Source organism: Carassius gibelio, chromosome A10, assembly GCF_023724105.1.
Source record: "Carassius gibelio isolate Cgi1373 ecotype wild population from Czech Republic chromosome A10, carGib1.2-hapl.c, whole genome shotgun sequence".
NCBI classification, from domain to species: Eukaryota; Metazoa; Chordata; class Actinopteri; order Cypriniformes; family Cyprinidae; genus Carassius; species Carassius gibelio.
In genome coordinates this window covers 11,893,980-11,966,068 of record NC_068380.1, presented here as the reverse complement: position 1 = coordinate 11,966,068, position 72,089 = coordinate 11,893,980, and the positions used below count along the sequence as shown (strand labels likewise).

The window sequence follows — 72,089 nt, the reverse complement described above, 5'->3', positions numbered from 1 at the left end:
TGGAACAACCAAAGACAAGAGCTGATTATGCCAATCAAACAGTAAAGTGAAAAAATAGTTGTACATTCAAAATTAATGTCGCACTAAAGATGATGAACTAAAATGAACTAATTTGGTAAAAAAGTGATATAAGATAAGCTTAAAATATACAAATACACCACTTTTGACATTGAAAAAAAAAAGTTAAAGGGATAGATTACCCAAAAATTAAAATTATGTCATAAATGACTCACCCTCATGTTGTCCCAAACCCATGAGACCTCTGTTCATTTTTGGGACACAGTTTAAGATATTTTAGATTTAGTCCGAGAGCTTTCTGTCCCTCCATTGAAACTGTGTGTACGGTATACGCTCCATGTCCATAAAAATATCATCAAAGTAGTCCATGTGACATCAGAAGGTCAGTTAGAATTTATTGAAGCATTGAACATATATTTTGGTCCAAAAATATCAAAAACTATGACTTTATTCAGCATTGTCTTCTCTTCCGGGTCTGTTGTGAGCACGTTCACTGCAGTGTAGTGATATCCGGTTCGCGAACGAATCATTCGATTTAACCGGTTCTTCTTGAACCAGTTCACCAAATCGAACTGAATCGTTTGAAATGGTTCGCGTCTCCAATAAGCATTAATCCACAAATGACTTAAGATGTTAACTTTTTTGTGGCTGACACTCCCTCTGAGTTCAAACAAACCAATATCCCGGAGTAATTCATTTACTCAAACAGTACACTGCCTGAACTGCTGTGAAGAGAGAACTGAAGATGAACACCGAGCCGAGCCAGATAACGAACTAAAGATTGACTCGTTCTAGAGTCAAGAACTGGTTGCATCGGGTTTTGGATCACCAGCAGTGATCGGATTGTAAGTTCGGTTCTTTTCGCGAACCGGTTCTTTCAGACAGTTCGATTCAATAAACTGGTTGGAAAAAAAAAACGGTTCACCGGTTCTTTTGCGCTCGACATAATGAAGTCATTTGCGATGATTGACCCTCATTCAAGCCTTCGGTTTACCCGCGCTCATAACACTAGCACAAAATCAGTTCAGAATCAATCACCAAAAGAATCAGTTCGGTTCAGTTCGTGTGTCAGTCTGCTTTACGGTGAATCACACATGCGCAGTATCATCAGCTCCTCAGTTCTCGAATCGGACGCGTCAGATAAAGATGGTTCTCGGTTCAGTTAACTGGTGATCTCCAGTGTACTCGAGAACGAGTCAATCTTTCGTTCGTTATCTGGCTCGGCTGGGTGTTCATCTTCAGTTCTCTCTTCACAGAGAGAAGATTTTAAGTTTCAAGATTTTAACTCAGAGGGAGTGTCAGCCACGTTATAAAAGTTAACCGATTAAGCGCTTACTGGAGATGTGACCCATTTCTAACGAAGCAATTCAATTTGGTGAACTGGTTCAAGAAGAACCGGTTAAATCGAATGATTCGTTCGCGAACCGGACATCACTACACTGCAGTGTTGTGAACGCGCTCACAACAGACCCGGAAGATAAGACAATGCTGAATAAAGTCGAAGTTTTTGTTATTTTTGGACCAAAATGTATTTTCGATGCTTCAACAAATTCTAACTGACCGTCTGATGTCACATGGACTACTTTGGTGATGTTTTTATTACCTTTCTGGACATGGACAGTATACCATACACACATTTTCAATGGAGGATCAGAAAGCTCTCGAACTAAATCTTAAATATCTTAAACTGTGTTCTGAAGATGAACAGAGGTCTCACGGGTTATTTGGGTGAACTAACCCTTTAATGTTCCCAGAAGATTAAAAAAAAAAACTAATAATTTAAAGCACTTACAGCAATATGTTGATAGGAATTATTCATCATAGCAATGAGCATATTAAGAAGCACCACCAGAGAGATTATGCTGTAGGTCCCAAACATTGTGGCTCCAACAAATTCTGTGAATTCGTGTTGGGCCTCAACATTGGTCACGTGCAGGGCAACAAGACCAAATATGGACCAGAACAATGACTGCAATGTCTCAAACATGCTGAAAAATCAAAAATATAATATCATTATTTTGCTGCAAAACAAGCAAAATTTAGATTAAACCTATCAATCTAAGATTGCTCACGTGGTGAATGCATTGTTCTGCTCAGAGCAGCGGATACCCTTGCATGTGACGTTGTTAATAATTCTACCATCAGTTTCATAATAGAAATACAGTTGATTGAGGCCATTAGCAAATGCGAGTAGCACCAGGCAGTAAATGAAGAGGAATTTAAGGATGTCCAGCAGCATTCGTCCGAGGGAGATCTGAAGAGGGCCCAGGTGGGAGTTGGCTGTGAAAAGTGAAATCAGTCGTAGGGAGCTAAATATATTAGCAATGGCAAACAAGGCCTCCCCCACCAAGGCAGGGTGCCACATCACCCATGCCTCCCGCTGCCCGTAGTTGTCAGAGAACTGCAGAAAGACAAGTGTTGAGAATTACAGTATGAAATCGTTTCAAACCTCTGGTCAATCTCTTTCCAGTTAAGAGTAGACAAACATCTTGCCCTGACCCTTCCCAACCCAATATATTTTCTAGTGGCAAATAATTTGTCTGTCCTCAATGAAAGTTCAAATGCTTTGAATGCAAATCACAGCCAATCAAAAATGTCTGTGTGTAACGTAGACAAGACAATTTGAATAAAAAAATCAGCATACTACTAATTCAAATATAAAATATCAGTGTACAGTTTGTAAAGCATTGTAAAAATTAAGCCAAATTTGGTTTGTTTTATAAAAAGTGTAAAAGAGAACATTTTTACTTAATTTTCAACTTACCTTAAAGTAAGTGACAAACTTCAGTGAGATGGTAGCCAGATACAGAGAATTCATCACAAAGTCCATGAGGTTCCACCAATCATGAATATAATCCTGAAATCCACCGTCCCACATTTGTTTGATCTCAGCCCATACAAATCCTGTAAAGAAAAGAAATTCAAGAAAAGTTATCTTCAACTGATCAAAATCTGATTGATCGAATCAGATTTTTCAGCCCTAAACACATATTACCTAAAACCCAGGGTAGGATCATCCATTCCACAGTGGTGGGCTCTGGACCCTGTTTGGGAAGCACCGGACCCCATTTAGTGAGCTCCGTGAGCTCTTGATTGTCCATTCGGTCCACGTGTTGGGAGGCCAACAGCAGGAGAAAGAGGAAGGTCAGATATGAAGCAGTGTGGCATATAAACTTGATGAAGGGTTTCCGGATGAAGAGGCCATAGTGGCTCTTGGGAGCGATCAGGTAGAGCAGCGAAAAGAAAGGAAAGAGGAATCCGATGAACATACAGGTGATGAACTTGCTGGCCCAGTGGCGGCGTCTCCAGCCTGAGAACTCATCGTACCAGCGAGATGCGAGCAGCTGCTGACAGTTTGGCTGTGCTACAAACTAACCACAGAATAATGAAAAGAGATTAAACTGACATTGAATGAACTAAAAGAGTCTCTTATAGGTGTAAATTCACAATAAACTGTAAATAAATTGTGACATACAGTACATGTAATGTATAGACTGAGTTACTGAGATTTTGCTGAACTTTAATTTGATCATCTGCTTGCATTTTCTCACTGGAATGTGCAGCAAAGCAAAATCATTCTCTGCCATCTATCATGCATGGAGACTTTTGTCAGTTCCAAAATAAATGCTCTCTGCAGGAGAACACAAATAATGGAGCCATGTCTTAATGAGAAGCAAGTGCCATTTGAAACAGAGCAAACAAAAAAGGCACAGAAAGGCTTACAATAACACTGTTCTTTTCTCTCAGGCTGCTCTATCTGGTTCTCATCATATCTGGTTTTAATCCAAAAAGCTTTTCTGCACCTTTTGTAAAACCATCTAGGCTGCACATGGAACGCAACAAGCTAAACACTGACTTGTGTGAATTAAACATGGATACATATGACTGTCATTTTGATGGCAATAGTAGCAAAATCAGCAGAATATGTTTTTTTTTTGGTAAATGATTAGTTAAAACATTACATTTAATACATAATTTTAATACTAAAATTATTTTTGTATAAAATAAAATGTTACAAATATAAAGATGCATTTTATTATTTAATTATTTACAAAAGCTTTATATTTATTTATGCACTCTCAAAAAAATCCAAAAGCTGTCACTAGGGTGGTACATTTTAGGTAATATGTGCACTTTATGTATACTTAAATGTAGCTTTAAAGTATTGAAAAGGTACCACCCCAATGACAGCTTATGTACCTTTTTTCAGAGAGTGTGTAAAATATTTATATTTTTATAATTAATCATTATTTACTTTCTATTAACTATATATATATATATATATATATATATATATATATATTATTAAATAAAAATCTGAAACTGTTAATATCTTGATCATCATATGAATTTACTTTTAGATTTAACTTCCCTTTTTTGGTTCTGTAATTCACGAAAGACCAATAATTTAATTGAATATTTCGGCCATTCAGCCTAATAATTTGCGATCATCTGACTGTGATGTGGAAGATCTTCCAGAGGAATTTCAATGATGCAGCTATGGAAAAATAAGATCCTGGTGTGCTTCTGTTAAATGACACAGATACCACAGGTGAATAAAGACAACATCTTCCCTAGCTTACAGTAAGCATCACTTGCCAAAGTAAAAGCCTGCAAGTTGACATATACCACATAGAAGCATTAAGTACATAAGACTTTTTTCTACCTTTCAAACAAAAAGAGCTTGTAGTGTTTAATCTGGACAGAAGGGGGAGATATAGATCCATATACTGCTGCAGCCACTCTGCAGTATCCCCCTAGAGCAGTGGTTCCTAATTACGTTCCTGGACGCACATACTGCTCATTTTGCATGCCTCATTTGTCATACACACCTGATTCAATTAATCAGCCCATTAATAGAGACTCCAAGAGCTGAAATGGGCAATACTGGGGGGTCTCCAGGAATGTGTTTGGGAGCCACTACTCTAGATGGAATAAAAACACAACCTGCTTCTTGGGGTGAAAATATTCTTCTCCATTTTAAATACAGACATTGTTCAATAGGAAAACAACACCATCTGAAATATTTTATTCTCGACATGTAAAATCCACCAAATCAACAGGGCAGCCATCCAAGCACAGTCCCTGACTACTGAAACAAACAACTATAAACACCTGTTTTTGTAATAATGAACCTTTATAATATGCTTGAATGCTGTTCCTATCTGGAGTTATTATTTTGCACTACTGGTAATGATCTTGAAGTCATTGTGGACTGCTTTCAAAGTTCTTGTTGTCCAATCTTGACATCTGAAAAGCACAAAACTCACCTCTTTCTGGTGGTACTTGATAGCCAGTTTGAGCCTGGCGAGATCATTATTCTCTTCATCCTCTAGGAGATTCATATTGTCCTTGTAGTTCAGAATCAACTCGAGCTCTCTAGAGCTGCGTGTTTGGTCGAGCAGATCTTTGGCGAACTGCTTGCATTGCTGGGAAAGCTCTTCATACTCTGACTTGAATTCATTCTCCACCTTGCTGAGCTCCTGGAGCTCCCAGCTGAGCTGAAAGGCCGTTAGGAAGGGGTCTTCACTGGAGAGGGCGATGAGCGAGGGGCTGGCCAGGGCCCGGTAGATGTTAAGACGGGATCTGGAATGTCGCAGGCTGTCCACGTCTGAGCTGGACACACATTCCATGCAGTTGCAGCGCACCTGGTGGGGCTGAGGCATGGAAACACCCTTCTGAACCAACATCTTGATGACCTCATAGTTGTTGGTGTGAGCGGCCAAGATGATGGGCGTTATGTCAGGAGTAAAATCAGAGAACTGTTTATCCAACAGGATAGGAGGTACCTAGAAAAGAGAGAAATCAGAGTTGATGAAAAAAAATACAAAAAAGATACACCTGCTTGAAAATATAAAATCTGATTTTTTTTTTTTATCTCGTTCTCTGATAAATGTAACTAAATATAGTTAGGATAGGTGTAGGTCATTTGGTTCTAAGAAATTTTTGTTATAATGGTTAAAAGTCTCTTCACATGTTAATAAAAATCACTAAGTTTAATGGTCTCCATGTATTTATATCATCTGTGGAAGGTGTAGGACCATGAAATGTTCATCCAATCATATCCCTCGGCCTGAGCTATCTTTCAAGGAATGTACTAACACACCTCCACGTACCCTGTTTGTGCAGACACGATACATCATCAGCACATTCCATTATGCAGGGAGGGTGGGATCTTATGCTTTCAAAGCTAGCTTGCTATTGCTAGCCACACTAAAATCACCTACCCTACCTTTAAAACTAGACCAAAAAAAAAAAATTTTTTGATAACTTCACATGGAAAATGGTTTATTTTAGAATCCTTTTGGAAAACATTTTTAATCATAAACCCCATTAATGGTTGATTTCTCAGGAAACAATACATTTCCCAGTATTACCTTATTTCAATGATTTAAAGATAAGAATACTGAGTAAGAAACTGATTTGTTGTTAAAGAAGCCATGAGTTATTACTGTGTTATCAGCACTCCAGCTTCATGTTGTCTGTCTCTACAATAAATTAAAAGTCATGCAAGGCAACTCAACTCATTGGCCACATCTTGGTTACCCCACTAGACAGTTATTTTGTGTGCCATGTAATAAATAAAGTCTGTACTGTAACTTTTGCTCAGTTCAATGCTTCTTTGCTGAAAGTATTAATTTATTTCAGAAAGAAAAATAACTGACCCCAAATTTTGGAATGGTTGTATAGTTGTATGTCTATGATAACATAAGAAATTAATACCATTTGTATTCCTCTATCATTTTTTATGATTTTGGTACATAGTTAAATATACAAGGTAAAACTGGGGAAAATTCATTATTTTGCATAGTATTGTGCATTTTATATGATATTACATACACATTGTGCCATAAATTATTAAAAAAAAAAGGTTCAGTTGAAACGTAAGCGGTTTAGACCTCATACAATTTTCTACAATTTAATCATATAAAACCACATATAAATGTGATCTGGATCAGGTTAGTTAAAATATCATTTATTTTTGTTTTGCTGTTCAGACTATTTAAATTAGGTTTTTTCTGCCTGTCTGAACAAAGCCTTTAAGCTGCTCAATGCATGATTCAATTATTCTGTGCTGTCCCATAAACAACAACAACAAACTAAATATTAATTTCATATGCTCAACCAGATTTTTATAACAAATTCACCTTATTTTTCTGTGAGACGCTGAGTCATGATATCAGTTTGCTACACTGTGTGGCACTGAAGTCATTAACACTTTATCTGTAGCAGGGGTCACAGCCCTTCAAACAAAGTGGAAAATTACTTCATCTTCAGCTGGAAGAAAGTGAAAAGGATAATGCAAGCCATCTTCACAGAAAAGCAAGAAAAAACTATTAAGAGGAGCACTACTTTCAAAACTTTTAATTAAACAGATAGGTCTACAGAGAAAAAAACGTCCCTTTCAGAAAGGATTAGTGCATTCTCAGGTTCCAGCTATCACTGCGACATGAACAGGAAAATCACTTGAAACAGTTTAAAACAGTTTGGATGTAATCTGCACATTTACAGTCGCTTCACAAAAGAAGGGATTACCAAGGCAACTGGGAATTCCTGCATGTGTAAGTAGAATTGAAAAGAGGACCCAAGAGATGCTACAGTACGTGAGACATCAAATTGTTTCGGTTATACAGGAAACTCTGAAGTAAATTTGTCAGTGATTGTCATCTTACCTGCATGCCCCCGCTGGGCTTTTTATGGTTCAAAAGCAGCTCCACAGCCCCCACCACTTCCTTTCGTATGGCGTGTAAAAGTGCATCCCCCACATACACATTAAAGCTGAGCAGCAGCTCAGTGATTTCCAGATTCTCATTCTCAATGGCAATCAACAGAGCCGTCCGTCCCAGAGGGTCGATGCAGTTGATGTTGATTTTAAAGTAGATTTCGGCTTCTATCAGTGCTTGTTTGACGCTGGCATAGTCACCTTTCTCCACAGCACACAGGTAGGCCTTTTCCAGGGGTGACAGCTCTGACTCGGCTCGAACTATCCGCAGAGGGATCCGGTCCCTGTACGAGAAGTTTCCCGTTCTGCGAAAGTAGAGCTGTGACATTGCTGCTATGCCTTCATGAGAGACAACTGGGAATGAAGAGATGGAAATAGAGAGACCCATACAGACAATGAAAGGATGCTGGTAAATGAGGGTAGGAATCATGCATTATAGAGGAAATGGCCCTAAGCATTGTAAACCATCATCTCCACACCCAACATCCCATTAGCATGACACTCAGCCCTCATTTGCTTGTTTTTCTATTGACTTCGAGGTTATAGGGAGGTTATTCGATTTGGGTGTTTTGTTGAAGGCCACAATGAAAACCTCAGATACTGGTACAAGATCTTAATGGAGTTAAGAGAACACTTGATATAGATTAAGCCATAAATGTATACCATGGACTGGGTTTTTTGTTGTTTGTTTAAGGGCAAAATATCTCAGCATTTTCAAAAGTCAATCAATAAAATGTCTGCAGTGAATTCAACCTTTTGACATCATCTGAGCTGTTTATAAGGCATCTCATATACAAAAGTTGGGATCAGTTTTGCTTTCCCTCACCACACAAATGAACTCTGAAAATGTCCTCTTGTATACTGTCTTTTTAATCAATGTAGAGTGCTGCAAGGATGTCATATTTTTCCCTTTAAATGAGTTAATTTGGCATTTTCAGTTCCATCGAAAAATGTATATACAACCATCCACAATTCAGTCATCCTGTAGAAAATGCTGATGTTTTATGGACAGTGCTTTCTGGTGTGTGCATTAAAGGAACTTGCTGTTAATATTGTCCAGTGATAAAACATGATGGCCATTCACAGCCTTCTCAGTGTTCTCATACAAACTTGTTCACTTATGAGGACCTTCCATATAGACTTCTATTGTTAAACTCTTTGTAGGTCAAATTAAACAAATTTGTAAAGCTTAAGCTTAATGTTTTGCTATATATATATATATATATATATATATATATATATATATATATATATATATATATATATATTATTCTATTATTATTATTATTATTTTTTTATCAAGCTACCTTGATAAATTCTGTAAACGTCCTTGGAACTAAAATATTATTTATAGACCCTTGTGCTAAATTAGTCAAAGCTTTTGAATATGTAATATTCATTATTAAAATTAATATATAGATTTGATTTATTTTGTCTACTGTTGTCTATGTTGCATTTTGTTAGTCACCATAATTGAATGATTAGTATTTCCTCTAGTGAACTTGGACCTTTTGCTGAAGTTACTTCCTAATAAAACTGTTTATATTCTATGTGCACTAATTTTATTATTCTTATTTTATTTATTTTTTATTTATTTATTTACTGTGTGAGGTGGAGGGGGACTCAGTTAAGTATTCAATGACTGACCCAGAGGCCACTCATAATACCCCTATTCGCTATAATTTTATCATATTTCATAAATATTTTTTAAAGCATCAGATATGAGTTCAGTGAATTGGTTCAGTTTACACTTTCAACTTGATGATACAAAAGAAAGAAATACAATGTACTTCAACCAAATAAGTGTTCATTTTTAATGCGTCTTAGACACTACTGCACCTTGTAGATTTGAATTCTGGCATTATTTGCACTATTTATGAACATTTTACCTAGTGAAGTGGTTTTACTATAATGCACGAGGGCATTTTCATGATGTGCGCAGAAGTGGTTAATGAACACAGACAGATGCGCAGTGCGCTCTTCAGTCTCCACTCTTGACTATAATCATGACTATAAATACAGTGAGCTGGCTGCCTCAGCAGCATTTCCGGCCATAGATTTTGTCGCATTTCGAGTAAGCAAAATGTAAAAATAAATAAATAAATAAATCTCTACGCGCACCCATGATGCACGCGCATATAATGCCCGGAACCATAAACGCACGCACATTAGTGTTAAAAACTCTACATTTCAAGCGGTGCTGTAGTTTGAAGGAAATTATTCGGGTTTCCGTGTTATTGGTTTTCAAAAACCACAGTAATTAATAGCCTAATCTGTGTGGAAAAGAACGTTTATAAAATGGAACTCGTTGTCACTTTAAAGGAATCGTAACGTTACACTCAGAATGCAAATTCTGTTCTCATTTACTCACCTTCGTGTTGTTTTAAACCTCTATGACTTACTTTTTCAGTGTTACACAAAAGTAGATGTAATAACAGCTCCAGTGTCCATTCGCTTTCATTGTATGGGGAAAAGATAGATGCAATAAAGTAGCTAAATGGTGACTGAGGATGAGATTTTGCTGCGCACCGCATTTTGGTGTTTACAGGGCAGAAAGTCACAGATTTAGAACAACCTGTGGGTGAGCAAAGAACAGAATTTGCGTTTCTCGGTGAATTAATGTTTTGTGAAATAACGGAATCTCATCTCACCTGTTGGTTTTGGATGTTACACTGACTCGTGACTGATTTGGTCTAACTAGCGTACAACAGGTGTCCAGTGCGAAGAAAATTCGTTACACTCCAACCGCCTCCACTGAGGGAAAAGCGCGAAAATGCGCAACGATAGAAATAGAAGGCGGGAAAATAAATATCCATTTGTACGCGCAGCGGGGCTCGGTGATCCTCTCATTTCGCATTCAAGATGGAGCTAATCTGCAGAGTTTCCCAAAGCCAAACATGTTTGCTCTCTCCAGAAAGTGCATGTGCGAGATCTTTGATCGTTTATCATCTGTATATTCTGTTTCCCATCTTGGTTTCATCGCACTCTGGTGTGACGCGTTCTCATCTTTCGTCAAGTGTTATTTTGTTCACTGAAGAGTCTTGGAGCGCAAAGGCTACCAGACGTCCTGACTGTTTGCATACTGCATAGTCTCTCTCTCTCTCTCTCTCTCTCTCTCTCTCTCTCTCTCTCTCTCTCTCTCTCTCTCTCTCTCTCTCTCCGGTTCACCACTCGTCTAGTGTCACAAACAGTCTTTAAAAGATGCGTTTTTTGTTTTTGTTTTAAATGCTAATTAAAATGTTGTGCTCTTAATAAGTTGAATAGCACTTTTGAAAAATATTATTTAACTAGAAAAAGCTAGACATATTACACAAAATAGTCAATATCTAGAGAAATCTATATTTTATTCTACAGAAAGCTGGCTCCCAATAATAATAAATGTTTACTTTATATAGTGCTTTCAGTCAGTGTTCAAGACAACTTATAATGAAGTAAATTGTTTGAAATCCTACCAGTGCATTTAGGTTTGACAACATTATAATATACAGTATGACAAATGGACATGATTTTGATTAATTGATTCAACTGGTGTCAGTATAAAGTCCAATAACTATTGGGAGAAATAAGCCTGCTTGAAATGGTTCAGATCGTTAATCATTTCTCTCATTTTGCTGAATTACAAATCCTAATAATAAAATGATTTATCTCAGTCTCAAAACTGATTTATCTCAGGCAAGGGCATGTCATTTTACACTGAGATGAAAATGTTTCAGAGTAAATCGAGACACTGTCCTTCTGAATTTGTTTTGGCTCAACAGCAACACAAAACCTGCAGATTTATCATCAGGAATTTATCATTTTGCCAAGCTGTCTGTTAGAACAGATGAATGTTTTGGACAGTCTAGTCTGTAAACCGGTGAGCACCTGTGCCATTTATTCACATGTACACTTCACCATCAAAACAGCACAAATTAAATGTGTCCAGATACTGAGATGATTTTTGTCTCTCTATTTCAAACCTGTGAAACTGAGTCATTGATCTGGGATTGAAGCATTGGGTGTGAAGAAGCCAACTCTAAAACTTCACATCCTTCTTGCAATTTGTCAGATTAACAGGTTCAGACATCACAGAGCAAGACAAATCAAACTGTGGTAGTAATCAAAGACATTACTCCGTGAGAATTGCCTGTCGTCTTGGAGATCTGAAGGAGATACAAATCAAGGATGTGGAGCCATAAAACAAATTTCACATAATTCCTCAGCAAGTATTGCAAAATGTTCACCACCTGTCATATTCAAACTCCTCCGAGAATATGCAGCTCTTCAGCCCAAACTGAAATTATTTTTTAATAATTATTAATAATTATTAATAATTTTCACAATGTTTTTATTATTATTATTATTTTCATCATCCAGTCATTTACAGTAAATGCAAGCATCCTTAATGTAAAAAGTAATCCCAGAAAATTTCCACCATGAATAAAAAATAAAAAGGTAATTTCCACATTACATCTCACAATTGAGACTTTTTACATACACTTCTGAATTGTGAAAAAAAAAAACCTTCAGGATTCAAAACTGAGAGATACAAAAGAAGTGTGAAATAAAAAGTAACAACCTTTTTTACTTTTAATCCCATGGTGTAAAATAAAAAGAATTGCGAGATGTAAACTCACAAATCAGAGATAAAATATTAGAATTGCAAGATATTGGAGCTTATATTAAGCAATTATGACTTTTTTCTTTAAATGCAAGTTTATATCTATAAAAAGTCAGAATTGTGAGATAAAAATTCCCATGGTAGAAATGGGCTTGCATTCATCCAATGCTTAGGTATACTACTAAAAATAAATAAATACAAATAATTAACAATAAAAAGCTATTGAAATCATCTGGTTCAGTTGAGTCTGTTTCTGAGTTGGATACATTTGTATCCAACTCAGAAACAGAGTAGTGTGAAAACAGCAGCAAACATTTGTAGTGTGAAAACAGCAGCAAATAAACAAATCATAATTCAACTTGAAAATGTGCAAACAAAATTCAAATGTTTCAGCTTTTATCAGTTACCAATTAAAGCCAATAAATCCATTCAAAATCCATTAAAAAAGAACAAACCTTGCATTTTTCAGTTCAGTATAGTGAGTTGTTGTTGTTTTTTTCTTTTAAGTGCTGCTGGAGACAGTCTATCCTATTTCAACCTTTCCCCAGCTATAACTGTTTAGCATAACACAGGGTAAATAAAACATAAAATGTTTATACTGTGGTACACTCTGTAGATTTCTTGTATGGGAAATAAATACGGCATTGAGAGTTGATGATGATGGGGAACAAAACAAACTGAATTAGACGGTAGATGCATGATTCTTTATGAGCCCCTGTGTGAAAGCTGGGTATGCTGCTACCTCCAGGCAACAACAGAAAAATCTTGATATTCACACATCTCAATATAAATACTCACAAGCCTAAATAGAGCAAAAGAACAGGGAAATCAAAGTGAGAACAGTGAACAAATCTAATTTCGCCTTCTTGATTCCAGTCTTTCTAAACAAATACCAAGATTTTCAGTGTATTCTGACCTTAAGTTCTACGTTTAGATCATTAAAGCATGTGAGCAGATAATGACACTCTAAATTATTAGCAAATGGGATAATCTTGCAGAATGTCACTATTGATTTGCAAGGCCAGATACAATAAATGAAATATCTCCTGTTCTTTATTAGTGTAGGTTTGTGTTTGTGTATACCTTACTTATGGTGGGAGAGACTGTGTAAAGCCTCTATATTCAAGGCAGCTGGTAAAACCGTATTACTGTTTGCCACACAGAGACCTGGCTAATTAAAATTGATTGGATTTTACCCGTAGAGAGGCCATGCTCAGTCACTGTTTGTTGCAGTGATCAACATTCTTGGACACTGCTAGTGTTTGTACAGACAGCAAACCTCCTCTAATAATGCAGTTAGAAAAATGGACAATATCATTCTAGCTCATGTGCATCATTTTCATTCCTGCACACAAAATAATGTTAAATGTAAAAAATATATGTGTGTCCTGCGTGCAACAACAAACAAATACAGTGTGAATATTGTATTCCAATTCACAAACAATATTTTTTTGTGGATCAAAAACATTGTGCAACCAGCGTGCATGAGCTATACAAATAAGTTATGAGCCGGTGTCCCTTCAGGAACATGAGCTGCATTGGAAACGCTTTGGGGAACACATCTGCATGACTGTGTACTGAAGCACGTGTGAAATCAGTCCAGCAGGGTGGCGAAATGTCACAGGCAGGATGATGTAGCAACTGGGAAGCTTAAAAAAATGAATCCGGTGAAAACAACGCCAGCTTCTGCTATTCAACAAGCCCTCTATGTTATGTCTGTTAAAAAGGTGTGTTTGAATTGTGTGTGTTGTACCAGATTACAAATTCACTTATATAGAAATAAGTCAGACAAGCTGCGTTTTAGTCAGTGTTTTCCTCACTGTCCGTATTCCATTACAGGTGAGGATATACATGATCTTTGCGTTGCATGTCTGGGAGAAGAGCATGCACAAGCAGATCTCAAGGGAGCGGACTATGTTCAGTGTAAGCTGCTTCCGCTGTGCATGATCTGCTTCTGTCTGGAACTCCTGGCACTCCGCCTGACTCAGCAAGAAGGTTTGAGTCCTGTCATAGATCTGCACCAACTCAATCACTCTGTCAAGACGTTCAGATTCAAAACACTTTACTTCACTTTACTTTATTGGTATACAATGAACAATAAATCACATTACAAATGCAGTACTTCCAAACAGCTACAGCCAAAACAGATAAGTATAGCATTGTAAAACAACGAATTACACAGTTATTCAGTCTTTATAAATGTGTACTGTAACATTTTTCTTAATTGAATTACTTTTTATGAAATTTTATAAAATCATAGATAGATAGATAGATAGATAGATAGATAATGTTTCATTCTTGCCTGCACAAAATTTGCTTTTGAAACAAACAAATGCAGATGTTTCCTGTCATTTCGTTACCCAAAGAGCTACATTTCATATTGGCAGCATCTCACCAAGGTTAATTCATAAATTTTCCTGCCATTTCCAGGCTGTTATCATTTGCATATGGTTAATGAATGCAGCGTGTCTCCGCATGGCAGCAAAATATGTTCTCTCTGTGGTAGCATGAATTTGTCTGTTTGAATAGATGGTAAGCCAGACTTTTCTCTGTGCTGACTTCACGCTGCCGAGCTTCATCTGTCACACAGAAGCCACAACAGTCGGAAAACTCTCTTGGAGATCTGAACTGTCATCGCTTAGGGCATCGTCTTGCTTATTTTGAATGAAGAAATGTGAGAGGGTTTGAACAACTTGAACAATGGGGGCTCAAATCCAAAATGTCCAGAACAGAATGAATTAGGAAAATATATGAGAAAAGCCGGATATGGGGGAGGGGAAAACACCTCTTGTTACCTAGGCTACGGGTCTCTGGAGATGGTATGATGAGCACCCATCACATCGTAGTCCTGTGTATAAATACTTCTTTAGTGTGTGGATTATGTGGCATCTCAATTGCTTCCCATCAGTGACCCAACATACTGGACACAAGTGATGGTTTAGACTAATCAAAAACCATGGAAATACATCTAGAAACTGATCAGACTTCAGCCACACGAAGTTGAATGAAGCAATGCAATTTTTGATATGCTGTCAATCATATATTGGCTTGGTGTGTTTGTTTGTAATAGTATTCTGAGTGGACTAATGTAGCACCTTAGGGGGCAATAGAGATCTGAAAGCTTCCCGCTGAATGCTGGACAGATTCTTTGGAAGGTTGTTGGCAGGACTGGAGCAGGATAAAACAAAATCACCACAGGAGCGGCTTGATAGTCTTTGATGGCTTTAGGAAGCTTTACCGAGAAGGATGAGATTCATGGGTTCAGGGCCGTGTTAATGAAAAGGATTTACGAATTGCACACTTATCCGAATTGAGCGACTTTTCAATTACAGTAGGTTGGAAAGATAGAGATAGAGATAGAGTCGAGCAAATGATGCTTTACATCCCTATAAAAATGTGTGTGTGTGTCTTTTCAAATCCCTAGCTAAAAATGCATCTCCAGTCTCCTTACCACTTGATTCAAGAGACTTGTGTGTGAAATACACACTCTAAATATATTGAACCCAAGAGTGGTCCACGTAGGTTTTTTTTTTTTTTGTTTTTTTTTTTGCATAAATTAACCTTTATTGAGAGTTGAGACCTGTTTAAATAATAATAAATAAATAAAATGTTTACCTCTTTGAAAGGGTTTTTCTGACTATAAATGAATAATGATCCTATTAAGGGTTCAAATTCAGAAAACAATAGGTTTCCGAGGTAACAAAATTTCACCACTCCTACAGTATATACAAACCCAAATATTTTTTGTGAAGCCTTCCAAATAAGCAGAATTTTGGATATGTTCATGTCGGAACTGCTCTTTTACACCTTTTAAAGATTTCTAATCATGAGATACTGCTATACAACCCTGACCCCCTGTAAAATACCTCAGAATCCATTTTAAATACATAACGTAATGCTGCCAGCAGTTGCTTTGACCTTTATACCTGACTTCAGAGTGAGCTATAAAGCTGGAATATTAGTATGCTTATGTCATGGCACATGGGATGTTCCTACACCACACTGACACCTGGTATAATACCCAAAATAGCATGTTAGAAGCTTACAGCACAGTTGTTCTGATATTTATAAAGAGGGTAGAAGGCTGAAACTTCATGTTCACTTCAGAGCACCCCATCACAGTCAAGGTTTTGCTTATAACTTTGCTTATAAATTAAGTTGACATTTTTTTGAATTAGAACATTTGTCATATTTACATATTTTTGTGATCTGGGTTCCACAGACAGGGCTTAAATTAAACCAGGATTAGTCCATAATTCAGCTAGGACATTAAATTATCTTTTTTTTTATAAATGTGCTTTAGAAAATTAAAATGAATCATATATATCCTGACACAAAACAATGGCCTGTCATGTTTTTCAGTTAAAACAGCCCAGATATGCAATTTAGTCTTAAGGCTTGTCTGTATTACTTGGGGGTAGCTAATTTTCTATTTCTAACCATACACACTGACAGACTGATATGGATGGAAAAGAGGAAGCGTTGGATCCATATGCAAGCTTTTAATAATAATAATTTTTAATAATCAAGGGCATGGTCAAAACAGGCTTTGGTCGATACAGGCAAAACAGGTATAGCAAAAGCAAAACAAGAGCAGTCCAAAAAGCAGGCGAGGTTCAACAATCGGCAAACAATATACATTACAAGAGGCAAGGCAAGAGAGTAATCCAAAGATAGGCAAGTGATCCAAGACACTACTATTCTAAACAAGACAATATCTAGACTGACCTAGGGAAACTGTCTCCATAGAGTAGCTAAGCACAGAGATGATCACAAACAATACTGGGTAGTGTGTAATGTTGGCTTGTGTAGTGTATGTGATGGCCTGCAGGTGAGTCATCAGTACTTTTTTTTTTTTTATATAGAACATCAAATTGATTAAAAGTGACAGTAAAGACATTTATTGTTACAAAATATTTCTAATTAAAGAAAATGATGTTTCTTAAAATTATATCATTTTCAAATCAGAATAGGTATTATATGAACCTCTTTTAAACCACATTTTTAAAGAATATTCTAAAGTGCTGCAATTTTGTATATAGTGAGTCTCTAAGTGTGAAGTGGTGTCAGATACCCTTTTAAATAGCAAACTACAGCTGAATAAGGCTCTAATTTCAGATATAGTTCATCAGATGCCTCTGGACAAAAACATGAATGCTATTAGTATCACTCACTCACTTTAAAAGTGTTAACACTCCCTTTCAGATGTCTGTGAGGGGGGTTCATTTAATTAAAGACTGGTCCATCGCAGACAAAGTCTGCAGAGTGGCTTCAAATTAATCTCTAACAACACACAGGATGGCTAACTGGAAATGCAAAATGTAAATCAATACTTTACACAGAGAATTTTTTTTTAAATAAGACAAAGACATTGAGTGATTTAAGAGATGTGATTAAATTTGGCTTTAAAATAGTTAAATGGTTCCTGAAACAAGTATAGCCATCTTTGTCCGTTCAATATGCCTACATCATAGGAAATAGCTGCTAAAACATCACAGGTCAAAGATTATTCGAATAATGCCAACATGCCTGTGAAAGGCACAAAAATGTTTTTACTTCAAAATTGATTTCAAATGGCACAATTTGCAAGCACTAAAACCAAAAGAAAAAAAAAATACTACCTACGGAATGAATCCTTTGATACTATTCCCCATTAAATGGATGGCAAATTCAGGTGTGACAGCAAGATAAGCCTTTGTCATGAGCCGGGGTTCTGGAGGTGGTTTTATTTCCAATGTTTGGATTCTTGTGAAGCGAGTGGGTGAAGACAGAAGATGAAACATCTTTCCCACTGTCTTGAGCTCAATATAAGACACGAGTGAGCAGCTAATAAAATTCCCTCCAGGCACAGGGAGGGGAGCGACCAGCTACTTTAAGACAATTCTGAACTGCCATTTCCAAAAGCATCTGCAGAATTTTCATTCCAAACACACAAAAGCCCAACAGTATTTTAAAATTCATAATTTAAAGCCACCACTCAGCTTAAGAGGAAATAGCAATTTTGTGATGCATTTAAAAATAATGAGGGCAAAAACAGAAAATAATAGATTTACTCATGTATGAGTTAACAAATAAAGGGTCAATTTGCTGGTGAAATATAAAGGCAGGCAATTCCTGTGGGCTTTCGAATGGTCCATCTATTTCTTGGGTTCAATTCACATGATTGACAAATCAAGTCAAGTCAACAAAACAGTTGGATTAGTTCCATTTCAAGGGTCTAGATAATTACTCCTCGCCATGAGCCGATGGGATTTGAATAGGGCTAAAAAATCAATCATTCCTTGCAGAGAAAAGTTTGAAGGCAGAAGGTTATTCCAATTGAATGTATCAGCCTTATTTCCTCTTGTATTATTTTAGTCTAAACTGGATAAAATAGGAATGGCTTTTTAGATCAAGGCTGATCTTAGTTCTCGAGTGCACTCAGAATGTCAGAAAAAAGGCTGTTATTACAGAACACAATCTACAAGAGCGGAGAAGATATTTTTGTTTTTTTTTTTAACCAAGAAAAAATCAGTAAAAACATCTTTATTGATTAGGGTTGCAAACTGACTAAAAGATTTTTCTGGACAACGCAGTGAAAAAAATCTCACGGAGCAAAGAGGAAACTGACAATGTGCCGGCAGACAAGATTGATCAAGTTACTTTTGTTATGAAAAAAAAGTAATATATTGTAATAAAAAAAATAATAATTCAAACACTAAATACCATTTTGTAGCTCTTTAATGTGTCATGACGGATCACTGTTGTTCCTTAGTTCAGTCAACATATGAACCAAATTATGTCTTCTGTTTTACTAGTTATACTAGTTTACTAGTTCAACCTTCTTGTTCCAACCGCGGAAAGACGTCAATACACCATTTTTCAATTTCAAGTCCACTGATGTTAATCTAGTCTCCTGTCTGGTTTGTTTGTCAGACAAAAATGTCAGATCCGGTTTTATGATTGTTTAGATCACCTGTCAATCAAATTCACAGTGAAGGGGCAATTTCTAGATTACATCTACAGTATGTACCATTTGCAAGAAATATTTTATATTTATTTATTTTTTAAATTATCTCATCATTTTGGCAATATAAAATCCATCATACGGCTTGAGCGGACTTGGAGTACAACACGTGACTACTTTTATGATATTTTTTCCCTTATTTTATGTATTTGTATATTGGTTATCTTTGAATTGTCATTATATGGCAAGACCTGTGTACTGTGTAATGATTTCTTGTTTTGTGTTTCATAGAAAAAAAGAACAATAAATGGGTGAAATCAAGAGCAAAAGTTTCAAATTGGTCATAAATTGATTTATATTGAAAGTTAACCCATTAAAACGTGTTACTCAGAATGAAGTAGAAATTTACAGAAAATTATATAATTTTCATTTTATGGCAAGACCTTTGATTTCTAGTTTTGTGTTTCACAGAAAAGTAAATTAGTTTGGAATAACATGACATAACATTCATAAAAACTTAAACATCTTACTCAGAATGAAGAATGGCCCAGATTATAAATGTATTATGCAATTATCTGGTAACAAGTCAAAGAGGAAGGCAGACCATCTTAGGCTTCCTTAGGGTGAATGGAATCATATTCAAGTAACGCTCATGGCTCCAATGAAAGCCAACACTTCACTCCTGTCAAACAGACTAACAATGAAGTGCATGTTGTGCTGGTAAGTGCAGAAAGGAAAACCTAATGGAGCCCAGAGGGCTGGTGGGTGTTTTTCTGAGAGTGAGGTAATGACTGTAACCTCTGCTTCTGCCCCATCTGCCAGTTCAGGCTGAAAAACCACTCAAACCAACTGAAGGAGAACCTGTCAGGCTATTGGACTGCAGACAGCGGATCAGGCGAGGGTTAGGAAATGCTTTGCACTTTCACTGTCTGTGAAATAAAGAGGAAACACTTAATGACAAAGGAATAGAATTGAAATTGCATGAAACTCCTAGATGAACAACCATGAGATTCATAAGGTATATAGGAAATATAAATGTGTTAATTATCTTCAAAATTGTTGTTTTTAATTCATATAATATAATGCTTTGAAGAACTGGTATAGTGCTAATGATGAAATTAATTATCTACTAGCTCTTTAAAAGGTCGTAATAATCATTAAAACATGGGTAACACTTTAGAATAAGGTTCCATTAGTTAATGTTAGTTAATGTATTAATTAACATGAACAAACAATGAATAATACATTTATTACTGTATTTATTCATCTTCGTTAATGTTAGTTAATGAAAATACAGTTATTCATTGTTAGTTCATGCTAATTCACAGTGCATTAACTAATGTTAACAAGCACAACTTTTGATTTAAATAATGCATTAGTAAATGTTGAAATTAACATGAACTAAGACTTATAAATGCTGTAGAAGGATTGTTCTTGCTTAGTTCATGTTAACGAAAGTAGTTAACTAACATTAACTAATGGAACCTTATTCTAAAGTGTTACCAAAACATGTTTACGGTTCATTTAGAAGAATGAATCACACTATAGAACTGGTGCTAAAAAATGACATAATCTAAGAATATTAGTTGTGTCTCTACACGGTTCAAATATCTCCTCAAAGTCTGCTCAACGAGACAGTGTAACAAGAATGCCACAGAATGAGATTTTACCTAAAGGAATGGTCTGAAAATAGCAGGTGCTTTCAGCTGTTCATACTGTTGACTCTTAGATTGTGCTGGAGTACGTTTCTTCTGCATACAAACCTTATTCGTTATATTCATACAAAAGATGTTCTGTACAGGTTTTCTGTTGTACTATGAAGATTGGCCAAACATTATTAAATGCAAATCATGTATTTATTGTGCTTTTCTTGATAAGAGAAACATAGGTGTCACAGATCTTATCAGTTTGGACTTTCTGTTTGCACAGTTGTCACCGTCTTGTATGTGTGTGTTTACCAACACAGTAAGTGTGACAGTAAGGTCTTGAAAATGCAGTTCTACTGTGTGGCTGACTAGAAAAGACTGAAATAATGGTGAAAAGTGATTTTTTCGAGAGGAATGGCAATTAAGATAAGGCATACCTGATAGATTTAATCTACCCTGCCACTCTGAGGGTAGATTAAATAAAAAGAGGAGCTGTTTAATAAAAAAAAAATGGGTGCCATTTATAGACTGTTACATGTTTAATCAAATATGCACCAATTTCTCCTTATATTGGTTTCAAATAATGTGAACAATGTCTTAAAACTATGAAGTATCAGAAGTACAATAAGAAAATAAAACATGATAATAATAATGAAGAGAAATTCTGTCCACCAAAAAAACAATCCAGCTTCGTGTCTCTATTTTCATTTGAGATTATTTTAATTATCATGACAAAATCTGTACAGCTGCAGTTTGGATGGGCACATTGAGAAATCAAACGATATGAAATAAGCAATTTCACTTAAGCTGTGTGATAATTGTTTTGTTTGATACGACTGTTAGACACAACATTTTCTTCAAGAATCACGTGTTCCGTTCCTGGAGGAATCAGTTTTTGAAAAATCTGTGTGTATGACTCAGTGTCTTACTCATTAGTGCATCACTTGTTTCTTTCTTGAATTAATTAGTGTTTTGAGTGAATCAGTTGAATGAATTATTCAATGACTCAGTCAGTTAATTGCTGCCACCTACTGGCATAATGATTTAAATAAACAAAACATGAAATGTTAACTTATGGATGATTTGAGTAATTTTAGAACTGCCATATGGACATTACTTTCACAGTTATTTTTAATAAGTGCTATACAGATAAATTGGAATTGAACTGAATTGAATACATCAGTAGTGCAAAATAAAATTTAAGAATGAAGTAAAATAAAAAAATAACTTTACAAAAAAAATGGTCATTTTTAAAAGACATTTTAATGCTCTCTCTCTCTGACTGTTTTACAGTAGTCATATGTTTGCCCTTTTTAAGAAGAAACATCAAATGACAATACAATGACTTCCCGTTCTTCTCTCTGAACATATTAGGACCCTTTTAGCTGTTTTTATATGCAATTGGGTTCCTTTTTGCCATGTTAATTGTGGCAAGGAGAGAGTGGGACACATTTTTGCTCTAATGTGGTTGGATGCAAATGCAAACAAATCAGTTTAGACAAAAGACCATCCCAAACCACAAAGACAAAGCCATTTTCCATAATCAATACACATCAGAGAATGATGAAAATTTGAGAAGAGGAGCATTTATCCCACTTAAATTATTTCATTTTACATACTATGCAAACACATGTGTTCAATTAAAAGTATGTTCGAAATATCTGATTTGAAACAACTGATCTGAACATAGAAATAACATGACCATAATTGCAGCATGTTGCAATTCACCCTGATCCATCTACTGTATGTCTCTGATATTGTATGATATTGTATTTATGATCTCAAAAAACCTCAGGGAATGGCACACAAGCTTTGCTTTTGGAGCCACATATATGGAAACAAAGGATCAAAGTGAAGTGTAGTGTTGATTATACTCCCTAGGTGGTCATCATCTGCCCTTCAAATTACTGTCTAACATTCTGACATTTCTCAGATATTTATAGGCTTGTGTGAAAAGTGTCTGTCTGAACCCTGTTAAAACTATCCACAGACATACTTTCTTTGAACTAACATTCATTATCATGCATAACACTCGTGTCCAATATGCCTACATTACTTAAATAAATAGACAAATTACAGAACTAACGATTCAGATCACATAGCATGATTATGTTGTGAGAGTCACACTGTAATTTTAAGTGACTTGTTTGCAGCTGTACTATGCAGAATAACCTCATAAACTACCTTCTTATTGGTGAATAACTGGACCTTTGGAAAGCCTGTGATGTGGTTATCAGTAGCATTTCCATACGTTGAACTCTTCTAGTTTGGTATTTGCTGTGCTATTGTTGTTGCTACATACATTGTGTGTTGACAGGAATAAAGGAAAACTGATATCACTTCAGAACAGCAGCTGCAAACAATTTAGGATGTAAACTTAAAAGGAGTCCTTGAGATTAGACACAAATGAATCATGTAGATAATTGATTTTTTGATTAGCAGTAATGTACACAGCAGCAGGTGCCAAATGTTGCTGCTGGCAACAGTATTATCAAATAAATAACAGCCACTGCAAGTTGGCATCATTTATTGGTAAATGCATAAAAAAAAGGAACACTTACATAAAATTTTATGAAATCACATGCAAGAAATGCATTCATATGCATGTTTCATATGCATTTCAAGTAAAATCTAGAATTATTTCAGTAAAACATTATTAAAGGGTTATTTCACCCAACAATGAAAGTATTCTTGTAGCTTCATAAATTTACTGTGGAACCACTGATGATATTTTAACTATGTCCTTACTACCTTTCTTGGATTTGAACGTGGTAGTTCCTTTGCTGTCTATGCAGGGCCAGAAAGCCCTCGGATTTCATCAAAAAATATCTTAATTTGTGTTACGAAGATTGTTTGGAACAACATTAGGGTGAGTAATTAATGTCAGAATTTTCATTTTTGGGGAGGTGACCTATCCCTTTAAAATAATTAAGGATTATTATATCAATTAATCCTTAATATTAATTATTAATGCCAAATTTTAGCATAGGTGCCCATTCACAAGTTCCTGTGTTTAAAATGACTTCTGCAAAAAATAAATATATAAATAAATAAATATAACACTGAAGTGCAGTCATGCATGCATGTATCAATCAATCAATCAATCATCAATAAATCAATCAAACCAAGCAAAGCTTAAATGACTAAAACAAATTAAAATGTATCCCCTCTTGGTGATCTTACAACACAACAGGAAACAAATGGCTTATAGTTGTAAGGTAGAATTATTTTTATTTTTTTTATCTAAAAAAACACTTCACCTTAAGGGAGAAAAGCAATTTAATGTCACAGTGTGTAGAAATTTTACCACCTTCAGACCAACCGCTGAGCAAAACTGCTCAATGTGGATTCAGAATCCAATGCCAAATATCTCCTGTCTACAGGTGTGCTGTACTGTCAATCAATAACTGGTCTGAAATGATTTCCCTCTGCAATGGCACAAAAATAACCGGATGATTCATTTTTCCTTCTGTGAAGTGGAAATTCAACTGCATCTCAACATGGGGCTGTTCTAATTTTAGCTTCTCTCTGTCTCGCCATCTTTCCTGTCTCTCCATCTCCATCTTTGCTTCTGTGTGTGTCATTCTCTCTATACGTCAGACACAGAGAGATACAAATGCATTCATCCAGGTTTTTTTTTTTTTTTTTTGAATAATTAATCTTTATCACATTTAAATACTCTGAGTTACAAACTGTTCACTTTAGGGTTCAGGAAATTCCTATTTGGAACAGATCCCATTTAATAAATAAAGTAATATGTTCCTCTTGTCAGCCTCTGTAGACCTCAATGGAGCCCACATGTGTTGCCAAGGGAGAGATCAATGGTTTGGAACAGGTGCTGTTTTTAACCGTGAGGAGAAAGACAAGGTTTTGTGCACATCAATGCAGCTTGAAAGATTAACCCCCACTACCACCATGATATTGTATCTTTCCTCATAGCTTTCTCAGTATCTTTTCTTCTGTAATAAACGGAATTTACAGTTTAACGCAGAATGTCACAGAATTGGTCAAATTTTGAATGAATTAATCAAAGGTAGGTCATTGCACTTACATTAAATCACGATATGGACTGGTACCTGTAAATATTGAGCCGGAAAAGTCTATTTAAATATGAATCCTGCATCTCCTGCCTGTCACGTTCTGCGTGTCACATTCTGCATGGCGGAAGTCGTGGCCTAATGGTTAGAGAGTCTGACTCTCAATCGAAGGGTTGTGAGTTCGAGTCTCTGGCCGGCAGGAATTGTAGGTGGGGGGAGTGCATGTACAGTGCTCTCTCCACCTTCAATACCACGACTTATGTGTCCTTGAGCAACAGCATAAATGGCTGCCCCCTGTTCACAGTGTGTGTGTGTTCACTGCTGTGTATGTGCACTTTGGATGGGTTAAAAGCAGAGCACGAATTCTGAATATGGGTCACCATACTTGGCCGTATGTCACGTCACTGTGTTAATGAATGGCGCAGAAGCGTGCCTTCATTTATTAATAATTTCAGTGTCTCCATTCTCACTAAGGATGTAAATACATGAACAACATCTCCAGGACTGCACTGAGAGTTATTTCATGAGCATTTGACAGTTCGATTTGAATATAACTAACGTCACATCACATGCAAAGGTATTCACGGCATTTGCCAGAAATGTATTACTATTGTTCAGTAGAATGTACATAGCCTACTACTAAAATGAAACAAACATTATTTAAGGACTCAATCTTTCTGGTCTTGGTCTAGACTCGGACCTCAACCCTCTCTGGACTCGGTCTTGACTCGGACTCAACCCTTTCTTGACTCGGACTCAACCCTCTGTGGACTCGGTCTTGACTCGGAATCAAACCCTCTCTTGACTCAGACTCAACCCTCTCTGGACTCGGTCTTAACTCAGACTCAACCCTCTCTTGACTCAGACTCAACCCTCTCTGGACTCGGTCTTGACTCAGACTCAATCTTGTCTTGACTCAGACTCAACCCTCTCTGGACTCGGTCTTAACTCAGACTCAACCCTCTCTTGACTCGGACTCAGCCCTCTCTGGACTCGGTCTTAACTCGGACTCAACCCTCTTTTGACTCGGACTCAACCCTCTCTGGACTCGGTCTTGACTCAGACTCAATCTTTTCTTGACTCAGACTCAACCCTCTCTGGACTCGGTCTTAACTCAGACTCAACCCTCTCTTGACTCAGACTCAACCCTCTCAGACTCAACCCTCTCTTGACTCGGACTCAGCCCTCTCTGGACTCGGTCTTAACTCGGACTCAACCCTCTTTTCACTCGGACTCAACCCTCTCTGGACTCGGTCTTGACTCGGACTCAACCCTCTCTTGACTCGGACTCAACCCTCTCTGGACTCGGTCTTGACTCGGACTCAACCCTCTCTGGACTCGGTCTTGACTCGGACTCAATCCTGTCTTGACTCGGACTCAACCCTCTCTGGACTCGGTCTTGACTCGGACTCAATCCTGTCTTGACTCGGACTCAACCCTCTCTGGACTCGGTCTTGACTCGGACTCAACCCTCTCTGGACTCGGTCTTGACTCGGACTCAATCCTGTCTTGACTCGGACTCAACCCTCTCTGGACTCGGTCTTCACTCGGACTCAACCATATTTTGACTCGGACTCAACCCTCTCTGGACTCGGTCTTGACTCGGACTCAACCCTCTCTTGACTCGGACTCAACCCTCTCTGGACTCGGTCTTGACTCGGACTCAATCCTGTCTTGACTCGGACTCAACCCTCTCTGGACTCGGTCTTCACTCGGACTCAACCATATTTTGACTCGGACTCAACCCTCTCTGGACTCGGTCTTGACTCGGACTCAACCCTCTCTGGACTCGGTGTTTCAGACTCAACTCTCTCTTGACTCGGACTCAACCCTCTCTGGACTCGGTCTTAACTCGGACTCAACCCTCTCTGGACTGGGACTCAACCCTCTCTGGACTCGATCTTAACTCAGACTCAACCCTCTCTTGACTCGGACTCAACCCTCTCTGGCCTCGGTCTTGATTCGGACTCAACCCTCTCTGGACTCGGTCTTAACTCAGACTCAACCCTCTCTGGACTCGGTCTCGACTCAGACTCAACCCTCTCTTGACTCGGACTCAACCCTCTCTGGACTCAGTCTTGACTCAGACTCAACCCTCTCTGGACTCGGTCTTGACTTGGACTCACTCCTCTCTTGACTCGGACTCAACCCGAATGAGCTGGTCTCGACTACAACACTGCATGCAAGTTAAACCACTGAAAATAAAATAAAAATTGTTTCGGCAATCTTAGGCTCAGGAATGGCATTCCTTCTCTGATGATGTCAGTTTGACAACTTGTACAGAACATCTTAAACCACACCCCTCCAACTGTTGGAGATGGAAAGGAGGAGCACTAAAATAAACCCCTTCCCTTTCAGTTGGAAATACATCACAATACTGAAGTAAAGTCGGCAACAACTTCCAGTTCACGCAGACTTTAAATTGTGCTGTGTGCCTGGCTTTACTTGGAATATCCACTATAACATAGTTGCATTTCAATAATACAAGCATGGCTCTTAAAATGTATGACATGAATGAAAATGCTTTTTATAAATTATTTGAAAGGAACAGTTTGCCCAAACTAAAAGTCACTTACCTTCATGTCATCCCAAACTTGTGACGTTTTCAACAAGGAAACACAAGGTGAAGAAAAACACATGAAAGCTACCATAAAAGTAGTCCTAATTTCCATTCTTCTTAAATCAATGAAGTGCTTTGTCTGAAAAACTTACCAAAATTTAAGTGGTTATTCACACAAAATTCATTTAGCTTGTCCCTCCATTTTCCAGCCCAGCAGATAAGAAATAACATGCAAAACTGATTGGATCATGAGCCAACAGATTTAAAAAATGTAGGGGGCATGTGCAAACATATTGAGAATGACATCATCAACAGAACTCTTTTATGTACATATGACATACTTTTTCAAATGAAAAATGCATAATACAAAGAATACAAGATGTGTTTTATAACATAAAACCATTGGCAATCATTTTGATATACCTGTATATATATATATATAATTTGTATATATATAATATTTGAATAGTATTTTTTTTTTTTTTTTTTTAAGGTTGGGTTGCTGTTGATGTCGATTATAAAATATGAAATGTGAAATAAAACCAGTAGACATCCATTGATCTTGCCCTCATTTCTGCTCTTGAAATAAACTGTACATCTACCTTCATTATCACTGCAAGGCATAAGAAATGTATTTCATTCTACTTGTGTTCTGGTAGCAGCACTGAAAAAATGGAGCTTAGTACTCCATAATGGTTGAGCTCACAGTGTGTGTCTATATGTCTTTGCTTGTATGGCATCTGCTAATGGGGCAGCACTGGACATTGAACAATAACCGAAGTGAGAATGTTTGAAGAAGATGACAAGAATATTAGATGATGCAAAGCTTCAGTAAGGGTGATGCCTGAAAATGTGAGGAAGGGAGTGGGTGTATTTGTATGTAGAGGATAGCATCCAGAATACAAGTATAAAATCAGACATAATATTGACATGACCCCAAGATTTGAAAGTCAGTAAATAATATTTATATTATATTTATATATATGAAATTGAAACAAAACTAGATCATTTGAAAATACACATAATGTTCATTTTTGGGAGAAAATTTTACTATTTTGTATTGATGCAATTTTTTAAAATATATAAAATATTATTTTCAATAATACACCTTTTTATCATTTAAATAGTATATCATATTAAAAAATAAAAATTATTTAAATATATTTATATGAAAAAAATATATTATATCATAAACTAATTAATCATTTTCTAGAATATTAAAACAGGTAAATTTATTTTTATATGCGCATACCCATGTGTTATTACATATTTCACAATGTAATGTAACTTATTAGGACCAATAATTAAAGTTGCACACTAAACTTTATAATGAATACAAAAACAGTTGGACAGTCAATTATGGCGGCAAAATAAGTCCTCTGTCTTATTTCAGAGCAAGTCTCAGCTGCCCACGCACTTAATGAAGCTCAAGGCACTAATTAGCAAATCTGTGATTGCGGTTCAGGCCTCTGACTCCTTGTCATCAGACCCTGATCATGATAGCTAAATATAGAGGTATAAAAAGAGAACTGAAGAAAATCAACATGACTCTCCACTTATAAAATGAAGGGGGTAAAGCTTATTTCTATCAATGTTAATGCTGTTTAGATATCAACTGTCATTTCTTACAATTACTAAAATGGGGCATCTGTGGTTTTATTTTGAATTTATGATTGCTGAATTGCATTTTAATCATAATGACTCACAGCATGTCAGCTTTCAGGTGTGCAGACATTTATTTGCCATCCTTGACATGCTTATGATTACCAATTTGCATATTGATCGAACATGCAAAAATGTGAAATTCTTCTCTCCAGAAGCTGCTCTCCAGAAACATATGCTTTCCGAAACCAGTTTCTAAAATAATTTTTAGAGGAAGCTGGAAAGAAAACATCAATTAGCAAATAAATTATGATTTACATTTAGATCCACCAAAGTTTTGCTGCCACAGTGTATATTAGATCTCTGATTGAATTTGGCATGGACTTTACAGATTGCAAGGATTTGTTTCTCATAAACATACAGCTTTTCACTTCACAAAATGTTAATTGATGTACTGGGTTACTTGTGGATTATTGTGATGTTTTTATCAGCTGTTTAAATTCTCATTCTGACTGCACATATTCACTGCAGAGATCCACTGATGAGTAAATGATGTAATGCTAAATTTCTCCAAATCTGTTTCACTGAATAGACAAATTCATCTACGTCATAGATGGACTGAGGGTGAGTAAATTTACAGCAGATTTTAATTTTTCAAATAACTATTTATTTGGTACATTTCAAATGCACTAAAATATATGATGACAGAATTTTAATTTTCAATGAGCTGTCTTTTAAATAAACAGAATATGTCATGATCTGTCAACAAAATGTGTGTATATATTTCTCTCAAAGACAAACAGGTTGTAGAAAATCAGTGGAGCTCTGGCTAGAAGCCCTGATGGGCAACTGTGTGTCTCCCTCCTAGATTAGCACAGTTCACTTTATGTTCTAGACTGTTAAAGTCTTGGAGAGACAAATAATTGGCTGTGGTTTGCTGTTGTCTTTGCTGAACCATTTGGCTTATTTGTTCCCTGAGTTGCAGATCACTGCAGCCCACAGAACCAATCAAGTGGACACAAATGATTGTGTAATCCAAATGAAATACATTTAATCAATTCAGTCCTACATATTGGCACAGATAAGGTTTAATTGTGTACAGAATTGGTGAATCTAGTTGAATTGGTTGACCTGACCAGAGTAAATCAGATAAAACAATGCATATGAGCAGAAATAAACCAATCACTTGATGGGGCACCATCCTGATGTTCTTCACATTCTGTCATTTATCTGTTCTGAGCTATTGACACAATTCTTCCCTGAAAATAATGATTCATTGAATTTACTAAAAAAAAATTATGGTAAGTGGTTGCAATCAATTTATTTTAGCTACATTTAAATAAACAAATTTTGCTGAAAGTTAATCAACTAAATTAGTTTATTTAAGTATAGCTAAAATAATTTGATTGCAACCACTTACCATAAAAAAAATAATTCATAAATTTAATGGATATTTTTTTTCATAGCACCTTCAACACACAGTTAATCAGGATGAGCTTCCTCAGGGGATTATGCTGAACAATATATGAGAGTGGGGTAAGATGTGCCACGGTTTACTTAGATTCTCCTCTAGATAGAAACTTCTGAGACACACTTGGAAACTGGAGCAAGGAGAATGAGTCACTGGAGTGGAGAAAAGGAGAATCAACGTCGAGGTAAGTAATACAGGTGAGTAGAACATGAGGTAAGTACAAGTCTTGATCAGACAAGGATGGTGTGTGTGTGGCAGGCTTATATGGAGGTTGCAGAACACTTATTGGACGCATCCATAATTTTACATAAAATGTCCGAAGACAACTTTTGTCTATAGCTCAGTGAATTACCCTTGACAAAATCTGCTGCACTGCAAAATGTCACAATGACCAAGTAAATTCGATTAGCATTGAATCTCCTTTGTAGCTCAAACTTTCTGACTGGTTCAATGCAATGTTCTGTGCAGCATATAGTGAACTCACTTACAGGCACCTGAGGTGTTCAGCAGAGTGCCACTTTAATTAGAGAGAAAGTACAACGTAAGAATACCTTAAAAATAAACTTACACTGAACTTCCGATAAAATCATTTTTAGCCTGGCTGCTTTTGAGTAAACAAATTTTCAACAATTAAAGTTAAAGCAGAGAACAGTAGCACTTAAAACTCCAATTAAAACTTGATAGGTACATTCTGATGTATTTAAGACTAAATTACACACTGCTCTGTTCTTTTTAAAGTGGATGTGGCAGTTGTTAGCATTTGTAAACATTGCTGTACACCATGCTTCCTGATGATATCTCCCAAGGGTAACATGTGTAGCGTGAAAAGGAGTGGTCCTGTAGGACCACAAGGCTCAGTACTATAGTACTGAATGAGTTTTAGAGCCAGATATGTTTACACATACGAGGAATTTGTTTTCGTGACAGAAGCTCTGCAGTGCAACAGAATGTTGCATACACTATGTATGTGTGTTAGATAAATAAGTGTATGTGTATATAAATAGTGTAGTGTGTTCCACAGTTATTATCAAGGGTTCCTTAGATATATATATTTACACACACACACACACATATTTTGTATATTGTTATTTCCTATATACTTATCCTATTTTATTCTTTTTATACTTATTTGTCTTTTCTTGTCATTAAAATTGAAAAAAAAGATAAAAAAAAAATTATAACCGGAAATACGTTATTACAGTCTGTGAAAATGTTCCACTGAACAACTGTGAAAGCTAATTTAACCAAGGAAACTCGCAGTAGTGGTGTTTCATTCCTTAATAAATCTGTGTGATTAAATTGACTTAGTAAATGATTCAACAATTTATTCATTTAGACACTTGTTTCATTCTCGAATTAATTGTTTTTGAACGAACCTGTTGAATCAGTCAATTACTTACTAATAACAATCACGGAAAAGTCACTGAACAGTCACAGTCACTGAAAAAAGTGTCAAGTTTTTAAATGTTCAAATGGCTCATTTGTCTCTTCTCCAGGCTTAAATTAAACATTTAACCTTTTGAAATACCTATTTCACCTTTCAAATACAGCCAAAATACATCTACATTTTAGATAGTAGAGCCAGAATGAACTAAAAATTTGCACAGTCAGAAAAAAATATTTAGATGTGAAAAAGACAACTGTTGGTTTTGATCTGGCCACCATTTTCTACTATTCAAATTTTAACATTGTTATTTAAACTTTACAACTGAACTACTGAATTCCATAACACTATGGGCGTTCACTGTATTTTGTTGTTATATCAAGGACAGACAAGAAACGTTGTGCACAAGAGCAAGTGGAGATATTTAGGAGCTCATATCCCTGAGGACAGTCCGGGGCTTCCTTAATGCATGTCTGTTCCACTGCACTGAGAATGCCACAATCCTTTGCCCTTATCAAGAGCCAGCAGATGTTCTAAACCTGTCCAAATCCTCCTTCCTCCTGAAAACAACCCAGTTCTGCCTGAAATAGCTATGCAGATTCTGCTGTCGAGCCCCAAGGAATCACAAACTGACTCTGTGTGTTATTTATAGCACAGGTGAGGTGTCACACTCAAGACAATGAAAGAGGAAATGGGTATGATAAAGTCCTATGGTTGTCTATGAAAATGTTCTAGTAAATGCAGACATAATGGCTATGAAATCACGGTACAGAAGGACCAAACATGTAGGTGTGAAAGGTTTTATTTTTAGAAACAAAGCAAACAAAGATTCCTCATCCTCCAAAAATATGACTCATTTTAAATCACATATTGCAAATTTCACTGCTTGGATATCTCACTTTTGTTCACTTGTTAAAATCAGTTGAATGATTGGGGAGGGGGAAAAGTTAAATTAAGTTTAAGGATGCTAAAAACCTGAACAGTCACTGTTTGAGGTTTAATGAATTAAATGCTTTCTCTTTATATTTCCTGTAAGGCTACATTGACTTAATAATATTGACAAAAGTTCTTCAGGTCTTTTGCTTTAGATTATACAGTTCCGTTTTCAGCACCATGGACAGCAAAAAAAAATGCTTTTCTTTGTAAACTTCAATCCAAAGTATTATTTCTAATATTTCTTGTTGAATATTGTTTTTTAGATGTAAAGACATCTGTATCATCATATTTATAATTTGACATAAGTCTGTGCAAATCATTTTTGTCGCATATATTGTTGCTTCATATTTTGTAAGCAACCAGCCAAAAAATATGAGGTTTTCTACACTAAAAAAATAATCAATAAAATAAAAATAAAAACATTTAAAACACATTAACAGATACATTAAAAAAGATACATTAAAATTGAGTAAATAAATAGCTATTTGAATTTCTTCCAACAGTTCTGGCTCCTTAAAGTCAAATAATCCTGATATAATTTCATGTTGTATAATATTATCTGTTGCCATAGCTGAATTATTTGTTAGATTTTCTCAACAAAAAAGTTTATCTGACAGTATAAGCAATGATTTTTGCATCTCATCCTCATCACCACGAGAACCACACAGCTGCTTGTCTCCACAAATTACTCACTGTGGGCTCCAGCACAGGACTTGGATTAGACGACAGAGTCAGGAAATTCCTTCAGGAGATGTTTGTCAAAGCAAGGAAAAGGCCTTTGTTCGAAGGTTTTTCTGTGTACATGTCTGCTGAAGGCTTAGTATCCATAATTGAATGTTTGTGTTTTAAAGGTGTCATGGCTCCTGCCTCTGTGTGCAATTTGCAAATAAAAAATTAGCAGCCTCAGTAGCTTGAATTTGATACAAAACAACTTTATTCAGCTTCATTAACACAGTAGAAGAGCTATTCTCTGGTTTGTATTCAGAAGAACAACTTTTCCATTTTTCTAAGTGGTTTCAGTAAGCCTGTGACAAAACCGAAATGGACTAAAAACTGTCAGTGTCTAATGAATTTGGGTTTCGAGTCACACTGAGAAGTCTTTTTTCTTCAACACCCACATGTACCTCTAGGGAAGCTGTTGGCCGTGTGCCCTGTGGTGCCAACAAGCAGGGCTGGCTTTATGAGGATGACTCATGAGACTCAAGTTAGCTTACAGTTCTCCTTAAATCCAGCAGCCACCAGCACGTTATAAGCTTCAATCTGAGACCAGCCAGAAAATACACCTCTGGGCAGAAGATTATGGCAAATGTGTATTTAAAATATGATTTATCAATTGTTCAACACCAGTCCACCCCCGATTCCTAATTGGGCTTTTTGCATATGAAATATTGTGTAAGTATATCATGCAGGCCTACAGTATTTACATCTGTGCTGATCCTGGGTATTCTAGTTTATTTTGAACCTGTGGCTCATTGGTTCAGCCATCTGCACTGGAGATTATATATAATAAGAATAACAATTAATATGCTTATTGACTCCTTTGAACATCTGATAATAAATAATGCATTCAAAAAGAGTGAAATACAACACTAGGCTTCCCAGAGCAGCTGTGAATTAACTTTCATAACATACAAAAATGGGTATGAACAAAACGAATGCATTTGTTTTAAATAATTGCTTTGTGCTTCTATTCCAGTTCCTCTTTATTTATAATTGGTGTTAAGTCAAAATCTTTGAAAGGCAAGGTATTATGGTAATTATTTTAAAACAGGGTACATAGACCTAATATAATTAAATTCAAATCAATTTAAATTACTGTCTTAATAAAGTATTCTAAATTCCAAACCTTTCCATTCTAAAAGCACAAATTACAGAATCAGACAATGCTGCTTTCGTCATAATATCTATTAGACATGTATGGTCAATTATTATCTAAAAAACAAGTGTATGTGTGTCCAAAATGTTCAAAATATTTTGTTCTTTAAAATGAACAGAAAATAAAATAGATTTAACAATAAAATAGTGTTGAATGTATTTTCTAAAGGTTCGTTTTTTCCTATATAAATAACAACCTATAACACAAGCACACCTTTAACTCCTTTAGCACCTTTAATGTGTCAAATTACTTTTTGAACCTTTGTATATGCAACTCCTCACCGGTTCGCTTCATTTTACACGCTCTTAAAAGCTCAGCTACATCAACAACACACTTTACGGTAATATTACCCACTCCAGTCAGCTTGAAACGTGCCTGACTGAAATGCACAAGCCCCAACATTTTCTTTTTTTTATCTGCTTATCATGTATATATATATTTTTTTTTAATTCTATAAAATACATAAATATGATCGAATCGATTAAATGTAACATTAGATCATTAAAAGGGAAAAAATAAAGAACGACGGAAAAAAGAGGTCCATCCAACAGATGACGTGTTACAGCGGGTCCTTGCTTCTTCCGTGTAGGTGTAAATAGTGTGCTGTCCTGTTATACAAGTCAGTAAAATGTAAGTAAACCATTTATAATATAACAGCACTTTATTTTAATGATATGATGTATAGTATTTCCAGTTAAACTCCGTGAATATGTGACTCTTTCTGCATTAGGTCGAAAGTAACGTTTAAAATCACGCTGACGTCGGACCCTCGGTTACCATATAAAGTGTGAGTGACACATCATTCAACACATGACACACACTAAACATTAATATTTATGTTTTAACGGTTTTATTAGACTTAATTTGGTTGATTTTATTGATGCAGTAAGAGCATTTATTATTATGTGTCCCAGCTGTCAAGCTTCTCTTGGTTTCTTTCATTCATTCATTTCTCTGTTAAGTAATTAATAAATAACTGAGGTATTAAAGTGCCACTTCTAGTATTAATGTCTAGTTTTAGCACAGCTGTCAGCAGAGAAATGTGTGATGTAAATGTATGTCAATTTTAAATGCTAGATATCAGCATACTTCCCCATGTTGATTAATTATAGTACATGAAGAGTGATACATAGACAAACCCACCTGTAAAAACCTTCAGAACATAGATAACCATGAAACTGCAACATGTGGTGTATGTAAGTGCTGCTTAAGTTGAAGTGAAGATTTCTGTCTCAGTTCATGAGAGAGAGAGAAAGAAAAAGAAAAAAAAAACAAACACTGGAACACTGTTCTTCATCTCTATGCCATGTTGATTACAATCAGTGTAATAGTGCTGTGGTCAGAGCGTGAGTGGTAATCTATGGATGTAATACTTTGTCTGATTTGGGGCAGACACACATTCTGTGTGGGTGAGAGTGGTCTGTCAAGGGCCATTCAGACAGGCTGATTTACCAGCTCCGCTCAGACCACCTGCAATGCTTCCGGTCACCCGTCAAGTTTTTGCAAATATCTTTGATCCTCATTGAGTGGCTGGTTAAGAATCTCTTGAAGTTGAAATAATCAGTAATGAATTTTAGAAATTTTTATAGAAAAGTGTATGTTTTTTGGTCAGTGACAATTCTGACCAGTGTGATAATGTGTATACTGAATTAAAATATTTCTGCCATCGACAAAATTCTTTTACATTTCAGTCCAGTTATTAACACCTTTTAAACTCTGTTTCATCACATTCTAGGGTTACTATTATGCATAAAACCCCTGATACAACACTGATGGGTATACTGAGATAAAACATTCACTAATGCTTTCTACACATGGTAGTTCGCATTGTGTGTGTGTTACTGTGCACCAAGATTCATTAGCATAATTCTATTTCAGATTAAGTGTACCTGAGAGCACGCCGTTCACGGCAGTTTTGAAATTTGCAGCAGAAGAGGTGAGTGAAATGCATTTTTCAGAGATCTGCTGAAATGTAGTACTAAGCATTTGCCAAGTTCAGGTGCTTCTGACTGAAGATAACAAATTCTCTACAGTCTCTACAATTCTGTGCGATCAATAATTAATTACACTGACATGGATCTTGAACTTTAGCTCAATTATATCCTATAGCAGTTGTGTCTTTTTGAGTCTCTCTGAGCTCTTTTGAAACACACTCAGACTTTTCTCTGTGTCTGCAGCCTCTCGAGTTAAAATCAGAACCGGATCCATGCAGAATCAGATAATACAGTTGGCTAGCAGCCCCAATCAAACTCTAGGGCCAATGTTACTTAGACTACAAGAATTTGATTAATGAGATTTTTGCTGATAATCAATATGACTATTTATGACTTGATTTTATATATTATTATTAAGTAGAAAATGGCATACAAGTTTCATTAGTATTTTATTACTATTCATTACTACTATTCAGTTGTTGCTATTCATTAGACAACAATAAACAAATATTGTAAAGTATTATAGAATTCCTAAAACTTTGTTTTAATATTGATAGTTTTGTATATTAATAGCCAGTAGATTTGTTATTGGATTGTAAGCATTGTTTTCATTTTTTAAGGTGAATTTTGAGTAAATGTTGTGTAAATAGATTTGTTATATTTTATAAGTTTTTTGTATCTCAGTTGCATCCATAACATTATATTTAGATGTATAGAATACATTTGATTTCTTTCTTTCAATTTTGCTGTATCCGTGTTGGCCATTTAAAAACCTATTTAGTCAACTAAACTGACAACAACTGACCTGATACCATAAAAAAAAACACAAATAATTACTGATATCAATGTGTTCAATTATATGATTTCACTCATGATTAGCCATAAATCTTTTGAATTTAGGGTCAGTTTTGACGGAAGCCTCTTGATTTCCTGTGGGCTGTCTTGGTCTGTTTCACGGCTGTATTCAAAGCACGCAGACGTAGAGCATGACAGGATGCTGTTACAGATTAGCTTGGGTTGTTGCTTCTTTTTGACATTATGAAATGCCAAATCTGCCAACCTCATAATAGGAAGATGTAATGCATCAAGTGGAAGCCAGAAAGAATAAGTGCCTTTTAAATGCACAGGCTTATTTTCAGCTTTTTTCACCCTCTCAAAAATATTTTTTTGTAATCCTGCTTCAGGTTATGATTGTCTGATCATTCATTGTTTTTGTTGTCTCTTTTCCTCCTGACAAAACAGACTGACAAAAAGTCGGCAAAGGAGAATTAGAAACTGAATGAACTCTGTAGTCCATGAATTATAGATGCATTTTTACCTAATATAAACACTTGATTTTGCAAATTCTAGTCACTAATTCTGGTGCTAGCCTGGCTTCTTGGTCCCCATCAGTTTTATGCTGTTCTAGGGTGTAGAAATGCCTTCAGGTCTCCCGGACAGTTTTTCAAAGCCCCTTCAGAACGAATTTGCCTGTTTTTTGTTGTTTTTAAGCTTTCAGTGGCTCTTTGTGACAGTGACAGTTTTCTTCTAAGCTCAGCCCAGAGAGCTCTTTCTTCACACGTTTGAAGGCTTCTGTTCTCTAGGACAGACTCTTTAAATCACCTGACGCAAACACAGACTCGAGTTGATTTTTTCTTATCCCTGCCTGACAGAGAGACTGTGCAGGGCTGTTTATGGGATGTATTTGACAGACTGAACAATAAAACATGTTTGTTTTTGTTCCTTTTAAAGTTTAAAGTGCCAGCAGCCACCAGTGCCATCATTACAAATGGTAAGTTGTTTATATATTATTATTATTATTTGATCAAATCCTTAAACCAGTAGTTCTCTGCTTTTTTGACTAATTAAACTTAAATAATCAGGTTTCCCCAGACCTTGGGAAACCTCTTTTATTCAGAGAAGAAAATCTTGATTTTTATTTTTATTTTATTTTGTCTCATTTTAAATCATTTTGAGTGATCTTTGGGCCCCCTTGGAAGTTTGCTGATGCCCCCTAGTGGGCTCCAGCTCCATTGTTGATAATCAGTTCTTTAAACCAAAGTATTTAAATTTGCTGTTACTTTTCAACGCAGCCAAACTTACAAAAAAAACACCTAACAACCATCAGAACACCCTAGTAACCACAGAGTAACATCCTGGCAGATTCTCACATCTCCTTAGCATCTTCATTGGTTTGGGTGTTTGTCAACTGCACTAAAATTAAAAAAAACAACCACACATCAGCTCAAATTGCAAACAACTGAATCTTTAGGAACTGGTTGTTTTTTGTGAATCAGACAATCCTTCGCTTAATGAATTCACGCAAAATGTACTGATTTCTGTAATTACATAGCTATAGAGGTAGATACAGGGGCTGTGCTGTGTCGTGATTAGTAAAAAAAAAAAAATCATAAACAGAATAGACATAACTCATCACTCACAGCACAGGAGAGTTCTTGTAAATGAGATTGTTTAAATTGTGATAGTTCAGCATTTCAGTGCATTTCTCTGTGCTCTTGCCCATCTGTCTAATTCATTGATTGTCTTTAAGAATGATTGTTTTATGTATGTATTCACATTGCGATGCTAATGCTGATGTTCTTTGTGATTATTTTTTGTGCAGATGGCATCGGAATCAACCCGGCGCAGACAGCAGGTCGGTGACACTCCTTCACTTGATCAGGGCTGCCCTCTGCAGCAGCATCTGGCTGTAATAAATGTGATTTTGTCAGCCATAAATTATTTAGATATATCCAGATGTCCCACAGGACTGGAAATAGTCAGATTTGTGTTCATGTTTTTTGGTTTGTTAGTGCTTTAGTCCACCTTCTATGTTTTTTCTAAAATCCCTTTTCTCTGCAGCATTCTCTCACTGTTTAGTTGCATGGCTGCAGTTTTCCTACCTATCCTTCATAATCACTTGCATGCAAATGATAGATCCTTCAGTTTACGGCCTCATATTGTTCATGTTTATCCACCTGGAGACCTTTTGTGAGATCTAATGATTTCCTGAGACTCCCTTCAATAGGCTTTGCATGTGAATTTCACATGTTACCTAATGAATATTGATGATGTGCTTCCATTATACTATTCCCCGTTGTTGTGGGTTTATTCCCCTGAATAAATGTTTCTTTACAGATGTTTTCCATCCTGCTTTACTTGTCATTTAATGCTGGAGCTCTCCCTGTAATCCATTATAAACTGCCCCAATGGCGTTCTGTCAGTGTTTTCCTCCCTGAGTGTCGTGCTGCATCTAATCACGTGAAAATGGCCTGTAATTTTTCATACATGTCATGGGTTGAGACCTAAATGTCAAGTGAGCTGTGATTCATTAGTTTTATAGTAGCAACATGTCTAGCCTGACCCGAATATGCAGCGGGTTTGTATTATGGAGACATGTACCTTCGGCAAGTTATACAATCACATACTATATATAGCACAAATGCCTGAATAGATTTCACTTCCTATTCTGAGTGAGTTACTTGTATCAGAGGGAACTAAGTGAGTCATGGTTATGCTTATATACAATGTACAAGTGCTTTGGTATCATTTCAGGAATTCTGATGTGAGGAAAACCAGGTTGTACCAATCAACCACCAAAAAGACATTGATATAGTTTAGCTGTAATCGTACAATGTATCAGAGACTCGGTTAACTGCTGATATTCCAGATTCATTTTCCTGGATATACACTATATGGGCAGGATCAGGGCAGAGTTACAGTGTATGTCTGTAACAACATTACACAGAAACAACTGGCTCATTTAGAGGATGTTGCACATGAAGCTTTGTGAATCTTGTTATGACCCAGTCGTCTTCCTCATGGGTTAAGTTGTATTATTGCTGCTGTGTTTTACATTCCATCACCTTCTTCAGCAGTGGCCAAACCTGATGTGCTTACTGCTCTTGGATTATTACCTTAGCAGCATTGAATGTAACTACCAGCAAGCTGCAATTGTCATCCACACTTCTCCCTCAGAGGAAGATGTCGTCTGTAAGCTGTCAGATGGTTGAATACCTAAGTTAGCTAGACTCCGCAAAGTCAGCTAGACTCCGCAAAGTGAATGCAGCGTAGGCTATTGGACCTTATTTTAAATCCCTCTATGGGTCTTAAAGACCTTTCATGAAGAACTGACACCTGTACTATGTGTTAACTTTAACACATGCATTCAATATAAAAATTTTCAGTGGAACGAGGTTATAGTTCAACTATTCCAAAAAATTCAAAACCCAGTTTTTCAGCAGATTATTGCCAGATTTCATTAATTAACTGGGAAAGTGTACGAAGGAATCATCAGAGATACCATTCTGGAGGATACAGTTACCAAGATTGCTCCATCACAACATGGCTTTACTGTTACAGATCAACTGACAATTCTCTGATTGAGATTAAGATTAATGGCATGAAGCACTTAATAATAATCCCAAAATGGACATTCACATTGTTTTTGTTGAGCTTCTGACACAATTGGGCAATGTCAGTTACTTTATGCTGTGGCTGATATGCATGTCCAGTGCCCACTTTTGCTTATTGTAAATAGCTGCTACCTGAGTAAGAGAGCAAAATGTGAAGAGGGTCTCTGTGTTTAATTCTAGCTGGTGTCTTTTATCCCCTGTACCCTTTGTCTTCAGTATAAACAGCTTAGATTTATATCTGCCTCTTTTATAATTTCTGTAAAAAAAAAAAAAAAGATCTAACAATCAATGAGCTTCTAATGGGATCATTACCTGACCTTGGACTCCGCAATGAGTGGAGCTAAGACCATGGATACGGTTATTAGTGCTAGGAGAGATGATCACATCCCTCTCTTCCATTTCCAGTCATTTCGGGACAAGTAATCAGCAAAGTCTTCACTCTTAAACTGCTTGGAGTTTAAATAACATCTGATTTGTCATGGGATGCACACATAAAGTAAATGATTTCAACATCACGGCCAATAATTTATCATCTTAGTGCTGCAAAGAGACCGGGTCTCCCATGCAATGTTTTAATGCAAATATACTTGGCTATCATATGGGCAATTGTTGAGTGCAAGCCCAATGTGGGGTGGACTGCCAGTTAGAGAGGGTACAAAAATGTTGTTGTCTGATAAGTTATCTTCTCTCTCCCCTCATTAAGCGAAAAGCATGATGGGGCTATACATACTTTCACTAACATACTTAAGGACGATTCATCGCATTTGCACCGCTTCTTGACTGTCGCTCCAGCATCTAATTATTCACTTCATCGAAGTAGGGAACATGTTATGCCCAAAAGCAAAACAAAAAGATATTAACTTTCTTTTATTCCCAGTGCTTTGAAATTGTTTTAGATATGACCTATCTGTGGTGTTTTAATGTTATTTTTTTGTGCTGCAATAAACTGCTTAAAAAAAAAAAATCAAAAGCAGTTTGTAACATATTAGATCTCTCTGATTCTACAGGAAATGTGTTCCTGAAACATGGCTCGGAGCTACGAATCATTCCCAGAGATCGGGTTGGAGGATGTCACCAGGCCAGGATGTGACTATCCGGTGCTTTTCTGTCAGACGATGAACATGCTTATTTATTGTCCAGCCCTGAGGTGTCCACTCTCAGCTGCGCTAACTGCGACTGCTGCGGCTCCAAATCTGTCAGAGGACCTCACAAATCTCACAGCCACCTTCTCAAAGATACACACTTGCAGGATGTTGTCAATTTGTTGTGCCCCAGTCCACTAGATCTTCTGATCTTTCACAAAATATTCCAGCTCTGTTTAAGATCGCATACATCTTTTGTTCACTATGCATATTTTTACATGTCTTAAATGCATAATGTCTACTTCAAGTCCAATTAAATGTTTAAATACTGTTAAAAATATGATTCCCATTTTCCATTTTAAGAAGACAAGGCAAATGAGTCATCATATTTTGTCTTTTTTTCTTTACATTTCATGTGAGTTTGATTAATGGTTGTTTTGAGCTCTGTTATATAGCTTTTATTGCAGGCAGAAAATGACAATGTCAATGTAATGAAACTCCTGCAGCTGTGTAGCTAAAAAAAACTATACAACAGTATGATTCAAGAAGCTGTAAATAAAATAATAAAACACACATTTCATAATATGCTTACTATGTCAAAATAATAATAATAATTAGTTGAAAAGAAATTTTATGAAATGTTACATAAACCAATTTTACACCTAAAAGTCGCTTTTTGTAACTTTCCTGGTCACTCAAGTTAGTGTGCCTTTTCACATTAAGGCTTAAAATCATGGTTTGTCTTGAATAGTACATCAGGCTAATGAATGACGGGCTCTACATTGCTTTTACATCCTCCACTTACCCTCCTCTTACATTACTGCCAGGCAGAAATGGAGGAGGAAAAGGAGGTTCTGACTATTCAGTGTCATAAATGGATCTTTCATTTGTTTTAATAGAAGAGCAGGCATGCTGTGCCCTTTCTATGCTACTCATTACTGGGGAAAGGGGAGAAGTGCATTATAAATACAGCAAGGCCTACATTACTCAGATACTGACATGTTACTCTGGATCACATTAGAAAAGGCATTGCTCGCCTCCAGCCTCATTTGGCAGGAAATGATGTGGTTTGTTCATTAGCTGTGGAAGAAATTGTGAAAGAACTTGCCAGTGTGACAAATGTTACATTTACACTTGTAGTATTCTTCTTGTCTTAAACATTAAATCATTAAATACCAAACTGTACAGTGCCTGTTTTTGTTGAATATGTTGAGCATGAATTGATGTTTCGTCTTTTCAATTTCTTCATTTAATGTACCTATACATAAACTATGTTTCAAAGCTTTGAGAGGATAAGACAGGCTTTAAAAGTCTCATTTATGGTTTAAAGAGGTACAAAGACAAACAGTGATGTTGCTATTTTCATAAATTCAATCCTGTGCCATCTGTAAGAAGCCTTCTTTAGCAAGCAAATGACAGAATTGTTGAATATTTATGTTAGATATTTTATGTGTCGTTGACGTGATTGTGTGATTTGAGGGGTCTAAACAGAGCATTACCTGACGACCTTTCTATCAGAGCTTGAATTCTTGTGATGGTACAGATATATAAGCCAGCTAAGCCTATGAAACAGCTGCACAATCCCGTGGTCTTGTGTTTGTATGACCGGTTTATGTGCCTGCAAAAACGGGTTCATGTTTTTCCTCATATTTCTGTAGAAACTCTTGATCAAACAATTCTATGAGGTTAGCAGGAGACTGAACACACAAAGGCTAGCACTCTGAATTGCTGTTGTCAAAGAAGTCATTTTCCCCCACCTCCTCAGTGACTTAATGGTGACAACATGTATTACAGATAAGCTATCTCTGCCTGTTAGTTTAGCTTCTCACTCAATGTATCTTTCAAACAAAAAGACACGTGGCATGAATTTAGATTTAGCTTGCGTGTTCAAGCAGTTGATTGGTTTTCTGGAGTTCACAGAAGTAATACATTTGCTACATTTTTGTAATGCAATGAAATGTAAAAAAAATTTTTTTTGTCACTGCATCATTATTTGACTTTACAAGTAATAACATAATTGTAAAAAAATATTTCATCATAAACAATAAACTGGAGGTACACTAAAGTCGACAATCAAAGCAAAGCCAAAAACAAAACAAAAATAGAATCAAAAGTAAAACCAGAAAAAAAATAAAAGGCATATCAAAGCCAAAAAAAAAAAAAATGCAGCAAAGTCAAAGATAAATAAAAAATCAAAGCAGGGTCATGCACGAAACAAAATAAACAAAAGGCAAATCTAAAGCCCACAATAAAATGATAAAAAAAATTATAATTAAAAATCCACAGACAAAACAAAAAAATCTAAGCAAAGCGCAAAACAAAATATTTTTTGTTTATTTCCATGCTTGTGTTGAAAGTAAATGCTTGATTCAATTATATATTGTTTGTTTGGTTTTTGTTTGATAGTTCTATTTCAAATACTCCTTATATAGCTTTGTTCTTTAGAACGATCTACCTTACATATGCTACATTTAACTTTTCTGTCAAGGCTAGACATTTATCTTGGAATTCTCTTCTTACAATATGTACAATCTTCTTCTTTTTCACAACCCACTTGACATATTGCAGCATATCATTTGAGAGGTCATTCTTAGATATGAGATCTGCCCCTCACCCTTGCACCTCTCTTAATTTTTTTGTTTCGTATTCTAGAGGTGTCTTGTCCTGCTTTAAATTCAATTCGATGAAATGTCATGCCGGCACAAGGCTGCACCTCCTTAAAGCTTGGCCTCAGTTTCATTTTACACTTCATGTGACTGACTGAATGACTGAACAGGACGTTAGCAGCGGCTCATGGAAAAATGCAATTCCAACATGCCAAGAAATGTTGATTCAGTGTATTATGTTGTGAAAATGTGTTTGGCTATTACATATTAGCTATAAAAAGGCATCTTATCAGGCATCGCAATTTAATTACATCATTACTTGAAATCCAGATTCATTTGGAATGTTTTGCGAGACATTTGGCACTCATTTTTCAACAAACTAATCTAATATCCAGCTATCATCAGCGGTAGAACACTACTATATTCCACGGGTGATGTTTACACATAAACAACAACGCTAGACAAATGGACTGTGTAATGGAAAAGCAACAGGCTATTAACATGACATGGAAACACCTTCAGATGGTCATAGATCAGCTTGAAAAGCACATGCAGCTCGAGGCTAATGTCACAGTGAACATCAGGGCATGCTTGAAGAAAATGAAAAGCCCCAGACAGTTCAAGTGATGATATGCTCCTGGGTACTAAAATGTCTCTGAAGGAATAGAAAAGTGTGTGTGAATGAGAAAGCTAAATGTGGACAGACAATACGATTTGTTTTCTCCGGAAGCAGCAGTGCCTGGTGATGGCTCTGGTTTGGATTTATAAATGCAATTTATGATAATTTAATCAACAAACACAATTAAGCGGGAATCTGATACAAATGCAACTCGAATAATGAGATGGCAGTAAGCTACAATTCTCATAACTCATTTAATCCAGTGTACGTTTCAATTCAGAATTGTTTACCAAATGTTACAAGCATTTCAACCTAATCATCCCCTGTTAGAAGTGTAATTTGATATCTAAGATTTGAAGAACCAGATTTGTGCATGCATACAAACAGCAGGCTAACACTTATGAAAGCATCATGTCACTCTAAAGCATCGATCAGGCCCTCCATCTACAGCATGCAGCCTATAATTAACCTCCGTGCCTCTCTTTCTCACGCCACTCCTCCTTCTTTGCTTTCTTCCCATTACTTTGGACAGGAAAAGTATGATGTGGCGGCACCAATTATAACAGACTATTTTCTTTAGTGGCTGCACAGAGAGCAAAGGCTTGAGATTGAAGCAGCAGCAGGGCTCTCCAGCCAGGTCAACATCATTAATGACCATCTCACTCCGCAGCCACTGATGTATTATGGTCCATAAAAGCATTCTGGAAACCACAGGTCAATCTGAAATCCAGCTGAAGCACTTTGTCTATGCACAGAAAGATTCGATTATGGCTCATGTAGTGATTTGTAAGCATTTTTGCTCGGTTTGACCCTCCAGGTGCTCCGAGCAAGGAATTAATTTAAGTGTTGTTAAGCTGTTGTTAATATTGTGTGTGGTCTTTGATTTAATAGTCAAAAGGGATCATAAAAACTCAAGATACAAGCTTGTTTTTTAAACATTACAGTATTTCTACAGTAATGTCAAGTCCATCCAATTATGTATTATGATTGATTAAAAAATATTCTGTAATATTACCTAGTGATATACTGTCACGAGACTCCACAATCCACAATCATAGTCAGACAGGCATGAGGTCAGACGTAAGGAGCTCAGGAAAACAGAGCAATGACCATGAAACATTATTCAAGATAGTAGTGTGACATTATGTTAAGACTTTACAATCAATAGCAGAAACAAACAGGCTTATTTATATAGGTAGAGGAAACAAGATAATGAGAAATAAGGTGTGTTCAATCAGGCATAAGTCCAGGCAGTAGCTTGTGGGAAATTAAGTCCATGACACAATGTAGAATGGTGTACCCTCTGGTGGACAACCAGAGCACTCCATCTGACCATGATCCCCATAACGGAACAGATGACCACCATTGTTGAACATAAAGGGCCAAAGATCCCCACAGTGGAGCAGATTACCAACACAGCAGAGCAGACAGGACTGTCTCCATGGCTGTGAATGGACAGTCAATGGTCTTAGAGATGGCCTCCTTGGCTGTAACAGGAAAGGTGAAGAGCTCAGAGACAGCCTCCTTGGCTGTGACGGCAAGCAGAGAGTTCAGCAATGGCCTCCTTGGCTGTGACAGGACAGATGAAAATTTCTGAGATGGCCTCCTTGGCTGTGACAGGGCAGACAAGGGATTCAGAGACTGGAGCGTGCTCTGGATCAGACTTATGGACTGGAGCAGGCTCTGGAGTTTATTCACGGACTGGAGCAGATTCATGGACGGGAGCAGGCTCTAGAGCAGATTAATGGACTGGAACAGACTCTGGAGTGTATTCATGGACTGGAGCCAACACTGCCATCTCAGAAGTGTGAATGGCCATGACAGAAAATGGCAACTGGCATTACTTGAGGGGCAATGGGAGGCGGAGGAACCTCTGAGTTCTGCCACACTGGACATCAGTCTTGGATGCCTTGGCACTACCTTTGTAGCTTCAAGTGCAACATTCATTCATGACACAGAAGGGGGAAGGGGGAAGGGGGAAGTCGTGGCCTAATGGTTAGAGGGTTGGACTCCCAATCGAAGGGTTGTGGGTTCTAGTCTCGGGCCGGACGGAATTGTGGCATGTACAGTTCTCTCTCCACCTTCAATACCACGACTTAGGTGCCCTTGAGCAGGGCATCGAACCCCCCGGGCGCCACAACATAAATGGCTGCCCACTGCTCCGGGTGTGTGCTCACAGTGTGTGTGTGTGTGTGTGTGTTCACTGCTCTGTGTGTGTGCATTTCGGATGGGTTAAATGCAGAGCACAAATTCTGAGTATGGGTCACCATACTTGGCTGAATGTCACTTCACTACTCACTACTTCACTAGAAGTGGCTGAAGACTTTGGCATAGAGTCCATGACCATGGCCATCTTTTGAAGTGATTCTGAACTGGCGGCTATCTTGTGAAGAGGCTCTGGACTTGTAGCCATGATAGAATGAGACTCTGGAGTGGCGGCCATGTCGGTTGATGACTCAGGTGCGACAGACATGTTGTGAAGAGGCTGTGGCTTGGTAGGCATGACGTGAGCAGGCTCTGACTTAGCCGACATGACATGAACAGACTCTGACTTGACATGAACAAACTGTGACTTGACATGAACAGACTCTGACTTGACATGAACAAACTGTGACTTGACATGAACAGAATCTGTCTCTTGACATGAACAGAATCTGTCTCTTGACTTAAACAGACTTTGACTTGGCAGACGTGACAGCAGTAACATGGCATGGATCTGGTGTGGTGTCTACTGAAGGAACGCTGCATTACTCTTCCGCGACTCCCTCAGTAAAAGCAGATCTGCTCATTAGTAAAGCCAAGTCTATATACTGCTCTAACGACCAGCCTAATGTTTTTGTCATCCTGGAATTACAGTAATTATGATGTGGTGTGAAGGCGGCATCCGTCCAGGCAGTGGCTTTTAGGAAATGAAGTCCATGACACAATGACAATGACGAATAATGGAGTGCCCTCTGGTGGATAACCAGAGCACTTCATCTGACTGCCGTTTCATATGTACCTTTTAATTTCTCTGTTTTCTTCATACATCATTTATCTCATTTATTTCAAGCTATTTACCAACACCAAAAAATAAAATAAAATAATAGTTTTAAGATAATTGTACGGTGTTATGGAAATGGGCATAGTGTGGGATAGTCATAATTTTTGGAAAATGCATATCAGCCATTTTAACAGTATAAAATATTATGTGATATTTTCTTTATACATCACATTTTAGATTTTAGTCTCAAGCTTTTCGTTCACATTTTAAATAAATATACATAAATACACATTTCCATCATTCACCTTCCATGATTCTTCTCCACTCTTGTTCAAGCTTTCTCTTTCAATTCTAACCAAGAGCGGTAATATCCCTCAAAAGTATGCAATTGTTCGGATCAATAGTGTAATCAGCTGAGACATTACAGTTCTTTAGCTCATTAGTGAGGTCTGTACAGTAAATGTGATTTGGAATGATGCAGCAGTGCCCTCTTCTGGATTATCAACCTTATTGCGCTACGATTTTGGACATTTGCCATAAAAGCTGTAATGATGCTTAATTATAACTGGCATGGAGCTAATGAAGTCTGTACTTCTCAACCCCTGCAGTCAGAACCCTTTATGTAACACTCAATTAATCTCTCAAAAAGGCAGCAATATGAAAGTTTTCTCTCTCCTGCAGGTTACTTTTGAAAATTAGCCTCGGTGATAGCAGCAGGTGACACTGCTGCCAACATAGACTAGCCTATATTATACCTCACTGACTCATGTGATTTTTGACTATATATCAATAAATATGAAACTTGCCATTTAACAGTGACCAGAAAGGGTTCGAGATGGTAGTTTGTTCTCCTGCACGTAGTTACAGAGTGTAATATAGAGAGTAAAGAGCAAATGAGGCACTAATGAGGGTTGTTCTGGCATGTCTGAAAAAGATATGTAAATATTTACCACGGAGTGTGACATTTACAAAAAAGGGTAGCAATTTATTTAATACACCTCCCCTCACTCCCATCAGCAGCCGTAATAGAGAATTAGCCTAAAATGTCAATGATGTGTATGGAATATCTGCATAGATTTCCTCCCAAAAATGTAAACCTTCTGCAGTAACTTCTAGAGTTTCACAGTGTCTCTCCATATTGTGTCCTATTAGCTTCCTTTAAATTGTTATTTATTCAGCAAACAGATGATTCAAAGAAAATGTAGCCTACACAAAGGAATTTAATAATACCATTGTGAAATTATGCTTCAAAATTAGCTGCCCCTTTTTGTTCTTTGACATTTTCCATTAAAGATGAGGAACAAGAAGCAGACAGAAGCATGACTGTTTATCTTGTTATTTCAACTTATCTCATAATTATGTCTTTTACTATCTCATAATTTAGAATTGTTATGTCATAACTATGACTTCTATTTCAAAATTAAGATTCACAAAAGTGTTTTTCTTTCTTTTTCTCATGGAGGAGGTGCTCTTTTATAAAAAGGATGTATGACATTAAATATGCTTATTATTGTGACTTTTTATCTTGTAATTTTTGACTGGTCATAATTGTGTCATTATATATATTTTTTTCAGTGCCATCAGTTTTTTTAATCTCACAATTATGACGTATTATCTCATAATTTTGATGTTTATCTCATTCTAATTGATTTTAGCTTAAATTCCATAATTACAACTTTTTATCTCACAGTTTAAATTTGATGTCCAAATTATGACTTTTATATTATAATTATGATTTACCAAGACATGCTTTTTCATATTTGGTAATGTATATTTATACAGTATGGCTATGTTTGATGTATATCATTTTAATTATATTGTTTCTTTAGACTATATTATTGTTGGATGCTTGCTGACAGCTGAAAATGGCATCAGAGATTTATTAAGTTAAGTTATAAGTTAAAACTCTAAAGGTGAGTAACACCTCCATCATCCTTGTGTCATTAGAGTGTACACAGTAACAAATGATTAAACAATACTGGATACTTACTTGAGAATATCTCCCTTCCTTTCAAGCACCTGTGACAGAAATGGCAGCAGTACTCAAGAGGAACAAGCGACCTTTCAGAAAATACATTGTAAAGTTCTAATACTTTCTCACAAATCCCTTAGATGATGTCTTACTAGTTTGTAAGGTGGAAACTACAGATGAAGCTTAAACTTTAAAGGTATTTTAACTGTGATGTAGCTTCTTCCAGATCCATTGGGAGGGGCGAAACCTAGAAAATATTTTGGTACTGTATGCCTAGTACCAAGACAGTGTTTTCTTTTAGATACCTGGGGCATTATGGGTAACCTGTGTCGTTAATAATCTATACTGCGTGCTATTCAGATAAAGTGAAATAAATGTTCTCCACAATTTTGTGAAGAACCTGATAAGCATTCTGTCCAGCATGGTTAAAGAGAATTTGATCATCTGCACAAAAAGATCACATGGTTAATGTCACAAATTTAGAGAAATTGCAGACAAAGTGCAGCTCTAACGTCCAGTTTGAAAATGGTTTTGATTCATGACTCATTCAGTGAGACTGTCTGACAGGTGGGCATTTTTTAAATTGGGTAGTATTTTCTCTTGCTATAGATGTACTATTTGCCATTGTAATTCTGAACACTTCTCGGTCTGCAGACATGCAAGAAGACAGACTGTCACCACAGGAATACAGAAGGAACCTGGGAATGGACTTTCAGCAGCTGTGAACTTTAATATGAGTGGGCTCTGTTTTTACCCCACGTGTATTCCAATGATGTCATGTCTGTATAAAAACGAAATGTACTGTTAAAACATTTGAGTGTATATTAAATAAATAAATAAATGTTTTTGAAACTTATTGTTGTGTTCCTTCAGTTATATCACTGGATAGTTCAAGACACGATTGCATCATTTTTAATACCTAAATATGCTTGTAATTCAAACATCAGTATAAACACTCTCAAGTTTTTGTTTCTTTTCTTCTTTTCTCGTTTTTAAGTGCAATTTTGCCACACTTTTTGCAGCACTGCAGACTTCTCAAAGTACTTTTGGTCCCTTTGGACAAAGTATGTTATATTCTCGATCACAGAGATTAGAGGTCTGATTGATTCTGTCTACCGCCACCAATAAATTGGACGTATTTTCCCAGGGCTACATTCAGACAAAAAATTCAATTGAAAAACTGAGAAGGTGAGAGAAAATAGCAAGACTCGTATCTCATCTAATTCGAGCCATCAGAAGTTTTTATGGTGTCTGCACAGATGATCGATTACAGGTTTGAAGGTTTCTGGGAAACAGTCATTCTCAGAGACCACACGTGAAAACACTGACTGTAGTCATTCATACTGTAACTATAAAACATATGTTTCCCAAACAAACTTCCGAAAACTCTTTCCTGGCTTCTCCCTTATGCAATTTTCAACCAAGAAGTAACCAAGTGTCATGCCCCAAAAAATCTCTGTAAAAAAAACTGTAGAGAAGAGGCAAAACATATGTTATTTCTCTTTCTCAGAGATCACACACAATACACATCTACAATCCATCTTTAGTATTAGAAAAAATAAATCCTAACAGTAATAATACCATTTAAATATTTACAGTATAAAAGACCTGAACATAATTTTAAATTCACTTAAAATAAAACATTTAATACAAATAGTCATGAAGTTATTGCCATGCCCTCCTAAATGGGACAATATTAGCTTTATCCCACATGAGAGCACATATCATTTTTATTGAGTATTATATACTAAATCATTAATATTTATTAATATTGCAGTGTAGTTTAAATCCTCCATGATTCTCCTATTCCTTTAAACTGTCAAGAATTTTTTTTTAATGGGTTACATCATTTTTACTGAAATATATTCATCAGCTGAAGTCAAGAACAGTCTTTAATCTCCAGACACTTTAATGAGTTAATGTTCATTTCATTTTAAATATTCAATACTTCAGTTCAGTCATATAAATTTGATCTCATAGCTAGCATTGCCCCGACCTAAAGATCAAGTATTTTATGGTTTCCAGTGAAATGAGAATGTGATGCTAATATTAACTCTTAAATGGTTTCTGTATCTGAACATGGGGGGGTTACAGATATTTGAGAGGTTGGAGGGAAGAACCGTGAGTGAGTGAGTGAGTGGGCCAAATATTGAAAAAGGTTCCCTGGGGCAGGTCAAGAGACATAAAAACTCAAGCATGAACTCATCAGCCTTATCTGGCATTAAGTTAAATGTTATTCACTTTAATACATTTGGCATACTTTTTACCTAATAGTCATAAATTTGTACTTCTTGCATTCCCTGAACCCGTGACTTTAGCATTACCGGTTGAGCTACATAGGAAATACTTAATGTAAGATGTAAAAACAATAAGTTAATGTTGTTTTATGTTTCTGCTCTTTAAGAGTTAAATCAACAACCTAGAGATAAAATAGGTAAAAGTTTAAATTCAATTGCACTTTTAGACATCAGAAAAAAAAAAAATTTAAACTTCAATTCAGTTGTGTTTGTTAAATGAGATAGCTTTACTGAGAACGGAATACATAATTCTATTAATTTTAGGTGAAGAATTATTGTATCCAGACGCGCCACATCAGATCATCAGCACAGTTAAAGAAGACAGTCAAATCCTTTGAGAAAATCACCTGCGAACGTGGGAACGCAACTCTCCGTCCAATAGAATGAAGCTGTGGGCGTGTCCTCCTGCTGTCATCCACGCGCAAGTTAAAACTGAGCTCGCGCTGAGTCTGTGGGAATGCCGCTCGAGCATCCTGGTGCGCGTGTGGATTTTTTTTAACTTTCTGATTTGTTTCCTCTCCCCTCGTGGATGTAAAGCACAAAGAGCGGAGAACCCCATCGAGCTCCATTTGGATATTTCAATTACCCACGGACCTCCTGTAGCTCTGTGTGCATTCAGCATGGAACTTCACAGATTTCTCATTCTCGTGCTTTCACTGACAGGTAGTTCAGCGCGAGGAGTTGAAACACACGGATTGTCGTACGCGTACACGCCAGAACTCTCCGAGGACGCGATACTGGTGGCGAACAACGGCATACACGTGCCTTTCGGGAGATCTGTTTACATAGATCCGATCAACGATTTGGTCATTGAAGTTCAGCCGGGAGACAGGTGCAGTATTACCGTTCTGGATGATCCGCTGTCTCAGAGACCGGGACATGTCTCTCCTAAAAAGTTCCCGTGTGAATTTGGTCCCAACGATGTAAGATACTCTCATTTCGGTTCCAGGAGCCCTTCAGGTGACAGGGTGAAGCTGCAACTCAGGTATGACACTCAGACTGAAACTATTATCATCCCCTTTATGCTAGAGGTGGAGGTTGTTTTCACACAGTTGGAGATTGTTACTAAGAACATGCCTCTTAATGTTGATAAACTGCTTGGTACTAGTAATCCTATCGGCAGAAAGCATTTAGACTTCACATATGATAAAGATTTAGAACAATGTGAGGTAACATCCCTGGCTGCCAGCAGCGCTCTTCCTAAATATGGTAAAGTTGTTGATGAGAGCAAACTGGAGAAAATGATGGACTGTGACCTGTTTCTCAAATCAGATATCCGCTATGAGCACACGTCTACCCACAAGTCCCCAAATAAGGATTACATCCCAATGGTTGTGGAGCTACGGAGCAAAGAAAATTATTTACTTAAACAAGAGTATTTCCATGTAATGATTCGGATAAAAGAGGGCGAAGAAAACACTCCCCCCAAACCGAGTTTTGTGGCTATGATGATGATGGAAGTTGATCAGTTTGTTATGACAGCTTTAAATACTGACATGTTGGCTGCGGAGGACACAGAATCCGATCCTAATGATCTCGTTTTCAACATCACTTCTCCTCTGTCCTTTGAAGAGGGCTATATTGTGAGTACAGATGATAGGAATTTACCTATCACATCCTTTTATCAAAGGGATCTCAAAGATCTGAAGATCGCATACAAACCTCCCTCTTTGGACTCGGATACAGAGAGGATCTTTCAAATAGAGTTTGAGGTCATAGACACAGACGGTGGCATTTCAGATCCTTTTGCTTTCATGATTGTTGTGAAGCCTATGAATACATTAGCGCCAGTAGTCACTAAGAATACCGGCCAGCTATTATATGAAGGCCAGTCTAGGTCTTTGTTTACTCAGAACAATTTAGAAATAAGTGATGAAGACAACCTGGAAAGTGTGAGGATAACGGTGGTTGGTGGACTGCGTCACGGTCACTTAACTGTTCTGGGCACCAACAGGAAGTATTTTACACTGGCTGATCTGGAGGTCGGCATTGTGGTATACCAGCATGATGGCAGTGACACATACAGTGATAATATAATATTCAGAATGTCAGATGGCAAGAATGAAGTTGAGTTTTTGTTCCCCATCACAATTGTACCCACAGATGATGAGCCGCCCATCATAAATGCAAACATTGGGCTGATTGTATTCAAAAACCAGATGGTGCCCATCTCACAGCTCACCCTCAGTGCAGCAGACATCGACTCTGAAGATTCCAGCATTCAATTTACAATCGAGCCTCCATTTTCTGCTATTGGCGAGGTTGTGGTTAGGCAATCTGAAGCACCCGAGGACCCGTCATCCTGGAAATTTAATGCAGAAGATGGTGTTTATGAGAAAGTAGTGACACAGTGGCTCCAGAAAGATATCATAGATGAAAAGCTGTTCTATAGGCATACGGGTCCACACATCACAGAGACAGTTACTGATCAGTTCATTTTCAAAGTACAAGATGATGCTGATCCTCCCAACCAATCTGGCGAGAATTCATTTATTATAAGAATTTTACCTATCGATGATATTCCACCTGTGCTGTTCCCTGGCACTACTTTGCAGATGACGGTTCATGAGTACCAGCTGACTCATTTTAACAAGAATGCTCTTCGTTACACTGACTTGGACACAGAGGACGGTGACCTGAAATATACAATAACTCAACCGCCAACTGACACTGATGAGAATAATCCCATTAAATTTGGGTCTATTGTTTTGTCTGACAGCCCAGATAGTGATGTAACCGAATTTACTCAAGCACAAATTAACCATCATAAGATTTCCTACAACCCACCAGACCTTGAGCTTAGCATCACACCACATGTGGTGCGGTTCCATTTCACAGTAGAGGACACTGCTGGAAACAGTGCTAATGGAGTTTTTACAATTTTTCTGCAGCCTCTGAACAACGAACCCCCACAGATAACGAACACTGGATTCACAGTCCTTGAAAGAGGGTTGCATGTCATCACGAGTGCCGAACTTGACACAAATGACCTTGACACTGACAGTAAGCAAATTTCATTCACACTAAGTCAAACTCCACAGCATGGCCATCTTCAGCATATGTTTACTAACTTAAAAAAAGGAAGTAGTTTCCATTTGAAGGATATCGCTGACGGAAAAGTATCATATATCCACAATGGTGATGAAGTGACAAGTGACTCTTTTAAATTGGATGTTAGTGATGGTGTTCATGTTGTAACAATCACTGTGAAGGTAGGGGTAAAGCTTATTGATGATGAGACACCAACACTCAGCCTGACAAAGGGCACCTTTGGCTCTCGCTTGGATGTCCTGGAAAATGGTGCCACAGAAATGACTGCCTTTGTTATCCAAGGGAAAGTTGAGGACACTGATGACCTGAGGCTGACATTCATTGTGGAACAAGCCCCTAAGTTTGGAGAAATTCTGCTGAGTGGAGTTTCCTCAAGCAGATTCACCCAAGCTGATATCATCAGTGGTCGGGTTGTGTATGCTCACACCAGCGGTGAGATTGGTCTCATTTCTATAGAAGACTTTTTCAGCCTGACCCTCTCTTACATGTCTGATGAGTGGAATGTAGGGGGTAACCGAGTAAACAGAGTCCATGTTCATGTCACTGTTCTGCCTGTAGATAACCAGACACCAGTGGTCACAGTTGGCCCTACCTTTACCGTGTTTGAGGGGGATAAAAACACAATCAGTAGGCATCAGATAATGGTTGAGGATGAGGACACGCCTACTGAGGACATCCTGTGCACCATCATTGTTCAGCCCACATCAGGATATGTGGAGAATATCTCTCCAGCACCAGGCTCTGAAAAGTCAAGGTCGGGAATGGCGATAAGTGCTTTTACCATTAGAGATGTGAATGATGGTCATATTCACTATGTCCAAAGCATACATAAAGGAGTTGAGCCAGTAGAGGACAGGCTCACATTTAGATGTTCAGATGGTGTGAATTTCTCAGAAAGACAGTTCTTTCCAATTATAATTATTCCCACCAATGATGAAAAACCAGAGATCTTTACACAAGAGTTTGTTGTAATGGAGGGCATGAATGTTATCATTGACACACCGCTCTTGAATGGAGTCGATGCTGATGTTCCTGCAGAAGAGTTGACTTTTATCATCACCAAACCCCCAAATCATGGGTTTATCCTTCATCAGCTTCCTAGTGGCTCTGTCCCGGTCACAAATTTCACTGTGGAGCAAATCAAGGAAGCCTCTAGCATAATTTATGAGCATGATGATTCTGAAACCACTGAAGATAAGTTTGATGTTCTTCTTACAGATGGGAAACATTTAGCTAAGGCCACCATCATGATCATGATTATCCCTGTGGATGATGAAACACCAAGGCTTGCCATCAACGATGGGCTTGAAATTGAGATTGGTGAGACAAAGCAGATAAACAGTAAAGTACTAAAAGCTACTGATCTGGACTCCGACGATGAATCACTTACATTCATTATTCGCTACGGTCCAGGTCAGGGCTTCCTTCTTAGAAAACTAGCAGGTTATGTGGAGAAAAGATCTGCTAGGTCCCTAGAGAACATAACAGTTGGCATGAACTTTACACAAAACGATGTAAACAAGGGTCTCATTTTCTACTCTCACAATGGCCAGGTAGGCATTCAAGACCTTGTAAAGTTTGATTTAACAGATGGAATCAATCCTGTAATTGGCAGATACTTCTATATTACCGTGGGCAGCATTGACACCGTGTATCCTGATGTCATCAGTAAAGGAGTGTCTCTTAAAGAAGGTGGCAAAGTGACACTCACAACGAACCTCATCGGCTCTAGTGATCTCAACAGCCCTGATGAGAACTTAGTCTTCACCATCACAAGAGCCCCCGTGAGAGGGCATTTGGAAAGCGCAGATACACCAGGTATGCCTATTGTGTCCTTCACCCAATTACAGCTGGCCGGGAGCAAGATCTACTACATTCATACTGCTGATGATGAAGTCAAGATGGACAGCTTTGAGTTTGAGGTGACCGATGGCTACAACCCTGTGTTCCGCACATTCCGTGTTTCAATTGTTGATGTTGACAATAAAAAGCCGGTACTGACCATTCATGACCTTCTAGTGACTGAGGGAGAGACCAAACTCATTACACCCTTTGAGTTGTCTGTTGAGGACCAAGACACAGCTGAGCACCTTCTCCAGTTTACAGTCACCCAACTACCCATTTATGGCAAGCTGCTCTTCAACAACAGTCGACAAGTGACTTCTTTCACAAAGCAGGACCTGAATGAGAATATGATCAGCTACAAGCATGATGGCACAGAGTCGGACAAGGACAGCTTTTCTTTTACGGTCACTGATGGCACCCATTCAGATTTTTTTGTCTTGCCTGAAACCATTTTTGAGACCCAAAGGCCTCAGACCATGATGATTACCATTGTCTCAGTGGACAACAGTGTGCCTCAGATTGTGGTTAACAAAGGAGCAGCGACTTTAAAGGTCTTGTCCGCAGGTCACTTGGGTTATCAGATCACAAGAAAAGTCCTGAAGGTGGTAGACAGTGACAGTAGCCCTGAGGCTTTGGTTTTTCACATCACTGCACAGCCAGAGCATGGGTACCTGATTGACCTGGACAGAGGGAATGAGTCGATCAACATCTTCACACAAGGTAATGTACCATGAGCACCAAATTTTCTTACCATCTATGATTGGTTCCTGCCTGAAATACTTTTTCCATTCATTGTGCTAAAACTGTGCAGTTTAAAGCTCTGTAAAACCATAATTTGAAGATACACTTGTAAAAAATTGTCTCTTTAAAAAATGCTATGTACCCATCATGTTCAGGTTACCTGCTCTCATTAATACTTGAAATGATGTAGGTTCCATCACAAAACAGGCACTTTGCCCTTTGCCAAGAGCACAAGCTGTAAGATGTGTCTTTTAGCCTTCGGCTTAAATTCTTGATGAGACAACTATAGCGTTCACACATCTCCTTTCAATTATTAAGTTCTTATACTTTTCCCTTCTAACTTCCCTGTAGTGAGAAAGGAGTAACTGGTTACAGGCAAACCACATTTTAAAAAGAGTTAAAGGTGAAGGGTATTTTTTTTCTGCTGCTAACCATAACAAACAGACCTGCAATATGTAGGTGTTTTTATTTTTATATTTTTTTTGACTGGGTTGTACCAGCAACATGAGTTTTGGGCTCATGCTCTATTGCTCAGAGAAACAGGTCCCCCCATCTATTGTACATTTATATAATACATTTAAATTTGTATATAAACATATAATTTCATTAGGGCATTTTTTTTAAGATATTGAAGATTTTACAAATGGTATGTAAAAAAGTATTAAATGGTAAACAACTGATATTGATCCTTCAGAATCAATTTTTATAATAATTATTCTCAACCAATCAATGAACATAAATTAATAAATATTTAAATATATATATATTATATATAATATATATATTAAATGTAACTTTAAATGAAACCAAGCTTTATATTAATCGAATATAAATAGATTCATAGTATATAATTTTAAGAAACACTTAGTGTTCTCTGTTAATTTGCTGACCAATCAGTCTGATAATTTAACAGGTTAGCCTCCTAAATTATTAAAATCTGTGCAAATTTGCAAAAAGGACTTTTTTTAATTAAAAAAAAAAAAAAAACGGTCCTTTTGCACACACATATACAGTAGTACCAGACATTGGAAGAGGCAGAATGGAGAGAGAGACCCGGCAAACCTGACTTGACCTCATCAGTATGAGCAGTGAAGCAGAAGGGACAATCACTTCTCTTTATTTACTTTGCCCTTTCCCCATATTCTGCTACCGCTTGTTCTTTGGCATTTACTAAATATTTAATGATAAGTTAAGTTTGTGCTTTTGGTGAAAAAAAAAAAAAAATTTTTTTTTCAATATGAAAAGCGGTTTCATCCATGCATAAAGAATCACAGGTTTACATTTTTATGAGGATTCTTCCAGTGATATCAATAATTTTAAAGAAGTGGGTCAGAGCAAGGGGAAGAGAGAGTCAGGTTGATCATGGTACACCATAACCTAACCAGGGTATATCAGTGCAGATGTGGTTACGGGGTCTAATTTGGGGTGGGATAAATCAGATGTAGGGGAGTCTGAGTCTGTATTTAAAATTCTTGTTCTTGCCTGTCATTATGTAACCGCTTTTCACCTGTTTGCTGATTGTTTTGTGACTCATTCCCTGCTGCTTTTGTGAAAATTCTCACCTGTATTTATTAAAAACTGAAAAGCTTTATATCCACAGCTCCTCTATGGTCTGTAGATCATCATAAAAAATGATTATCATAGATTGTTTTGAGATATAGATCCTTCTGAATGAATAATAAATTGCATTGTGCAGATTAATGTAAAATTTTTGTGTTTGTGTGTGTCCTCAGCTGACATAGATGATCTTAAGATCTGCTATATCCTGAAGGACGAGAACAATGAAACCAGTGATGTCTTTAGTTTCACCGTGGAGGACAATGGTAAGTCCTAAAAACATTAAAAAAGGCATTGATTTTTACAAGAAAATGAAATGTGCCAATTTTCAGGATTTAATTGTTTGATTATGTGTTGCACAATTATTTGTTAACCTATTTAATATTTTTAATTTAATAAGAATCTCAGTTGTAAGCCGCTTCGGATAAAAGCATCTGCTAAATGAATGAATGTAAATGAGTAATACGGTACAAATCATTTGAATTCATGAATGATATAATGTCCTCTGATTTTAGGTGCCATTGCATATGAAATAGCCTTAGATGTTTAATTGTGATCCCTTAGACCAGAGAGGGATATATTTAGATATTTAGCATTTAACTAGGCTTTTAGTTTCCACAGTAGGTAAACTGTCAGTGTGTGTGCAGCTTATTACATGCTGTGCTACCTTTTTGACTACAATTTTTTTAATACATTTAAATGAGTTTTTAAAACATCAAAGAAAACTTAAGTGAGTTAGTGTGGGGTAAAATGACCCTAATAACATATTTCAACAGGGTAGGATTAAATCTGGTGGAGCATAGATAATCATGTATAAATTAGGTTGAACCAGTCACTTCGTCACTTTTGCTGGAAAAGCTTGCGGCTAAAGACTTTGTTGTGAAAAGCCAAATATGTGTGATATGCACACTATAAAGCACACTGCAGGAGTGCCTTTGTGGATTGCCTGGGTTAGTGCCGCACAAAGGGATATTGTGGATTGAAGGGTCTGCATAGATGCAATGCAAAGGGCTGTTTGGTATATAAATCTAGAGGCCAGATGACACATAATTAGAGCCTGTAGCCATGAGTGTAAGCTGCACCCCTTGTCAGGCTTACTTAAAATATTACAGAGTCTATGACATTGGAAAGAGTTGAGAAAATACTAACTCTATAGGAAAACAGCTCTATTATTGCTTTATCTCTATCCCACGTTCAAAATCACCAGTTGTTTCATGAAATAATCTGTTGCGGCATGAAACAAGATAACCATTACAGTCTGCTTAGCACCTTCAAGTGAAGAGGGATTAACTGTTTGAAAGGATCATTCAGTGGCATATTAATAATCAAATCGGGATAGTTTTAAATTAATTGCACAATATGCTAATTCATTTTTTGTTTAATATTATATTTTATTTAAAATATTAAAAAAATATTTTTATGAATACTATCATAAAAAATAAAAAAAATTATATATATATATATATATATATACACACACACATATATATATATATATATATATATATATATATATATATACACATTAACACATTCAGTTGACAGGACCAGATTTTAGAATCGTTTTTGGTTTATGTGTCTATTTGTTCCCTTCACTTTTTTTCTCTTACCTCCCTTACACTTTGGGAGCATTTGTTCCTCTGTCAGTCATCTCATAATTCTGGCAGGAAAGACTGAAAAGTAGGGACTCATTGGTATGCAGCTTTGTTGGTGTCTGACCCCTGACCCCAGTGGGTCATTACTGGTTTTGTTTCTTTGCATCCCTGTGGATAGTTTCACTCCATTGGCATTTATTTTATTGGACAGACCTCAAGGAGTAAGGGGACTATCTGTATCTTTCTCCTCTCATTTTACAGATGTAGTGTGCAAACATAAAATGACTCAGCTGATCCGTTTTTATCTTGAGGTGCCTCAAGGCTTTCTCCTAGGACCCCTTTTCCCCACATTTTTGCAGTAATGTACAGCTTCAGCCTGAAATTCAGTGATTACAAACACTTTGCCACATAATGCCTGAAGAAGCTGAGCTAATTAGACTATCTTAGTTTGTGCTCGTCCAAAAAGCCTGACAACCACAGCCAACATCACAAACTCCATTTTACAGCCAATTCGTGTTTAACAGCTGCATTTATTTAACACACTCTGTTAGTCTGCAATATACATATTTAGTACAAGTATTATTCCAGAGTGGTTAAATTAATTGTTTTGTTCACAATTGTGAGAGTTGCTGCCTTTACCCCATGCACAGAGTGAAATTCTCCGACCATGATACAGGAAAAATAAAACAGAACTAATTAACCCCAATGTTATATGTTTGCAAGAAGGCTGCTGATCGTTTTAGACCAAAGTCCTTAAAGTTAACTGCAAGTAAACAAACCTTTAACCAGCTGTAGCATTATGCCAGTTCTCGATGGTTCTATGATATTTGTTTTTTCTTTCACCAAGTGAAGCAACACATCATAGTTTACTAGAAATATATAGTAAATATATGTCCATAGAACTTTGAAATATCAGAATTTTTGCCTTACCTGTTGTTAAATCTTCCAAAAGTTTTGCTTTGGGGTCTTTCACATGCGGCAGCAGCACTTTCCACCGCACCAATAACACAGGGCTGCCCATGGATATGCCTGACTTTAAATTGGCGCTACTAAACATGGATATCGGCCGATGCCGATATATATAAAAAATTACAAATATCGGCCACCCGATTAGCATGTATCTATTGGGGAAAAGGTATTCCCATAACGCGCTGCAACAAGCTACATGAAAAAAGTGGTGGATAATATTTTTTTTTTTTCATTTCATTCAATACCAAAACTCATTAATAAACATTATTCATCTTTTAATATCTAGAAAGTGCATCCTATACCCTCATCCACTATTCCCTACATTACTCCACTAATATAGTGCACTTAAAGGTGTAAATTGAAACAAGTGAACAAATTCAGACACTAAATATGCCGGAAGTGCTTTTAGACACTTTAAATTATTTTACCCTTAAATAGTGCACAATATAATGGTATAGGGGGTAAATTTGTACACAACACATTTATGAAGTTCAAGAACACCTATAGGATTCTGCCTTCGAGGGGTGTTGCCTACTTTATTTAGTCAGTGTGGTGGCTCAATAGCTTTGAGAACAGAGCTTATATCAGTTTAAAATCCTTTTTTTTAAAAAAGCCTCATAAACACCTTCTGATTGACAGTAATAAACGCTGTTTTTGAACAGTTTTGCAACTTGCGGCTCCAAACTTAGTGAGTAAAAGAGGACCGATTTATTGGTTACACTTCCTTTATTCTGAATCCTCTACACCTCTCACTGCAATCAGGCTTCAGAGGAATATGACAGGAATGACTGCAGGGACACACAGTGGCTACAAAGAACAGAGTGAATCTTTACGTGATGCATCATAGCTGATGTGTTTTTTTTATTTTATTTTTCTTATGTGGGACTGAGGGTTTATTAGTGTGTACTTATAACAGTGTTCACTCTAAAACAAAAATCTCGTTATATGCTTTAAAAATATTTTTCTATGTACTGTTAAAAATAAAACTTGGTTTATTTGACAATTGACATCAGGTTGGGAACCAAAATTGTGCTTATTTTTGCCATTTTAAAACATTTTTATTTCCTGGAAAGCTATTTTGCAGACTGTCCACCACCTTTTAGGCTTTTCCTAAAGCTCTGTTGTGTCTGGGTTAAAAAAAAAAAATCTCATTGCTGGCTCTGTTTTCCCCACTGTATACACTGTATTGTGAAGGGTTTTTGCAGGGGATTTGTTGAACAGGATCCAAAGCGCTGTATGAACAATACAGAACAATGATATTCTTAGCATGGATGTAGATAACCACATGCTTGTGTGGTTTATTTTATTTTTTCCATTTCAAATTAACCAGAAATAATATTGGAATAGAAAATTTTTGTAGCTCGGTTTCTCATTGTTGCCTAGACACAAGATTGTGTATTCCCTTCCCACATAACAAACAGACTTGGCCCAAAGTTGGCCTCAAGCTGGCATTGCTGGCCTCCTGTCAGCAATGGCATGTACCCTTTCAGCCAGAGCTGGACCATGTGTGGCAATGACGGCACAGCGTGGATCAGGCAAACAATATGAGGGCTGATTGTTGGTAAGAGGAATGTGGCTATGATCTAGCATCATATTATGTGACCCATGATAAACAAGATACATACAATATTTCAAATCCTCTGTATCCATGTGATGCTTGGTGTGAGGAAAAGATCCAAATTCAAACTGCATTCATCGGCGATATGCATATCTTTCCTCTGTAGCTATAGTAACAATAAAAAAAATGCCGTTAAGAAGTTTTACAACAAGTTTTATGGCAGCAATATCAAACGCTCATTGGCTCTCGCCAGTTTCGTCATAGATTGCCACATGCCGTGTTTCCGGTGATGCGTGTTTTGAAAGAGAAGCGCGTTTAATAGATTTTGGTCTAAATAGCTGATTTTGTCCTGTGTGACAACTGTGGAATTTTTTTTAAACTCATCCGTTTAGATTATATTAAGCCTCAAATTTCGGCATTATTAAGGGCGTGGCCACTTGAGTGACAGGTGGATTGCCGCTGCTGTCACTGCCATCGAGCTAGGTGGGCGTGGCTTCAGCAACCAGCCTTTTTGCCCATTTTCGATTGTCCGGGAGAGTCGTGCGGTGATGTGCTGCCAAGATGGCGATGACCCGCTCGGCACACTTTGAGCTTCAAAATGCTCTTCAGGAGTCTACGGGTGAGGTCACAGACACCATGTCCATGTTTTTATACAGTCTATGATCAGCACTGTGTGGTTAGTGACGAACACAGAGAGAGAACACAACAAAATGCTGGTCATGAATTAGAAGCAAAAAACAAGTTTAAAAAAAAAAAAGTCTGATGATTTCGAAATAAGCCAAGAGGAGGCTTCATTGTTAATAGTAAGAAATGTTTGTTGAGCACTAAATTAGATTAAGAATGATTTGAATGATGGCTGCTGAAAATTCAGCTTTTTCCCATCACAGAATTAAAGTCAATTTCAAAATATTTTCAAATAGAAAACAGTTATTTTGAATCATACTTAATAATACTATTTCACAGTAATGCTGTATTTTTGATCTAGTTCTAATTCAGCTATTTCAGTTCACAGGTTGGTTCCATAAACTAAAAGCTAGGGAAATAATATAGAAATATGAGTATGTGTAACATGCATATTAGTTTTGATAAACAGGCCTTAAAGTAGCACTTATTTATGACTTGTGTTTAACTAAGTTTTGAGAGTGTGGCGTTCCTCAAGGTTTGTTGATGTTGATGCTGTTGGCGCAGAATTAATAAAAAAGAAGGCATTGTGCTTTATGGCACTTAATACTCTACTCTTCTCATTCATTCTTATTCTCATATTGAGATTTATATTCCAGCCCTGATAGTATGAGACCCTCATGAATCACTATAGTAGTTTTTAAGTCCCCTCAGGGGTCATCTCCATTTGACTTCTGTTAGACTTTATCCAGTCACTCAGGAGGATTGAGAATGTATCTGATGAATTATTTGTGAGCTCTATTTTTAGATGCTGTTAAGAAGTTCTTCAAAGTTTCTGGATAGAGTAAAGCTTCTGATGCACCAGACACTGATTAGCTTTTAATGAGTTATTCTGAGTGAATGTCAGCTGTTGTGTTGTCACGTCTATCTACTGTAGGAAACTCTGTCTGAACTATCCGGCTCTGAAACGCTACTGTTTAATAAAGTCTATAGGGGCTTTTTGTGTGAGAAGCTTCATGGAGACTGTCAGTATTGGGGTCTGGACAAATCCACTGGGCTTCAAAGCAACTGTCAGTATGTTGTTTTTCAGAGGCAAAGCTAATGAGAGCATGTTACTGTTCAGCTTGACAACAGGACAAATACAACGGAATTTTAAATTCACATGTCTGATATACGTTTATGACTAAATAGCTTATTTTCTCTTTTCTTCTCATTTATTTAGATCGTTTGTTTACATGATTTTCAGTGGCCTTTTTGTAGGCAAGAATCAAGATCATCATTTCTCATACTTTGTTAACGTTTATTAAACTCCTTTTTAAGATAATGCAGATTACCTGTTTCTTATTTGGCATGGCCAATTTAGATTACCTTCATCTGAATATTTGACAACAATACTTTGGATTGGTTAAGTCTTAAAGGAAACCTCTTTTTCTAGTAAACAATGGCTGTTTAGCACTGTGATATGGTTTTCACAGGCAAACACCACTGATGTTCTTTAGAAAATGTAAAACTCCATTGGATTTTGTTTGTCTTTGTGGTAACGGATGGTGTTGTGTTTGCTTGGCTCATTGACCTGAATGAACACCCTGAGAACAGAATAGTGGAGTCCTTGAGCTGAGAGCTTTTACTTTACTCGCAAATGGATTTTGGCGACATTTTAACCACACTCTATATATCACTTCTTTCTTTAATTGATACAACCTGACAAGTTAAAAGAAAAAGTGTCATTGCTGCTTGGAAAATGCGCTGCATTATTTCCCCGCCATTGACTGCAGCAGAAATAACAGGAGAAACGCTTTTAGCTTGCTTATGTCCACTCAGTGGTATAGTGAAACAATAAATCAAATCAAATATTGTCCACTTGTTAATTCGGATTATTAGCATCTTTGTTTTTACATTTTGTATTTATTTTAAATATATATATTTTTATGTAACTATATTTATTTTTAAATTCTATTTATATCACAGATTCCTTTTACAATTTACCTGCAATCCACATATTTGGAGTAGAAATAAGAGTCAATAAATTGATTATGGGGCTTATGCAGCTAATCTTCATGAAATGTCAAATATAATCACTTTAACATGTGAAATGCTTTATTCTCCTTCATTCTGAAGTTGTGTACACCTGCTGAACAGTTATCCCTTAGCAACCGTACATCATTACAGGCTAATATTGAGTTAGAAATCCAGTGACTTTGGCAACATTTACATTTTTTCCAGTTATGACATCTATCAGGAAAGGTTAAAGAGTGAGTTATTAGGAGCCCGGGGTTAGTTTGAGGAAATCAAGTGAAATGCACATAGAGAAGTCATGAATATAGGGTCGATCTTGTTGAGAAATTGGGAATTTGTCTATGAGGCCAGACTCCATCATGGCGTGAATATAGATAAGAGATGCAGTTGGTCTATAGGTATGTATGCATGAATTGTAATACAGTTACACATACTTTTTTCAAAGATTTATTTGTAGGCTTTGCAATGAATGAAGTCCATACTCCATCCATTTGGATATTCCCTAATTGTTTAATCTGTTAGAGGTGTAGACTGCCTTTGAAAGCATTTCTGTAAGCTTGATTCGGTTGAGGTAATCATTACATCGGGATCAGTATCATGTTATCATTTTATACTTAAACTAGATGATTCAGTAACATCTGGACAATACAAGTAATGTGAGACAAACCAAGAATTGTGAAACCAAGCACATGAAGTGCAAAGTCAGCATACACAAGATATAAATATTTCATTATGTCTGTTCTGCACTGAACTACGGTACATTCTTTTTCTATACAAACAAACCTTTATTTTTAGTTTGTGTGGGTAAAAGACCGGTGCTCGAGTACATAAGTTTAGAGATATTGTGAGTGATCAAAATCTCAAGCACCATCCCTACTAGTCAACTGTGCTGTTTTTATGCTATAAAACCTGATAAGGTAAGTTTTCCCAAAAGGAGGAAATAACATGCAAGATGTAGGATTATGAGAGTTATTTCCTGTAAACCCCTTAAGTAAACAGCTGGTGGTATGTACATTGTTTTTATGTAAATTATCACTAATGAATCCCTTCTGTGTAGATTATATGAGGATCATTTTCGTAATGTGTTACTTAGAACATGTGTATGCAAAACTCTACAGATTTGTAATGACCTAAAGTTTTACACGTTTCCAGCCCGTGAATATTTTAAATATTTAAACATGTATTTTATAGAGTGCTGCAGGAATGAATCCTATAACCGGAAACGAGTTCACATTTTTAAACTTCAGGTTCCTTCGTCCCGAACTGAATGTGTTTTTGGTTGAATGCCTGAAATGAGGTCGGTGGTTAACACAAGCTAGATATTTTCATGTTTTATTCAACAACATAAAATAGTAATATTTTTTTTTTTTTTTTTTTTTTTTTTTTTTAAAGCGGACTAGTGGAAAAATGGTATTTCAGAGGTTGTCTGGGCCATTACACATCATCACAATGAACAGGAAAGCTCACTAGTCCGCTTTTACAGCCTCATTGTGTTTATTAATTTGCTTGTGAAAACTACTTTAACTTGGACTTTCCAATTTATTGCATTTAGATAAAGACTGAAAGAGCTGTTGGTGGTGACATTGAAGTCATACAACCATGGTGTAGTTTGTTTAACTTTTTACTTCTGGCAATTGTATTTAAACTTTAAAATTCATGAAAGTTGTGTTTATTTGTAATTATTATCATGATGAGCAACATGTGTTGGAATCATAAACCTTTGTTGGTCACAGAACTTATTTTCTGCAATAATTCAAAAACCAGTAGAAAAGTCCTATTGCAGGGAAGCATAGTAATGCAAACTTCTGGGTTGGTCGACAAAAATACAGTGTTACTGCAGCGCTCTGTTTATTTTCACAATGCTTTCAACTGGCATTAAGAGAGTGTACACTTTAATTGTTGTTTTCAGGAGGGAACAAACTGAAAAACCAACAGTTTCGCTTGAACTGGGCTTGGATTTCTCTGGAGAAACCAAACTATGTGGTGGATGAGCAGGACAAAGTTCTGGAGGTGATCCTCAGACGTAGAGGTTTCCTGGGAGAAACCTCTTTTGTTGGTGAGTATCAGAGTACTGGATCATTCTTTATTTGATTTTCTGTCAGCATAATACTTTATTTCATACATTTTCCATTCGCCATCCCCTGTTTTTTGAAACTGTTATCCAGAATTGATTGCCGAGAAGTCACCACTACAGGCGTTAACTGGGAATTATTAGTATTCAGTAGCGTCTGTGTTCACAGCGTGAGCTGTTATTACTTAAGCTTATCAACAGGGAGCTGTTAGAGATGTTTTTCTAAGTGGTTTTGGCTTCTTTGTGTCTGAGATGAAAGCCCCCGCTCTTTCTCTGACATTGGTAGAACAGTCTGAACACTTTTTGTGAGCGTACACCTGCTTATCTTTCCCTGCACTGCGCTCAGCACAGCCCCACATGTGGTCAGTATTCAAGAAAACAAGGGTCTTTGTTCACGCTGCTTGTGTTGGCTTGAAGGGATGTTGAGGTTAAAAAGAGAGAATGTGGAAAAACTGGAGAGCAGAAGGCAACAAGAGAGATGAGAAGGAAAGGGTCAGAATGAAATGCAGGATATGGAGTGTAAATAATGAGGATCTAGACTAATGCTGGTAAATATAAATAAATGAAGCTCCCTGTCTTTACTAGGGGGGCGGTGGGGTGATCAAGCCCTCTCCTGTCTGACCTTAATCATTCCACTCATTTCTGCTTTGCTGACTGTAACTGCTGTGGATGGGTTGCAAACTCATAGGGTCCTTTTCCATTGTTTTTCAATGTGAACATGCAGTAGACGGACTGATTTGACTGTAATGTCTCTTGCAGTATTCTAAATATGGTCCACTTACGTTACAAGTGGTTGCATTAAAAAACAACAACAAGGCATCTTTAGACTTCTAGATCTTTAGAACTACTTGTTCTTTAATATTTAAAAATACACCATTTAAAAAGTTTGGGATCAAGATGTTTTTTAAGTTACAAAGGTTTTCTATTTGAAATAAATGCAGTTTTTTTTACTGTCCATTTACACAAAAATAAACCGTTTTTAACACTGATAATAATAAGAATTTTTTCTTGAGACTGATTAGACTGAGCATGTTAGACTGATTTATGCACGATCATGTGACACTACAGCCTAGAGTAGTGGCTGATGAAAATTATGTTTATGATCTGTATTTCATTATGTTCTGTATTTCATTTTCACAGCAACATTGTAATAGTGATAGTAAAGCTCAGAGCCAGTGAAGAGAGTTTGAGATCAGGCTTCATCTGCCTCTGTGCTCTCTGGAGCCTGAAGCTTTCTCTGCTAAACATGTCTACCCCCACTCTTCCCCCCATATAGCTTTCTACTTTTTCACAGCCGCCTGCTAGGCCTTTTTCTCTGCTTTTTCTCTCTTCTCACTCACTGTGGCTGGCGTCCTTTGCCGCTTGTTGTGGTAAAAATGAGCCCTCCTGTTGTTAGAGAAATGGAATTGAAAGTGAACTCTCTTTCTCTCTTTCAATCCTTTTTTGTTTTGAACACAACTTGTATCTTTCAATCAATTTCTGTCTTTCTGTGCTCTGTGCTTTCTTGGAAGATTTTTTTTTCCACATGCATGATTGGATGGAACATATGAAGGCTTTTCTTCTGTCTGGAGTTATATTCTGCTGAAAGTTACAGCTAAATAATGGCCACATGAGGGAATGTCTCGCTGACTAAATATAGTTTCACATACCCCTTAAGTGTGATATAAAAAAATATTTTAATCACAAAAATCTTGTGCAATTATTTTTTTTATTTTTTATATTCTTTAGTACTTACATATGTGTTAATTTACTTCACTCATGATGTTTCTAATTTATTTTTGAGGAGATTATAGATCTTCAAGGTTACTTTAAATCTTTAAGGATCATTTCTAATCTAATTAATCGCACATCAATTTTGGCTGAGAAATGACTCCCAAAAGATAAAGTCATTGTTGTGTGAAGCATCAAAAAGACATTACAAAAAATAGTAGAGCTGAAACAACGAATCGATTTAATCGATTAAAATCGATTATTAAAATAGTTGTCAACTAATTTAGTAATCGATTCGTCGCTAAATAAATTTTATTTGCCATAAGCGGCTCATTTCGTGCATATTTCAAATCTGCGGTGACCAAAGTGTGGCAGTAATGAGCCACCGGAGGTTTTACTCAGCCAGTACAGCAGGTGAAGTAGCGAATAGCCAATAGCTGGCCTCGTTTTATGTCACGTGCTTCCCGAACAGCGTCTCTGCAGCCTTCAGCGGGAAGTGGGAGTACTTTACTCTACTTTGAGCCTTCAAAATGAAGAGTAACCTGTAAACTCTGCACTACTGAACTGGGACCGTTCACATATCGTGTCTTTTGCGTGCTCAAGTTCGGTATTTCCTATGTAGGCGCGCAGTATGCATTCTCATAATGGAAGCGACGCGGTCGCGACACGCACGCGGTGCGATGCGCCCGTTTTTCCAGGCGCGTCCACACCGCATCCATTTGTCCTTTGTTGAAATTTCCGGGTCTTCATGGAGAGGGCACGTCATGGAGAGAGCACGTCATGGTTGCTTAGCAAAGGCAGACGCCTCAGGGGCGCTTCTGCCCGAGCGCTTTGGAAAGAAGGAGAAAGTGGCGCGACTAGCGTTTTCCACGCGTTTTTAGGTGCGATATGTGAACGGCCCCTAAGAATTTTATTTGTGCAGATTCTCCAGTACAAGGTTGTTTGCAAATGTTTAGTCGTAAAAGCTGATAACATTGCTTTTTAACAGTTAACATTTTAAGCTTTACAAACATGTTATGTGATCAGTTTGTCGTTTACCAGTTCATAATTCAGACTTGCAGCCTAATTATGACTGAATGAGAGAGGTAAATGTTTGAGTATATTTAAAATGCACTTCTTTTCTAAGTATTCACTGCTCTTTTTCACACAGCAGGTTTTTTGTGTGTGTCCCAATTTTTTTTTTCTGGACAACCTTCTGATGGATTTTACTTTAAATTGTGAGTTCCATTCAGGTTTCATGCCATTGGCACTTTTTTTTTCGAAGGATTGTTTACAATTTCACAGCATAAGCTATAAAGCTTTTTCCCAGTAAATAATAAAATACAATGCACTGCAATTTTATTCTGTTTTATCCTTATACTTCGTGAAAATATGTTCTCAAAGATTCCTTAAGCTTTGTTTGGGATGTTAAACTACTTTAGGAGCTCTAAGGACTGCCATGGTGAAAACAATATTTGAAATCTCCTTGTGAATTTTGCTAGAGTATGGGTCAGTGTTTTGATTGCAGAAGAGTTCGACAAAGGATTACTAACATAATAAAACAACTCCAGGTATATTTTTGATGAGGATATGACAATGCAAAATGGTTAAAATCTCTTAAAAATCTATGCTGAATGATAAAGACCCTTTATTAATAATTTCCTTGGGGGAAAAATGGAAAAAACTAAAA

General features: G+C 36.9%; 3 protein-coding genes across 3 annotated transcripts in view; 2 read left to right on the top strand and 1 right to left on the bottom strand.

The window, feature by feature from the left end:
• The window catches only part of LOC128021183 (short transient receptor potential channel 4-like), a 13,109-nt gene extending 2,327 nt beyond the window's left edge, over positions 1-10,782 (bottom strand). Inside the window, exons 1-7 of the mRNA XM_052608200.1 lie at positions 10,393-10,782; positions 7,692-8,095; positions 5,289-5,807; positions 3,014-3,389; positions 2,783-2,922; positions 2,091-2,419; positions 1,811-2,006 (exon numbers count right to left, since the gene is read on the bottom strand). Of these exons, the coding sequence (XP_052464160.1) occupies positions 1,811-2,006; positions 2,091-2,419; positions 2,783-2,922; positions 3,014-3,389; positions 5,289-5,807; positions 7,692-8,069 (1,938 nt within the window). The 5' untranslated portion in view covers positions 8,070-8,095; positions 10,393-10,782. The remainder of the gene's footprint in view (positions 1-1,810; positions 2,007-2,090; positions 2,420-2,782; positions 2,923-3,013; positions 3,390-5,288; positions 5,808-7,691; positions 8,096-10,392) is intronic.
• A 24,535-nt stretch (positions 10,783-35,317) lies between these two features.
• LOC128021182 (ubiquitin-fold modifier 1) lies at positions 35,318-43,394 on the top strand. Its single transcript, XM_052608199.1, has 6 exons — positions 35,318-35,429; positions 35,530-35,586; positions 36,678-36,735; positions 38,465-38,504; positions 39,336-39,368; positions 42,135-43,394. Coding segments are annotated over exons 1-6 (273 nt in total). The 5' UTR covers positions 35,318-35,427; the 3' UTR covers positions 42,218-43,394.
• A 9,708-nt stretch (positions 43,395-53,102) lies between these two features.
• Positions 53,103-72,089, top strand: part of LOC128021181 (FRAS1-related extracellular matrix protein 2-like) — a 49,701-nt gene continuing 30,714 nt past the window's right edge. Inside the window, exons 1-3 of the mRNA XM_052608198.1 lie at positions 53,103-58,302; positions 60,057-60,146; positions 68,549-68,695. Of these exons, the coding sequence (XP_052464158.1) occupies positions 53,307-58,302; positions 60,057-60,146; positions 68,549-68,695 (5,233 nt within the window). The 5' untranslated portion in view covers positions 53,103-53,306. The remainder of the gene's footprint in view (positions 58,303-60,056; positions 60,147-68,548; positions 68,696-72,089) is intronic.

Excerpts from the sequence above, each read along its gene's own strand:
- LOC128021182 (XM_052608199.1), top strand. Across the intron at positions 35,587-36,677 it reads CCTCGGTTACCATATAAAGT|ATTAAGTGTACCTGAGAGCA; the intron begins GTGAGTGACACA and ends ATTCTATTTCAG. Across the intron at positions 38,505-39,335 it reads CAGTGCCATCATTACAAATG|ATGGCATCGGAATCAACCCG; the intron begins GTAAGTTGTTTA and ends TTTTTTGTGCAG.